Raw genomic sequence first — 72,089 nt, forward strand, 5'->3', positions numbered from 1 at the left:
GCAGCACATCTTTCTCTCTGCACATGGCTAAACTATGGAATTTGTTACCGCCAAAAAAAAACGTCTACCGAGAACCATCTTAGTTTCAGAACACTATCCAAGAGCTGGCTCTTCCAACATGATCATAATACTCACAATGCAACAACCTACAGCTATAGTATGAACAAGACATTAAAAAAAGTAACCTCTGCTTGTATATAAAATTGCTTGTGTATTTTTACCTTAGACCTTTATATGTCTATATCTATCTATATATCTATACCTATATCTATATATATATATATATATATATATATATATATATATATATATATATATATATATATATTCTTCACCAAATGCCCCGTAGCATTCCCAAAAGCAAGCACCAGCGTTCCGCCCATCGGCATCAAAGTTATGCCCCGTTTCAATGCTCCGCATTGCATTCATTCCGCCGACGCGTTTCAGGGCCTCGATGCCCCTTCATCATGGGCTGCAAGAACATCACTGGAGAAACGCGCATTCATTTACATTTCCGGTTTTATTTTTCAAACCCCTCAATGGGCTTGCACTGTTTCCCCGCCCCTTGAAGCATTGTGGGATTTGAATTGATAATGGAGCATCATTTGTGAACAACACTGGAACTTACTGAAAGCATATAATTGTTAGCGCGCATTGAGGACTTCAAATCCCACAATGCTTCAAGGGGCGGGGAAACAGTGCACGCCCATTGAGGGGTTTGAAAAATAAAACCGGAAATGTAAATGAATGCGCGTTTCTCCAGTGATGTTCTTGCAGCCCATGATGAAGGGGCATGGAGGCCCTGAAACGCGTCGGCGGAATGAATGCAATGCGGAGCATTGAAACGGGGCATAACTTTGATGCTGATGGGCGAACGCTGGTGTGTGCTTTTGGGAATGCTACGGGGCATTTGCTGAAGACTATACTGACACGGCAGCCCGGCCGTGCTAAGATGCACCACTCCCTGTTGGGAACTCAAAGACATTTTCCACATGTGGAGGCTGAAGTTTGCAACGAGTGCGAGACTTCAAGGCACAGCGCTCCTGTTCTAATGACCCTGCTTGAATGATAACGCAGCCTACTGAAGGTTTATAATGGTGCATCATTTGTGAACAACACTGGAACTTACTGAAAGCATATAATTGTTAGCGCGCATTGAGGACTTCAAATCCCACAATGCTTCAAGGGACGGGGAAACAGTGCATGCCCATTGAGGGGTTTGAAAAATAAAACCGGATATGTAAATGAATGCGCGTTTCTCCAGTGATGTTCTTGCAGCCCATGATGAAGGGGCACGGAGGCCCTGAAACGCGTCGGCAGAATGAATGCAATGCGGAGTATTGAAACGGGGCATAACTTTGATGCCGATGGGCGGAACGCTGGTGTGTGCTTTTGGGAATGCTACGGGGCATTTGGTGAAGACTATACTGACACGGCAGCCCGGCCGTGATAAGATGCACCACTCCCTGTGGTGAACTCAAAGACATTTTCCACATGTGGAGGCTGAAGTTTGCAACGAGTGCGAGACTTCAAAGCACAGCGCTCCTGTTCTAATGACCCTGCTTGAATGCTAACGCAGCCTACTGAAGGTTTATAATGGAGCATCATTTCTGAACAACACTGGAACTTACTGAAAGCATATAATTGTTAGCGCGCATTGAGGACTTCAAATCCCACAATGCTTCAAGGGGCGGGGAAACAGTGCACGCCCATTGAGGGATTTGAAAAATAAAACCGGAAATGTAAATGAATGCACGTTTCTCCAGTGATGTTCTTGCAGCCCATGATGAAGGGGCATGGAGGCCCTGAAACGCGTCGGCGGAATGAATGCAATGCGGAGCATTGAAACGTGGCATAACTTTGATGCCGATGGGCGGAACGCTGGTGTGTGCTTTTGGGAATGCTATGGGGCATTTGGTGAAGACTATACTGACACGGCAGCCCGGCCGTGCTAAGATGCACCACTCCCTGTGGGGAACTCAAAGACATTTTCCACATGTGGAGGCTGAAGTTTGCAACGAGTACGAGAATTCAAAGCACAGCACTCCTGTTCTAATGACCCTGCTTGAATGCTAACGCAGCCTACTGAAAGTTTATAATGGAGCATCATTTGTGAACAACACTGGAACTTACTGAAAGCATATAATTGTTAGCGCGCATTGAGGACTTCAAATCCCACAAAGCTTCAAGGGGCGGGGAAACAGTGCACGCCCATTGAGGGGTTTGAAAAATAAACCCGGAAATGTAAATGAATTCGCGCTTCTCCAGTGATGTTCTTGCAGCCCATGATGAAGGGGCATGGAGGCCCTGAAGTGCGTCGGCGGAATGAATGCAATGCGGAGCATTGAAACGGGGCATAACTTTGATGCCGATGGGCGGAACGCTGGTGTGTGCTTTTGGGAATGCTATGGGGCATTTGGTGAAGAATATATATATATATATATATATATATATATATATATATAAAATACAAGCTCCTCCTCGGATTTCGCAGCATTTCAAGCAGCAGCACACGCTGGCAAACGAGGGAGACGAGCAACAGGAATCAGCAAAGATGGTTTATTAGTTGCAACCACACAGAGAACAGCTACGCGTTTCAGGCTAGCTCGCCCTTGTTCACACTGTCATATAAATATATACCGTCGCTTCACTTTCACCGGAATCACGCACTCTGGAACGGGTGCTGTTCCTGGGGGGGTGCTCCCTCCAATATTATCACTCCTCGCCTCCTCTTAAATCCAGCAAAGAGACAGCACTCACGAGGTAGTCTACAGCTGTATGTTAGACTCTCAACGCACCACCACCTGGTGCGTTGAGATTCTAAATTAAACCTGTAGACTCTCCCACATGAGTGCTTTGTCTTTTCTTAAGGATTTAAGAGGAGGCAAGGAGCGATTTTTTTTATATATATATATCTATATATATATAGACACTGGGTTTCCCAGTAGCCTAGGGCATGCGCCAAAGCCAGAAACCGGTCCTAGGATGCTTGATTCCGGTCCAGGAAAGACATGGCTTAGCAGTTCGGGATGGACCGTTCCCATGAGGGGCACAGGGTCGAGGCTGATTTTCATATAGCCATTGTCTGACCTAGGGTGGTGTGGAATGCAAAAAAGCGATGGATTTAGGCCCAGATCTTTGTACTGGGGTGAATGTAAGACATTTTTCTGCATTCTGTCCATCAACTGTTTTTTTGCAATTTTCACCCCGAGAGGGTTGGGTATGCTCAGACGTGAGTCCCAGGCTCTCCACATCACTGGAGTCAAGCTATCCAGGCTGAAGAAGGCTGATAGCCAGAAACCGGTCCTACAATTTGTAAATAGTATATCTTCTATGTCCATTCTTGCACTTGCACTTTAAAAGGAGGTGCATCCCACGACACTGTTGTCATGTGATCAAGGCAGGGATCTGCCGAAACGCGTCGTGGCTGATGTGGTTGCACTTTAACAACTAAATAAAAAAGAAGCACTTATTCGGGTCTACCTCGTCTTTTTGCTGGTGTGGCTGTTTGGTTTCGTGGAGGCCAAGACGAGCTCTTGCAACATAATTTGCTGGATTGCTTTTCCCAGCGACGTGGACCCCCTCCCGGCAAGTGGTTGAGCAGAAAGAGGAAAGGCAGCGGTAGTCGAGTCTCCGTGAGATTTCTGCGGAGCACGGCATCCATTCGAGAAGTACCGGAAACGGAAACCTGCCCAACCCCCTTCCGCGGTGGAAGCATTGCTGAGGTCTGAGGAGGAGAAAGCGTCTGCCAGAAGCGGTCTGGCGCAGCTCGGAGGAGCGAGTGTAGGACGGTTGACGGCGGACGACGAACTCCATCAGGTACCCGGTAACCCGACATGGTTCGGAAGGTGGGAGGTATGTGCTAACGAGTAACCCGTGTAAGCAGTAAGAAGCGAAGGGGAACCCGACAAATTGTGAACCCTTTCTTTGACGCTTTCTAAACGCAGCGGGTGAAAATCAATTGCAAATATCTTAAGTGCAACCATGTCAGCGGCAACAGTAAAGGATCGGGAGAGCGCCGCGAAAGAGGTGTTCTCAAATGAAGTGACAAGACCAAAAAACAAGAATACAGGCACAACAGATCAAAATTTGCCTGAGGGGACTGATCTTAAAGATAAATACAGGGCACTCGAAAAGCTGATGCGTACTGAGATGGTTAAATGGTGGGAGGCGAAGTCCCTCAGCCGTTATCTAGAGGTAAATCGAATTCCCAGAGGGCTAAGAATAATGATAGCGCCCACGTATGATACACCAAATCCGGTACTAATGGCGGAATGGGCACAATGCAATTTAGACTCTTCGAGAAAACTTGTTGAGTTACTAGTCAAGCATGCAGAGAAGGATAGAGAGGAAATCCTTCCGAAAATAGATGCCCTGCGCAGCGAGATTCAAGCGATGAGTGACCCGCAAGCTTCCAAAGTGAAATTCGAGGAAGAAATGGAACATAAGCTGAAAAAGGAGGAAGACAAAATAAAAAATCGCAAGTCATATAAGTTCAGAAGGGACAAAGAGGACTATGAGAACGGAAGGATTTTTACATTCTCCAGGAAATACGACGCCATGAGGAAGAACAAAACCGGTAAACCAAGCACTGGAAAAACGCGCCAAAACCCCAAAACCCGCAGCCCTCCAGTTCTGCACAAACTGAAAGAGAACCCCAATCAGAGAGGTCTTCGGCATCAGGCTCCAGTGTGTACACTGAAAGTGGGTCTGAATATGATGAGGAAGACATCACAAAACTAACCATGGGCGAGGAGTTAGAATACATCAGCAAAACAAGACGTGATACACTTCGCTCAGCGGGTAAACAACAACCGGCAAAAAACGGACAAGGAGCAGGCGGGAGCGGAGGGCCGCCCAGAGGAAACGCAACAAAGCGAGGGGGACGGGGCAGAGGTGCCTGGAACAACAAACAGGGGACAAAAACGTAACAACACAGGAATCACCTACAAATTAAAATACGATAATAAACCTGGCGAACATCGACTTGACAACGGCGGAGAAACAGTTGCTGTCGCTAGGACTTTCGTATTGCCCTGAAAGCAATTTTCATTACACTAAAACCAGGGCTGATGTGTTCCTATTCATACGAAAACTAAAACTCCGAAAATTCCATAAAACTCAATCTACAAATAAATCAAAAAATAAGCCCACACAAGAGGATTCATTGGCAGACCCTATAAATCTGATGGCACAAGATTATGAGCTGCTAACATCTGTCCAAGACATAATCAACACAAGACATAGTTCCCAAATCAACATGGAGTCACAGAATGTGGAAAGCTCACAGGATTTTCCAGTCCTCAGTTCCCAACAAACAAGGAGTCTGGCAAACAAAAAAACGGAAACACCGTTCAAAAGGAAATCTAGGTTTGTACCGATCACAACCAAAGACTCCATTGATGTTTTCAACGACACTGTGGTTGCACAAATTAAAAAACTACACACTAAAATCCAAATGACGAAGAGAAGAAGAACAAAACAACAAATTCAATATGACAATCTGATAGAGAAACTAAAGAATGAGAACGAAGTGGTAATAAGAAATTCGGACAAGGGAGGAAACATCGTGTTATGGCCCCTTTCACAATATCTGACTGAAGCAAACAAACAGCTCAGCGATGTCCAATGTTACCACCATAGCTCACCAATTAAGTACAAACAGATGCAAGATGAACTGAGCAGTAAACTACTGGCATGGAAAAGCTTAGGACTTTTAAACATGGAGGAGTTCAAATTCCTAAAGAAAGAGCATCCCCGCACGCCAGTGATTTACTTCATAGCCAAAATACACAAGAATAGGGAAACTCCCCCAGGAAGACCAATAATAGCGGCTTGTGATGGACCCCTGGAAAATTTATCACACTACATAGACTTCTTTTTACAAGAACATGTCCTAAAATTGGAGTCATATGTGAAGGACACGGGGGATTTTCTATCCAAAATAGCCAAGGTCAAATGGGAAATGGGTTATCAGTTAATAACCCTGGATGTTTCCTCATTGTATACGTGTATTCGTAACAGGGACGGGATAAAGGCGGTTCAACATTTCCTGTCTAAAAGGTCTATTGAGTTCACGATGCACAACAAAATGTTGATTGATATGCTCTTGTTTTGTTTAGAACATAACTTTTTTCTCTTCAACAAATCAATGTACCGTCAGGTGCAGGGTGTGGCCATGGGGGCCAGCTTCTCCCCCAGTTATGCCTGTTTGTTTATGGGCTGGTGGGAGGAGCTGGTCCTTAGGGAGCAATATCAGGATATCTGTAAGAACAATATGGTATCCTACCTACGGTACATTGGTGACTTGATCATTGTGTGGAAGGGCAGCAAAGAAGAGGCACAGAATTTCGTAGATAGCATCAATATTAATGATATCAATTTATGCTTCACGTCTGACATAAGTGACTGTCAAGTTTCCTTTCTTGATGTTTTAGTCAAAATTGATGAAGGCAAAATTAAGACCACTCTATACAGAAAGCAAACCGCAGGAAATACCCTGCTACACGCCAGCAGTGCACATCCCAGCCATCTCATCCACAGCATCCCCTATGGGGAGATGCTGCGGTTACGTAGAATTTGCAGTGACGAGGGGGAACTCAGGAGACATCAACAGGAGAGTAAGTGTAGGTTTTTAGACAGAGGGTACAGTGCCAAAACAATTGATGCGGCAATGGCCAAATCTAGATTAAAATCTAGAGAGGAACTCCTACACAATGCTGAAAGCCCCACATTAAACAACGTAAGTAGCAGCACAATATCTGAAGAGGCACCCAGATTAATTATTGGCTACAACCGTCAGCACAGGGAGCTACGGAAAATCTTCCAACGTAACTGGCATCTTATAAAAGAGGATCCAGTAATAGGAGATTCCCTTCCTGAATACCCCTCCATCACCTATAGAAAAGCCACTTCGATGGGGGATGTGCTGGTGAGAAGCAGCCCAGAATATAGGGACAACACAGGTTTGTCTCTAGCACGAAAAGGCTTTTACAAGTGCTCCAGCTGCAAAGCCTGTTCATTTGGAGTGAACACAACTTCCTACTTAACAGCCTTTAGCCCTAAACCACAAAATATTAGGTTTCACCTAACTTGCAAAAGCGAGTTTGTGGTTTATATACTAGAGTGCACATGCAATTTAAAGTATGTAGGCAGCACCAAGCTCCCCAGCCACAAGAGGATCTTACAACACATCAGGGCGATCACTAACAACGACCCTAATTATCCCGTGGCGAGACATTTTCATGAAGTCCATGGTGGAAATCTAAAAAATCTCAGATACTACATCATAGACGCAGTCCCCGTGCAGAGAAGAGGAGGGGACAGGGAGGGCATGCTGCGAAGGCTGGAGACACATTACATCTTGTCTTTAGACACCAAGCAGCCCAAAGGTCTTAACATGACTGAAGATTTATATACATTCCTAGAATGAATGTTCTATCCCTTCAGGAAGTTATTGTTCACTGCTTGCACTTGATATCATGATGCCTACATAGCTTTCATCAATTGAGTACAACATAATGAAAAATCAATGTTTTCCATTTCTTTCAAGATGTATATACTTGACGAACCTGTTTTTGTATTGTACATATGGATTTTATACAGTAAAAGAGATAAACAATTTATTTATAAATATATTTTTGATACTTTAGAGGGGTTTTAAACTATTTATGCAATTTTAATTACATCGTGACTGGATTGAACGACAGCATTAATTCATCAATTCTTGTAGAGGTTGCTCAATTGTGGGAATCACTCAGTTTGATAGACATAGTTGGTTGCATACAAATTGGAGGGACCCTTTGAAAAACAAAGATATGTATATAATCCCTTTTAGAATAATCTTTTCCCTGTATTTATCCCTATGAAAAACATGGAACGTTTCTCTAATTGTTTTTTGGCAAGGTACATATTGTGTTAATTTAATATAATTTTTTCACATAAGGGTATTGTTCTTTTGTCCATTGGAAAAAAGAGGTTTTTTTGCTATCACGTTTATACAAATGTGTTTAGTTTTAATCTCTCTTTATTTAGATTCACGGTGATGCACAATTTTGGTTAGCGAATGGATACTTAGAAAATATGGCATCAATAACCCAGTGTATTTTACTGAAATATCTTTTTAAGATTGAATTTCATGCCATTAGCAAATGTATTTCACAATTATTTCATGTATTTTACGAGTCACACTATGAAACTGATGAAAGCAATTTGTAAATAGTATATCTTCTATGTCCATTCTTGCACTTGCACTTTAAAAGGAGGTGCATCCCACGACACTGTTGTCATGTGATCAAGGCAGGGATCTGCCGAAACGCGTCGTGGCTGATGTGGTTGCACTTTAACAACTAAATAAAAAAGAAGCACTTATTCGGGTCTACCTCGTCTTTTTGCTGGTGTGGCTGTTTGGTTTCGTGGAGGCCAAGACGAGCTCTTGCAACATATATATAGATATATATTTATATATATATATATATATATATATATATATATATAAAATACAAGCTCCTCCTCGGATTTCGCAGCATTTCAAGCAGCAGCACACGCTGGCAAACGAGGGAGACGAGCAACAGGAATCAGCAAAGATGGTTTATTAGTTGCAACCACACAGAGAACAGCTACGCGTTTCAGGCTAGCTCGCCCTTGTTCACACTGTCATATAAATATATACCGTCGCTTCACTTTCACCGGAATCACGCACTCTGGAACGGGTGCTGTTCCTGGGGGGGTGCTCCCTCCAATATTATCACTCCTCGCCTCCTCTTAAATCCAGCAAAGAGACAGCACTCACGAGGTAGGCTACAGCTGTATGTTAGACTCTCAACGCACCACCACCTGGTGCGTTGAGATTCTAAATTAAAGCTGTAGACTCTCCCACATGAGTGCTTTGTCTTTTCTTATGGATTTAAGAGGAGGCAAGGAGCGATTTTTTTATATATATATATATATATATATATATATATATATATATATATTACCTACTGGCGTTCGCCAGTAGGTATATATAGTTAGGATAAATTCCCTATGGGACTTTTGAAAATTCTATGTCTAATAACTTTGGCGTTTGTGGATGGAATCGGCTGAAATTTTCAGGAAAATGGCACATTTTGTTTCTGAGCAGCTCCTGAAAATTTGGTGGGGTTTTGTCAAGGGGGGGCTGAGAAAAAAGGGGGGTCCCAAAACGCGTTTTTTGCATTGAGTTTTCCATAGGGCGGTTGGACTCACTTTTAGCTCGAACGGCTGAATGGATTTGCACGAAACTTGGCAAAATTGTAGGGACTGTTAGCCCGATGTGCCTTTGCTAGGTCTCAATATATGTGCTCCAGTAGTTTTTGAGAAATTAACGTTCAAACCAAGATATATATCTGTAACAGCGCTCTGGGCAGCGATCCGGTCCGCTTACTTTTCGCTTATCGGAACTTTGCGCGCAGAAAGCTGATTGGCTCTCCGGTGTCTGTCAACATTCTAAACAGTCCGGAGCGGACGCCATCTTGTCTCTCGGTAGGATCGAGAGAGAAGAAGAGGTGGAAAACGAAGGGGGAATTTAATGAAAGGGGGCAAGGTATCCCCCTCTTGACCCCCTAGGAATGTTGTTGGGGTTATTAAAGGGTCCCGTGGGGAAAATAAAAAAAAAATGATTTTTCACGGTAGAAGCGCGGCCGCGAACTGGTAGCGAAACGGGAATTCGCCATTTTGTGCTTCGTAAATTAAATTACTAGTTATAAGTGGGTGCGGGAGACGTATCCTAATCCCCTATGTTTCCTGAGGGTGGGTGAGGAGGCTGATATATGTTGATACATATCTTCCAGCGGCTGTGCGTGAGCTTTTTTTTTTTTTTTGCTGCGTGACAGTCCGGAGCGGCCGCCATCTTGTCTCTCGGTAGGATCGAGAGAGAAGAAAAGGTGAAAAACTAAGGGGGAATTTAATGAAAGGGGGCAAGGTATCCCCCTCTTGACCCCCTAGGAATGTTGTTGGGGTTATTAAAGGGTCCCGTGGGGAAAATAAAAAAAAAATGATTTTTCACGGTAGAAGCGCTTCACGGGCCGCGAACTGGGCCGCAAACTGGTAGCGAAACGGGAATTCGCCATTTTGTGCTTCGTTAATTAAAGTACTAGGTATAAGGGGGTGCGGGAGACATATCCTAATCCCCTATGTTTCCTGAGGGTGGCTGAGGAGGCTGATATATGTTGATATATCTCTTCCAGCGGCTGCGCCATCTTGCCTTTTTTCGAATGCCACAATTTTGTCGTGCACGGCAGCCATTTTAGATGCCAGGCTGGTCCCAGGCTATCACCTACCCCTGCGGATGTAGTTTATGGCCCCAGCTGTAGAGAATTCAGACATGCCAATCCTCCTGATTCAGGCGTGTGAGTACTGATTTCAGTGCTAGTCTCCCGCCTCCCGATTTCTGCAAGCAAAAACCCGGGGGCATATTACGAACAACTAGCGATAATTTTTGTCTATAACTTGTTTAGAGACAAAAATTATCGCCGCACATCGGCGATTTTTATCGCAGATAAACCTTGCTATTATCGCAGAAAAGTCAGCGATATTCATGTATTATCGAGCAAATGCTCTTAGCCATGTTATCCACCTCCCATTGGATAACATGGCTAAGAACTGCTCAGGGCAGGTGTTAGATTTTGGAGATATTCGCGCTTAGCGCGAATATCTCCAAAAGTTGGTAATAGAAGGTAGCGATGTTAGGGACTGTTTCCAGTCGCTAACATCTTGGCACGCCACTTTGCATGTCATTAGTGATAAGTATCACTGACATGCAAAGCCGGGCCCAAGATGGTCGCTATCTCCTTTTAGGTGTCACTAACTGGTGTTAGCGACAGCTTGATAATAGGGAAATAATTTTATCTCCGCTTTCATGGTTTTTAAAGCCAAAAAAGCGGAGATAAACCCCCTTGATAATATGCCCCACGATTCCTTGGGGGTTTCAGCTGACAGGGCTTGGTATTGTGTTACATGGTAATTTTTCCATGAAACGTCAGAGGGTCGATGTAGGGGTTCTAGAAGAGGTGATAAACCATTTAAGCCTCATGAACAAGCGCATGGTCTTTTAAAGATTTGTGAAGTACTCGGGGCGGCGGTGTGTGTGTGCCCTCTTTCAGGAGCGGGCGGGGGGGCACTGCCAGCAACTTGCCAGGTCAGGTAGTGTTCAACACGTGCATCACCCTTTCTCTGCCTGCTATTGCGCTCCATGCTTCGGAAAGGTAAGAAAAAGAACGTGCATTTGAGTTTGAAATGTCCGATCCTGCAGCAGCACACTTCCAAAGCCCACACATGACAATAACCCGATTCAAGGCCCCATTCACCCGTTTTTCAAAAAATAGATAACACTCCAACAAATTAAGGTTATAAAACTTTATTAACTTTTAACGATAATGAACAGAACAAAAACTAAAAACATTTAAACATTTATTAACACAAAAAGCAACAATGGTTAGAAGCTGTCTTTTGTGCGAATAGTCCCAAGGCAGCACAACGTGCAGAGTTCTGGACGGCACCCAGGTGATGTCGCCTGGGTGCCGCACTGATTTAGGGATCCTACAATGCTGCTCCGAAAATTGGCGTGGGGCGTCCCGGGTGGGGCGGGGGGAGGCCTCGTCAGTAGCGGTCTGCTGTGCGAATAGTCCCAAGGCAGCACAACGTGCAGAGTTCTGGACGGCACCCAGGTGATGTCGCCTGGGTGCCGCACTGGTTTAGGGATCCTACAATGCAGCACAGAAAAACAGCGTGGGGCGTCCCGGGTGGTGCGGGGGGAGGCCTCGTCAGTAGCGGTCTGTGTCCAGTGTCACATGGCTGACACAACATGTACGACAGGCACCCAGGTGATGTCCAGTAAACTGCCGCACTGGTTTTGGTATCCTACAATGCTGCTCCGAAAATTGGCGTGCGGCGGCCCGGGGGGGGCGGGGGGGTGGGAGGCGGCGTGAACGGGCCTCCCCAGGTGGCGGCCATCCAGCTGAGTTGCGCCCGCTCTTGCGGCTACAGCGTCTCGCTCACCATGTTGTTGAGTTGCTCCCACTCTTGCAGTGCAGCGATAGGCGGCTGCCACATGGCTGTCAAAATGGCGGACGGCTCTTCGGTTTTGGGCCTGGTCCACTGAAATGGCCCTGGGACACCTTGGAAGTCGGACGCTTGCCTGCTAGGGCTTGGGCTCCATTCTCGAAAAGCGTCCCCTCAGCCGTGAAGATTGTATAAAAGTCTTGGGGGCCCCCGACTCCCGCAGGCTTCCGGTGGGGAGCGGCTGCCATGATTGCTCGCGGAATGACCACGACGGAGCCACGAGATGGTGGTGCTCTCATGCTGACGCCAGCTTCAGTCTGAATGATCCAGAAACAAGGTGGGGCTTTCATCGTTTGGGAAAAAAAAATGTTCTAAACCAATGAAAAGTGTTATTTTTAGGTCATATGACCAAGCCTTCCATCTTTAGGAAACCAAAAGTAAAATGAACCAATGAAAAGTTTTATAAACAAGTCACATGACCTGTTATGCGACATAGGGCTACAAAAAGCGTAGAAAATCCGTTGGCACGTGAGGCGGCGTCAGTAGCGGACCGATGTGCGAATAGGCCGAAGGCAGCACAACGCGCCGAGATCCGGATGGCACCGAGGTGGTGTCCAGCAAATTGCCGCACTGGTGTGGCCATCCTACAATGCTGCGCCGAAAGACGGCGTGTCCAGCAGAATTGCGGTCACTGTTGCGGTACAGTGACTCGAACGCGCCGAGATCCAGATGGCGCCGAGGTGGTGTCCAGCAAATTGCCGTACTGGTGTGGCCATCCTACAATGCTGCGCCGAAAGACGGCGTGTTCAGCTGAGTTCCGGTTACTCTTCCGGCACAGTGACTCGAACGCGCTGAGATCCGGATGGCACCGAGGTGGTGTCCAGCAAGTGGCTGCACTGGTGTGGCCATCCTACAATGCTGCGCCGAAAGATGGCGTGGGGTGCCCCGTTGGCTTATGAGGTGATGTCAGTAGTGGACTGATGTGTGAATAGGTCGGAACCAGCACAAGGCGCCAAGATCCGAATGGCAAGTCCTGGATGTTGAGTGCCTCAGTTGAGATTTCTGAGCAGTGCTTGTAGAACTGTCTGAAGCTTATTTGCACCTGCTGCAGCTTCACTAGGTCCGGCGGAACTTGTTGCCTTTTCCTTTGTGCTTCTTTTCCTACAATGCGTTTCTTCTGAAGACACGACCAGGTCCCTGAATGTGTGCAGGGGGACGCTATTGAATGAATGAACGCGCCGAGATCTGGATGGCACCGAGGTGGTGTCCAGCAAATTGCCGCACTGGTGTGGCCATCCTACAATGCTGCGCCGAAAGTCGGCGTGGGGTGCCCCGTTGGTTTATGAGGTGATGTCAGTAGCGGACCGATGTGTGAATAGGTCGGAACCAGCACAAGGCGCCCTGCACTGTTGAGCCTTTTTCAATGTCTGTTTTTTGTTCTTTCCCCTCCATCAAAAACAAAACAAAAATACAAGGCGCCAAGATCCGAATGGCAAGTCCTGGATGTTGAGTGCCTCAGTTGAGAGTTCTGAGCAGTGCTTGTAAGACTGTCTGAAGTTTATTTGCACCTCCTGCAGCTTCACTAGGTCCGGCGGAACTTTTTTCCTTTTCCTTTCTGCATCTTTTCCTACAATGCGTTTCATCTGAAGACACGACCAGGTCCCTGAATGTGTGCAGGGGGACGCTATTGATTGAATGAAAATGGCGGCTTGACACAAAGCTGACTCAAGCGTTACTGTTGGTGCTATACAGACAAAAATTGGTTTTCAGTTTGTACATTCTTCAGGTTTTTTTTTCCATCCAAGTCTGATTGAGAGTTTGTAGAAAAATGGCTTCAGATTTTCCACATACTACTCTTCAACATTCTTCCTAAATGTAACAATGTGAGACTCACTAGGAGAACGGCTGTTTATCTTTCCTTTCAAAATGCTGCCAACAATATTTTCTGAATGGAAGACACCATCTTGTAACATAAAGGGCCGAAAGGGGTTCTGGTCTGGCCGATGGTTGGTGGAGACATTTTGACTATATCTTGGACCTGCCCGGCCTCCCCAAAATGGCGCCGGTATAAATGGGACTCGTAACTCTTTGCCCGCAAATGTATATCTAGAAAATGTTATTGTAAGTGGCCCTGTCGTATTTTAATTACAAAATGTACGTCCACCGATTCCGCAACTGTTAGACACCTTTGTTCTTGTCACCTAATGGCCCGCTCGTTACGTTCTTCTACAGTGTAAATGTCTCCTCATCATATACGATTTGAGTTTGCTCCGTGGCCGGCCCACGTGGTTATAGGCCCGTATTTGTATACTGACATTTTCACAATAAAGGTTTTTAAAACAAAACACGGTAGTAGTATTTTCATTTGTAAAGTTTTTACTTTTAGTGACTGTTTTCGAATCAGTAAAAGGCAAGTGAAATAAAGCAGTCCAATTACATGACGGATAAAAGGTATAATATGTAGGAACGCAGTAAAGATAAATGGTCAAGGGCAGTTGTGTTTTTCATGTCTGCAACATAAAGTGATCGATAAGAATCTGATAATCAGGCGTATCGGCGACTAAGACAGCAGGCCGAATCTCTTTTACTCAACGGCTCCGTCATGGAAGGAAGAAACGCCCTTTTTCTCGAAAAAGGAATATATTTTACTTGCAAGACAGTTGTAAATTTTCCGGGAAAGTACATTAGCTTGGAATATTATAACATATGTTTGAAAAAAAAATATTGTTCGAAAATAATAAAAAGCGTAATTTTTAGGTCATATGACCAAGCTTTTCATCATTAAATTAACAAAAGTAAAATGAACCAATGAAAAGTTTTATTAACAAGTCACATGACCTGTTATGCTTACGTTACGCGCCGCGCCTCGGATCACTTCCGGGTGCGCTAACGCGGCGTGTCATAAAACGCATTACGCGACAACGTAGGTCAAGAATATAGTCTAAATGTCTCCACCAACCAGCGTTCAGAACACAACCCCTTTCAGCAGTCCAAAAAGTTCTGTTAAATGACAACAGAGGGGACAGGCAACAAGAACCATCAGTCAAAGAGGGGAGGGCAAGTTCTTCTCTTCCGGGTCATGTTGGGGCGCTACCGGAACTGAACGAATTGGTAGTCTACAGTGTTTCTGGATGTTTCAGACTAAAGCTGGCGTCAGCATGAGACCACTACCATCTCGTAGCTCCGTCGTGGCCATTCCACGAGCAATCATGGCAGCCGCTCCCCACCAGAAGCCTGCGGGAGTCGGAGGCCCCCAAGACTTTTGTAGAATCTTCACGGCTGAGGGGACGCTTTTCGAGAATGGGACCCAAGCCCTAGCAGACAAGCGTCCGAGTTCCAAGGTGTCCCAGGGCCATTTTAGTGGACCAGGCCCAAAACCGAAGAGACGGCCGCCATTTTGAGAGTCCTGTGGCAGCCGCCTATCGCTGCACCGCAAGAGCGGGCGCATCTCAACTACATGGTGAGCGAGACGCTGTAGTCGCAAGAGCGGGCGGAAAACAGCTGAATGGCGGAAGAGGCACAGTGTAGCAAAAGCGGGCGGAATGGCAACTAAAACGATAAAGGGGCGCCCCACTACAGCTTGTCTTCAGGTCAAACGGATTGTGGGACAAGGTCCAGAATTGAAGAGTCAACAAAAGGCAAAAAGTACCGCCGGACCCCGGGAGCCGGCCGCCTATGTCGGGGGCGATCTCAGGCTACACCAGTGCTATAAGACTTGGGGAGGGTGTCGGAGCCAAGCGTCTTCTCCGAGTCCATGGCCATCACAGCGCCCCTCAGGGGCCTCCGTCAAGCTGTTTAGGAAGGTAACATATCACATTGTTTTCTAATGCAGTCAGGTCCACAAACGACACTCACTTACTTTGAGAATAGTGAAGCTGCAGTAGGTGGAAATAAGCTTCAGACAGTGTTACAAGCGCTGCTCAGAACTCTTAACTATGGCACCCAATATCTAGAACTTATGCTATTTGAGAATGGTAGTGACATCGAAGCATCTCAGGGACCAAAACCATTAACGTACTTTCACGTATGAAAATCTTACTTGGGGAGGGGGCAGGAGCGAAGCGCCCCCTCCCAGTCAGCGCCACCACACCGTATGTTGAAAATCTGAAGCCATCGTTCTACAAAGTCAACCAAACTTGGATTGAAAAATCTAGAAAAATGTACAAACTGAAAACCAGTTTTGGTCTGCATAGCATCAGTAACAACGCTTGAGTCAGCTTTGTGTCAAGCCGCCATTTTGATTCAACAAAGCACAGGCATTGAAAAAGGCTGAAATTCAGAACTCTAAACTATGGCACCCAACATCCAGGAGCTTGCTATCCGGATCTTGGAGCCTTGTGCTGTTTTCGATCTATTCACACATCGGTCTACTACTGACATCATCTTATAAACCAACGTTATGTAAATAGTTTTTTAATAAAATGTTTTACCCTGTTTCTTTGCTGGTGTGTTGTCTATATTTTTAATATTTGCATAGGGTTTGTCATTATTTTGTGCGGGATGGGTGATGGAGCCGAGCTGTCTTGCAGCCCTCATGGTGTGGAGCTCAGTTCATCTCACTATTTTCGTATTTCTCAAGAAGGGTTGTTCCTAATATTTCTATTTTAGCGAGGTCAAAAAGAGATCCAATTAGTGGCCTACTGATTTTGCTCGATTACTTTTATTTTTTTACACGATTTTTCACTATCTGCAAAGACTAAACAGAGTATTGCGACTTTGTGCTTGTTTGTAAATAGAGAATGATCCAAAGAGAACCAATTCTAAAACAGTAAATGCTTGGACAACAATCAATCAAATGGAGAGACAAGGAGGTACGACGGATTACAACGGGGGTAAAGGCCTGCGTTAACTACCCTTCTGTATCTGCAAAGAGAGAGTACTAACAAAGGCAAAAGAGGGGAGGGGGGGGGGGGGGGGGCAGCGTTCAAAGCACATCAGCGTGCATAAATACGAAAATGTTTTTATCTATCACGTACTTGACATTTTAAAGCTTTTCATATTTGCTATTAAAAAACCAATGAAATTCACAGAAAAAACCATAGGTTATAGTGGATATATAGTTAGGAATTTGCATTTACAAAACCTTGAAAATTCAATGAAAAAACCATAGGTTATAGGCCATATATAGTTAGGAATTAGCATTTACAAAACCTTATTTTACTCGCATAAAACCATTGAAATTCCATATATAGTTAGCTAACTATAAGCGCTAACTATATATCGCGCACCCGCAATCCACTGCTGATGATGTCACATATTACATCATTCATGACATGGTCAGTGACATCACTGATGACATCACTGATGACATCTCAAATGACATCACTGATGACAACTCAAATGATATCAATGATGACATCTCAAATGACATCACTGATGACAACTCAAATGACATCACTGATGACATCTCATTTGTCATCACTGATCACATCACTCATGTGATAATACAATGAACCTCTTCAGACTCTAATATAACCTTACATACACTCAGTATAAACAGACACTTACAGACTGTCACTCATCCATGGACTTACTCACACACCTAGTCAGTCATGCAAAGAATCAATCACACCTCCATTTCCTCAACTATACAGTTATACACATCTTACTTATTCAAACATATAATAACACATATTTACTCTCTTATATAATCCCTGATACAAGCTCACAGTGATCGATACAGCCACTCACACATTCACTGGCTCTTATGTTCAGTTATTTATATATCTCAACTCTCACATGTATTGTGTTTTACATACGTACTTACTTGCACATGTAGCAATGAGAAATCCATTCACTCACCAACACACCCATGCACAGTCAACCGCCCATATAGCTGTTTCCACATGCACTCTTGAACTCATACTCCTAGTGAATCAACTGCTTACACATCTATGCACAGAGTCACGCACCTCCCAGCCACCCACACACACACTCAGCCTCCCTTTCAAATATTTGGGCAACCAATCAATAACCCATATGGCCACTCTTATAGCTACTGATCAACACATGCAGCAGCTTACACAACATCAAACATACTGATGCACGAATTAAGACAGTTTAGTCACTAACCCATGTACTCAGTGAGACACATTTAATCACTCACTCATACAGTCAGTCATGCACCTACTAAATTCTTCATCCAGACACTTATACATCCACTCATTCTTCAATATGTGAAACATATTTAAACTTTACAGACACATACAATCACTGGATGTTGTCATCAGTGATGTCATCAGTCATGTCATTTGAGATGTCATCAGTGATGTCATCAGTGATGTCACTGACCATGTCATGAATGATGTAATATGTGACATCATCAGCAGTGGATTGCGGGTGCGCGATATATAGTTAGCGCTTATAGTTAGCTAACTATATATGGAATTTCAATGGTTTTATGCGAGTAAAATAAGGTTTTGTAAATGCTAATTCCTAACTATATATGGCCTATAACCTATGGTTTTTTCATTGAATATATATATATATATATATATATATATAGACACTGGGTTTCCCAGTAGCCTAGGGCATGCGCCAAAGCCAGAAACCGGTCCTAGGATGCTTGATTCCGGTCCAGGAAAGACATGGCTTAGCAGTTCGGGATGGACCGTTCCCATGAGGGGCACAGGGTCGAGGCTGATTTGCATATAGCCATTGTCTGACCTAGGGTGGTGTGGAATGCAAAAAAGCGATGGATTTAGGCCCAGATCTTTGTACTGGGGTGAATTTAAGACATTTTTCTGCATTCTGTCCATCAACTGTTTTTTTGCAATTTTCACCCCGAGAGGGTTGGGTATGCTCAGACGTGAGTCCCAGGCTCTCCACATCACTGGAGTCAAGCTATCCAGGCTGAAGAAGGCTGATAGCCAGAAACCGGTCCTACAATTTGTAAATAGTATATCTTCTATGTCCATTCTTGCACTTGCACTTTAAAAGGAGGTGCATCCCACGACACTGTTGTCATGTGATCAAGGCAGGGATCTGCCGAAACGCGTCGTGGCTGATGTGGTTGCACTTTAACAACTAAATAAAAAAGAAGCACTTATTCGGGTCTACCTCGTCTTTTTGCTGGTGTGGCTGTTTGGTTTCGTGGAGGCCAAGACGAGCTCTTGCAACATAATTCGCTGGATTGCTTTTCCCAGCGACGTGGACCCCCTCCCGGCAAGTGGTTGAGCAGAAAGAGGAAAGGCAGCGGTAGTCGAGTCTCCGTGAGATTTCTGCGGAGCACGGCATCCATTCGAGAAGTACCGGAAACGGAAACCTGCCCAACCCCCTTCCGCGGTGGAAGCATTGCTGAGGTCTGAGGAGGAGAAAGCGTCTGCCAGAAGCGGTCTGGCGCAGCTCGGAGGAGCGAGTGTAGGACGGTTGACGGCGGACGACGAACTCCATCAGGTACCCGGTAACCCGACATGGTTAGGAAGGTGGGAGGTATGTGCTAACGAGTAACCCGTGTAAGCAGTAAGAAGCGAAGGGGAACCCGACAAATTGTGAACCCTTTCTTTGACGCTTTCTAAACGCAGCGGGTGAAAATCAATTGCAAATATCTTAAGTGCAACCATGTCAGCGGCAACAGTAAAGGATCGGGAGAGCGCCGCGAAAGAGGTGTTCTCAAATGAAGTGACAAGACCAAAAAACAAGAATACAGGCACAACAGATCAAAATTTGCCTGAGGGGACTGATCTTAAAGATAAATACAGGGCACTCGAAAAGCTGATGCGTACTGAGATGGTTAAATGGTGGGAGGCGAAGTCCCTCAGCCGTTATCTAGAGGTAAATCGAATTCCCAGAGGGCTAAGAATAATGATAGCGCCCACGTATGATACACCAAATCCGGTACTAATGGCGGAATGGGCACAATGCAATTTAGACTCTTCGAGAAAACTTGTTGAGTTACTAGTCAAGCATGCAGAGAAGGATAGAGAGGAAATCCTTCCGAAAATAGATGCCCTGCGCAGCGAGATTCAAGCGATGAGTGACCCGCAAGCTTCCAAAGTGAAATTCGAGGAAGAAATGGAACATAAGCTGAAAAAGGAGGAAGACAAAATAAAAAATCGCAAGTCATATAAGTTCAGAAGGGACAAAGAGGACTATGAGAACGGAAGGATTTTTACATTCTCCAGGAAATACGACGCCATGAGGAAGAACAAAACCGGTAAACCAAGCACTGGAAAAACGCGCCAAAACCCCAAAACCCGCAGCCCTCCAGTTCTGCACAAACTGAAAGAGAACCCCAATCAGAGAGGTCTTCGGCATCAGGCTCCAGTGTGTACACTGAAAGTGGGTCTGAATATGATGAGGAAGACATCACAAAACTAACCATGGGCGAGGAGTTAGAATACATCAGCAAAACAAGACGTGATACACTTCGCTCAGCGGGTAAACAACAACCGGCAAAAAACGGACAAGGAGCAGGCGGGAGCGGAGGGCCGCCCAGAGGAAACGCAACAAAGCGAGGGGGACGGGGCAGAGGTGCCTGGAACAACAAACAGGGGACAAAAACGTAACAACACAGGAATCACCTACAAATTCAAATACGATAATAAACCTGGCGAACATCGACTTGACAACGGCGGAGAAACAGTTGCTGTCGCTAGGACTTTCGTATTGCCCTGAAAGCAATTTTCATTACACTAAAACCAGGGCTGATGTGTTCCTATTCATACGAAAACTAAAACTCCGAAAATTCCATAAAACTCAATCTACAAATAAATCAAAAAATAAGCCCACACAAGAGGATTCATTGGCAGACCCTATAAATCTGATGGCACAAGATTATGAGCTGCTAACATCTGTCCAAGACATAATCAACACAAGACATAGTTCCCAAATCAACATGGAGTCACAGAATGTGGAAAGCTCACAGAATTTTCCAGTCCTCAGTTCCCAACAAACAAGGAGTCTGGCAAACAAAAAAACGGAAACACCGTTCAAAAGGAAATCTAGGTTTGTACCGATCACAACCAAAGACTCCATTGATGTTTTCAACGACACTGTGGTTGCACAAATTAAAAAACTACACACTAAAATCCAAATGACGAAGAGAAGAAGAACAAAACAACAAATTCAATATGACAATCTGATAGAGAAACTAAAGAATGAGAACGAAGTGGTAATAAGAAATTCGGACAAGGGAGGAAACATCGTGTTATGGCCCCTTTCACAATATCTGACTGAAGCAAACAAACAGCTCAGCGATGTCCAATGTTACCACCATAGCTCACCAATTAAGTACAAACAGATGCAAGATGAACTGAGCAGTAAACTACTGGCATGGAAAAGCTTAGGACTTTTAAACATGGAGGAGTTCAAATTCCTAAAGAAAGAGCATCCCCGCACGCCAGTGATTTACTTCATAGCCAAAATACACAAGAATAGGGAAACTCCCCCAGGAAGACCAATAATAGCGGCTTGTGATGGACCCCTGGAAAATTAATCACACTACATAGACTTCTTTTTACAAGAACATGTCCTAAAATTGGAGTCATATGTGAAGGACACGGGGGATTTTCTATCCAAAATAGCCAAGGTCAAATGGGAAATGGGTTATCAGTTAATAACCCTGGATGTTTCCTCATTGTATACGTGTATTCGTAACAGGGACGGGATAAAGGCGGTTCAACATTTCCTGTCTAAAAGGTCTATTGAGTTCACGATGCACAACAAAATGTTGATTGATATGCTCTTGTTTTGTTTAGAACATAACTTTTTTCTCTTCAACAAATCAATGTACCGTCAGGTGCAGGGTGTGGCCATGGGGGCCAGCTTCTCCCCCAGTTATGCCTGTTTGTTTATGGGCTGGTGGGAGGAGCTGGTCCTTAGGGAGCAATATCAGGATATCTGTAAGAACAATATGGTATCCTACCTACGGTACATTGGTGACTTGATCATTGTGTGGAAGGGCAGCAAAGAAGAGGCACAGAATTTCGTAGATAGCATCAATATTAATGATATCAATTTATGCTTCACGTCTGACATAAGTGACTGTCAAGTTTCCTTTCTTGATGTTTTAGTCAAAATTGATGAAGGCAAAATTAAGACCACTCTATACAGAAAGCAAACCGCAGGAAATACCCTGCTACACGCCAGCAGTGCACATCCCAGCCATCTCATCCACAGCATCCCCTATGGGGAGATGCTGCGGTTACGTAGAATTTGCAGTGACGAGGGGGAACTCAGGAGACATCAACAGGAGAGTAAGTGTAGGTTTTTAGACAGAGGGTACAGTGCCAAAACAATTGATGCGGCAATGGCCAAATCTAGATTAAAATCTAGAGAGGAACTCCTACACAATGCTGAAAGCCCCACATTAAACAACGTAAGTAGCAGCACAATATCTGAAGAGGCACCCAGATTAATTATTGGCTACAACCGTCAGCACAGGGAGCTACGGAAAATCTTCCAACGTAACTGGCATCTTATAAAAGAGGATCCAGTAATAGGAGATTCCCTTCCTGAATACCCCTCCATCACCTATAGAAAAGCCACTTCGATGGGGGATGTGCTGGTGAGAAGCAGCCCAGAATATAGGGACAACACAGGTTTGTCTCTAGCACGAAAAGGCTTTTACAAGTGCTCCAGCTGCAAAGCCTGTTCATTTGGAGTGAACAAAACTTCCTACTTAACAGCCTTTAGCCCTAAACCACAAAATATTAGGTTTCACCTAACTTGCAAAAGCGAGTTTGTGGTTTATATACTAGAGTGCACATGCAATTTAAAGTATGTAGGCAGCACCAAGCTCCCCAGCCACAAGAGGATCTTACAACACATCAGGGCGATCACTAACAACGACCCTAATTATCCCGTGGCGAGACATTTTCATGAAGTCCATGGTGGAAATCTAAAAAATCTCAGATACTACATCATAGACGCAGTCCCCGTGCAGAGAAGAGGAGGGGACAGGGAGGGCATGCTGCGAAGGCTGGAGACACATTACATCTTGTCTTTAGACACCAAGCAGCCCAAAGGTCTTAACATGACTGAAGATTTATATACATTCCTAGAATGAATGTTCTATCCCTTCAGGAAGTTATTGTTCACTGCTTGCACTTGATATCATGATGCCTACATAGCTTTCATCAATTGAGTACAACATAATGAAAAATCAATGTTTTCCATTTCTTTCAAGATGTATATACTTGACAAACCTGTTTTTGTATTGTACATATGGATTTTATACAGTAAAAGAGATAAACAATTTATTTATAAATATATTTTTGATACTTTAGAGGGGTTTTAAACTATTTATGCAATTTTAATTACATCGTGAGTGGATTGAACAACAGCATTAATTCATCAATTCTTGTAGAGGTTGCTCAATTGTGGGAATCACTCAGTTTGATAGACATAGTTGGTTGCATACAAATTGGAGGGACCCTTTGAAAAACAAAGATATGTATATAATCCCTTTTAGAATAATCTTTTCCCTGTATTTATCCCTATGAAAAACATGGAACGTTTCTCTAATTGTTTTTTGGCAAGGTACATATTGTGTTAATTTAATATAATTTTTTCACATAAGGGTATTGTTCTTTTGTCCATTGGAAAAAAGAGGTTTTTTTGCTATCACGTTTATACAAATGTGTTTAGTTTTAATCTCTCTTTATTTAGATTCACGGTGATGCACAATTTTGGTTAGCGAATGGATACTTAGAAAATATGGCATCAATAACCCAGTGTATTTTACTGAAATATCTTTTTAAGATTGAATTTCATGCCATTAGCAAATGTATTTCACAATTATTTCATGTATTTTACGAGTCACACTATGAAACTGATGAAAGCAATTTGTAAATAGTATATCTTCTATGTCCATTCTTGCACTTGCACTTTAAAAGGAGGTGCATCCCACGACACTGTTGTCATGTGATCAAGGCAGGGATCTGCCGAAACGCGTCGTGGCTGATGTGGTTGCACTTTAACAACTAAATAAAAAAGAAGCACTTATTTGGGTCTACCTCGTCTTTTTGCTGGTGTGGCTGTTTGGTTTCGTGGAGGCCAAGACGAGCTCTTGCAACATATATATAGATATATATATATATATATATATATATATATATATATATATATATATATATATATATATATATATATATATATATATAAAATACAAGCTCCTCCTCGGATTTCGCAGCATTTCAAGCAGCAGCACACGCTGGCAAACGAGGGAGACGAGCAACAGGAATCAGCAAAGATGGTTTATTAGTTGCAACCACACAGAGAACAGCTACGCGTTTCAGGCTAGCTCGCCCTTGTTCACACTGTCATATAAATATATACCGTCGCTTCACTTTCACCGGAATCACGCACTCTGGAACGGGTGCTGTTCCTGGGGGGGTGCTCCCTCCAATATTATCACTCCTCGCCTCCTCTTAAATCCAGCAAAGAGACAGCACTCACGAGGTAGTCTACAGCTGTATGTTAGACTCTCAACGCACCACCACCTGGTGCGTTGAGATTCTAAATTAAAGCTGTAGACTCTCCCACATGAGTGCTTTGTCTTTTCTTATGGATTTAAGAGGAGGCAAGGAGCGATTTTTTTTATTTATATTATATATATATATATATATATATATATATATATATATATATATATAGACACTGGGTTTCCCAGTAGCCTAGGGCATGCGCCAAAGCCAGAAACCGGTCCTAGGATGCTTGATTCCGGTCCAGGAAAGACATGGCTTAGCAGTTCGGGATGGACCGTTCCCATGAGGGGCACAGGGTCGAGGCTGATTTGCATATAGCCATTGTCTGACCTAGGGTGGTGTGGAATGCAAAAAAGCGATGGATTTAGGCCCAGATCTTTGTACTGGGGTGAATGTAAGACATTTTTCTGCATTCTGTCCATCAACTGTTTTTTTGCAATTTTCACCCCGAGAGGGTTGGGTATGCTCAGACGTGAGTCCCAGGCTCTCCACATCACTGGAGTCAAGCTATCCAGGCTGAAGAAGGCTGATAGCCAGAAACCGGTCCTTGGATGCTTGATTCCGGTCTAGGAAAGACATGCCTTGGTAGTTCGGGCTGGACTGTTCCCATGAGGCACAGGGTCGAGGCTGATTTGCATATAGCCAATGTCTGACCTAGGGTGGTGTGGAGTGCAAAGAAACGATGGATTTAGGCCCAGATCTTTATACTGGGGTGAATGTAAGACATTGTTCTGCATTCTATCCATCAACTGTTTTTTTTGCAAGCTTCTAAAAGTGGCATTCCTAAAATAGTAAAAATAAATCTGCACACACCTTTGCGCAGCATTTAATATTTCCATTCCACACATACCAAACATGACATACTTATTTTGTTCAATTTAGGAGTTATCCCATAAGAGGGCGTTCCCAATGTTAGCCTAAGGAGGGCACATAGCACACCCACTTTGCACTGATAACCAGTGATAAAGTGCCCAGAGTCCTAAAACCACCAACCCCATGTTAGAAAAAAGGATAGGAGGAAGGCAAAAAGGGCCAAGTCCAACATATATATATATATTCACTGAAAAAACCATAGGTTTGACACCAGTTATAGTTAGCTGGAAATTTTACTGACATAAAACCATTGAAATTTCCACGTTATAGTTAGTTGTATTCACTATAACTTGCGCGTGTAATGCACTGCTGATGACGTCACATTTTACATCACTCATGACATCACTTATGACACCATCCAGTGAATGTGTATATTTCTGAAAAATAAACATTTTTTATATTTGTATATGTAAAGGTCGATGGAAGAATAAATGTTTATATAAATGTTTTTAAAAAAAATTGATTGGTTAACTGGCTTATTAAGTGTATCTTAGTGAATACATATATTAGCGAGTAATGTTAAAATATTTAAATCTATGTATCAGTGTTTCACTTTGTGTATAAATGGCTACATGGGTTGGTGAGTAGCTACATGTGTGTGTATATGGGTTATTAGATGTTTTTTTAGTATCAGTATGAGTGTCTGTATGGTTTGGTGGGGGTATTACTTTGCACATAGATGCATCAATGACTAACTCACTGTTTCTATGTGTTTTGAAGACAGCATATGTGCAGGACTATATGGGTGGATGTGTGTGTATATTTGTGTGTTAGTGAGTGAATGACTGTCTCACTAGTGTCTTTATCAGTAACGACATATGTTTCAATCTAGTATATGTGAGTATTGATGTTTATAAGTGAGTATATGTGAGATTGTAAGAGTTCCTGTTTAAATAAGTATGTGTTTCTATAAGTGATTGTTTAAGAGAGTAAGTATGTGTAAGTTTCCTTAGAAGTAAGGTGGTAGTGTGTGTATAGTTGTATATGCAAATAAATAGATGTTCAATAGTTTATTTGCATGTGTGAGTAACTTTTGGATGACTGTCGGTGTGTAACAGGATGTATTGGTGTATCACTACATATGATGAGTGAGTATATGTATGAGTGACTATATAGAACTGTTGGTGAATGAGTGGATGTGTATATAGATGGTGGTATTACTGAATTGGTTGTTGTAACTGGTATGGATATCTCAATTTTATTAAAAATGTTAATTTCTATTTTTGAATATGTGTTTCAAGGGTTACATTACACTGAAAGGAGGTCTGTCACTCTGTCACAAAGATGGTGTCATCAGTGATGTCATGAGTGATGTCACTGACCATGTCATGAGTGATGTAATATGTGACATCAGCAGTGCATAACACGTGCAAGTAATAGTGAGTCCAACTAACAATAACGTGGAAATTTCAATGGTTTTATGTCAGTAAAATTTCCAGCTAACTATAACTGGTGTCAAACCTATGTTTTTTTCAGTGAATTTAATAGGTTTTTTATATGCTAATTCCTAACTATAACTGGTGTGAAACTTATGGTTTTTTCAGTGAATTTCATAGGTTTTTTAAATGCTAATTCCTAACTATATATAAGGCCCCAAACCTATGTTTTTTTCTTTGAAGTTCAAAATTTGGTTAATAGCAAATGTCTATAGCTATGAAATGTAATATTTTTGAAAATGAATGAATCCTATATTTTATTTGCATTTTAAACAAATTTTTTTTTTTTTACCCTGGAGCGATCCCGGGGCGCGCCCCGGTGAGCGCCCCGGAGAGCGTAGTCGTTTGAAGTGCCCCGGTGCGCGAACCGGGAAGCGTCCCGTTAGCGCCAATGTCGCGAACGAAAACATGATCGTGACGTATCGCGTAGCCGCGTCCACATGATACGCACGGCGTAAGCGCACCCGGAAGCACTCGAGCGAATACGATCGCGCAACGTAAACTTCCGACGCGCTTACGCAACGCAACCTGGGGCGTGCCCCCGGGCGCGCCCGTGGGCCCGTCGCGTAAGCGGGTCGGTCATGTGACCTGAAAATAACACTTTTCATTGGTGCAGAACAGTTTTACTTTCATAATGATGAAATCCCTGGTCTTGTGACCTGAAAATAACACTTCTCATTGGTCCAGGCCTTTTTTTTTTCCAAATGATGAAAGATCCCACCTTTTTTCCCCCAGTCTTCAAGGACCACCTCCCAAAGAAACGAACCCACTTCATCGGGACCAGAAACATCAGAGATGATGTCTTGGATACAGCAACGATTTTCTGATTTTAAAATCACTTGTACTGAATGTGGCAAGCTTATCGCCTATGGTGAAAAGAGCGTAAAGCTCATCGTCTTTGCAGGTGACAATCACAAGTGCCCCAAAAAGAAGTAATTTTTTCCGTTTTTTGTTTTTTGCTCCAGTTGAGCCAGTTTCAATTCCCCTTTTTTTGTTTCTCCCCCTAAAGAAATACAAAAAAAATATAAAACAGTTTTGAAAAGCCAAAAAAAGTACAAAATGTTCAAAAAACATTAAAATAAATATAAAACAACAAAAAGAAGAAAGAAACAGTTCTTTTTAGAACTACCTCCAATTTATAAAAAAAGGCTTCATTTTAAAAAAACTCTGTCATTCTTTTTTCCTCATGGTACGCTCCCCGGTCCGCTCCCCGGTGCGCGTACCGGGCGCTCCCCCGTGCAAAACGAAAAAAATATATATTTTTTTTTGCCCCGCGGGGCCCTTTTATAACCCCCACATCAAACCTAGGGGGTCAAGGGGGGTCTACCCTGCCCCCTTATGGTCATATCCCCCTTTGTTTTGGCCACCTCTTGTGTCTCGATCCTACCGAGACACAAGATGCCGCTCCGGACTGTTTCGAATGTTTACAGACACCCGAGAGCCAATCAGCTTTCCTTGCGCACCTCGCGTGTCGCGCCCGGACCGCTCCCCGGTGCGCGTACCGGGGCGCTGCTATAGATATATATTTTTTTTTGAACCTAAATTACTCAAAATCCACTGGAGCACATATCTTGAGACATAGCAAAGGCACATCGGGCTCCAGTCCCTACAGTTTTGCCAAGTTTGGTGGAAATCCATTCAGCCGTTCGGGCTAAAAGTGAAGTCGACTGCCCTATGGAAATTAACATGGGGAAAACACGTTTTGGGACCCCCCTTTTATCTCGGCCCCCGCTTGACGAATCCCTCCCAAACTTTCAGAGAAGGAGCGGAGCGGGCCGTTTTCTTGGAGAAATTAGCGACGATTCGTCCACCGGCGCCAAAGTTATTCCCAATAGAATGTTGCAGATTTCCTATGGAAAGTAGATCCTAACTATAACTACCTACTGGCGACCGCCAGCAGGTTATATATATATATATATATATATATATATATATATTCACTGAAAAAACCATAGGTTTAACACTCGTTATAGTTAGGAATTAGCATTTAAAAAAACCTTTGAAATTCACTGAAAAAACCATAGGTTTAACACTCGTTATAGTTAGGAATTAGCATTTAAAAAACCTTTGAAATTCACTGAAAAAACCATAGGTTTAACACCAGTTATAGTTAGCTGGACATTTTACTCCTACAAAACCAATCTGTCTCGCATTTGACCGCCCCAGTTTCTTATCCAACCTGTGAGGATGGGCGCTGCAGTCAAGTGGGGACACATGACTGGCACCGCGATGTTCGTCGTCCTTCAAACCACCCCACCTTCCTGTTTGGGCACAAAACCACATTGTTCTCCACTCCTCCACACCAGCTACCTGACATTGCCGATACTGTGCATGCTAGGATTTGGAGTCCGCTAAACTAAAAACGGGCTGCCATTCGCTGTGCAGAACGCATTTAGGGGGAGGGAACACAGTGCCTCTGGACATTCATTCACAGGAGGAGTAAACTGGGGAGAGGCTCGTTAAGGGGGAAGAAGCTGAAGAAGGCATATAAGCCGAAATGCGATCGTCAATCCGGGACCTCTGAAATAAACAGCTGCCTGTTCCTTACTCCCCGTGTGGCCTCTCATCTTTTCATTCGGAAAGTGTGCTAAGTGATGTATACTGCGCAGCCAGACGCGCAGAAGAGAAGGCCCTGCAGCTACGAGTGACTCCGGGTTTTTACTGGCAACCACGCTGCTTGCAGCTTTAAGACTATCGAGGAATCGATAAACCCGGGAGTCCGCCAAGATTCTCAGCATGGAGGAAACTGACTGAGGTATTCTATCTCGACGGGGTAATCTGTCTCGCATTTGATCGCCCCAGTTTCTTATCCAACCTGTGAGGAGGGGCGCTGCAGTCAAGCGGGGACACAGGACTGGCACCGCGATGTTCGTCCTCCTTCAAACCACCCCACCTTCCTGTTTGGGCACAAAACCACATTGTTCTCCACTCCTCCACACCAGCTACCTGACATTGCCGATACTGTGCATGCTGGGATTTGGAGTCCGCTAAACTCAAAACGGGCTGCCATTCGCTGTGCAGAACGCATTTAGGGGGAGGGAACACAGTGCCTCTGGACATTCATTCACAGGAGGAGTAAACTGGGGAGAGGCTTGTTAAGGAGGAAGACGCTGAAGAAGGCATATAAGCCGAAATGCATTCGTCAATCCGGGACCTCTGAAATAAACGGCTGCCTGTTCCCTACTCCCCGTGTGGCCTCTCATCTTTTCATTCGGAAAGTGTGCTAAGTGATATATTATATATATATATATATATATATATATATATATATATATATATATATATATATATATATATTCTTGCTCCAAAAACACCAATAACACGAGTCACTCCAGCAGCGGGTGCTGTTTCCGCTGTGGTGTCCCGCGATAACAATATTCACTCCAATTTCTCCAAATGATACCCAGCCGGGTTAGAAGAAATACAGCCCTCTCAGGTTCCAGTTGTCAGCAAAGGTTTATTACCAAAACAAATGCGTTTCGGGAGAAACTCCCTTCGTCAGTGTTACAAACGAACGCGCTGCGCGGCGCCATTATGTACGTTCATTGTAGGTGGTAAAAACAAACATAGGACTGCTTCAAACATTCATGTTTAAGCGCCATCTTTGAGTGTACATGTTGTTATTTCAAACGACTGTGTCAATTCTTCAGTCATGTAAACCACCCAACCATAATCACGCCGTTTATCGGCAAAATAAACTTAATTATCGAATTGTGACATACACAGTGTCTCATGTGAGTGGGTCGACGGGATATATCGTTCCTGAACAACGATGTCAAAAAGTCCTTAAAACATCGCTTCACGCATACGTTTTAAGCGTACAAATACAATATCCATATTGTAATTACTATCTTGCCATGTATCGGCAATTGTAGCCTTTTAGGCCGCCAAAAAAACAGGTTAATGAAATATTCCAAGATGGACCCATGTTATTGCATTTTCTCAACACTATGTTGACACTGTATATGACTTGCAAATAATACCTTTAAAAACAATTTCAACCTTCATACCGAATACATCAATCTTTAAATAATCCATTCAGCGGTTCATTGTTCAAAAATTGATCACTGTTGCAAAAGGATTACCACACATATATCATCATTTTTCAGAATTCCCGTTTCAATAGCTGATGTTCCAAATTCATTCCTAGGGAGATGACATTTCTTCACCCATATTCAGACCTCCCGGTGCCTTGGTCTCTAAATCGATTATATATCGAGACTCTAGTCTCCTGAGTGTCTGTTGCCACCACGCGGCCTTTCAGGGACACAATCCAGGCAGAAAAATCCCAGGAGATCCCTATTGCTGTTGTGCTTTATTGCAAAATGTCAGGCGACAGGATAGGAAAAGTCTTTATTTACAATCGCCCGCATGTGTTCAAGCACCCTCAATTTCACTGGGTTGATGGTGCTGCCAATATATTTTAGCTGGCAGGGACACATCAAGCAGTAAACCGCATGGTCTGTATTGGAGGACATGAATTTGTTTATTCTTTTTCTACCCTTGCAGCCCCTCACATCAAATGTTAACGTTTGTTTACTCGATGCACAGGCTTTGCACCTTCCACAAGGGAAGAAGCCCTTAGCATCTTTCAATGTTCCTTGGATCTTTCGTGTGGAATTTAAGTGGCTTTGAACCACATAATCTCGTAAAGATCTCGCCTTTTTAAAGGTGATCAAGGGAACAGCCGGTATATCAGGACCAACAATGTGGTCCGTTTTTAAGATATGCCAGTGTTTTGTCATAATAGATCTTAATCTAAAGGAGTTGGCTGAGTAGGGGGTAATCATGCGAAATTTCCCATCAGTATTTGGACGTGACTTTTTCTGAAAGAGAGAACCTCTGTCCAATTTCCTCACCCTGTTAAATGCATCATACAGAAGATTCTGTTTATATCCTCTGTCAGAGAATCTATCCAAACTTTTACTGGCTGCCTTTTCAAAGTCTTCCACTAGAGTATAGTTATGTTTTAACCTAAGAAATTCCCCATACGGGATGCTGTTTATGAGTCTCCGGGGATGACTGCTAGATGCGTGTAAAACGCTATTCCCTGCCGTGGGCTTACGGTATAGTAGGGTACGGATTTTACCATCCCTAACATTCACTTGCAGGTCTAGATAGTTGACCTTTTCTTGGCTTACTTCCCCCGTGAATATTAGGTTACAATCATTGTTGTTTAACAGTCGTATGTACTCATTGGCCTCTGCCACAGACCCATCCCATACTAGGAACAGGTCGTCAATGTACCTGCACCAAGCCACCACCTTCTTGTTCGATGTGGCATTCCCAGGGGCCCAGGCTACCTGCTCCTCACACCAGCCAACGAACAAGTTTGCGTAGCTGGGGGCGAAGCAGGAGCCAATAGCCGTACCAGACAGCTGTCTGTATATATCATCCTGGAAAAGAAAGATGTTATGTTGTAAGCAGAAGTTAATTAATTCTAACAACATCTTATTGTGCATGGCATATTTTAGTGATTTTTTGTCCAAGAAATATTTTATGGCATGTAGGCCCTTTTCGTGTTCAATGCACGTGTAGAGACTCGTTATGTCGAGAGTTAACAGTACATAAGTCGGTTGCCAGTTTAAGTTCTCAACTTTTTGAATGAAGTCAGATGTGTCTCTGATATACGACTTCAATGAAAGTACGAACGAAAATAAGTAGTGGTCCAGAAATTTGGAAAGATTCTCAGTTAATCCCCCAATGGAGGAAATGATTGGTCTTCCTGGGGGAGTATCAATGTTTTTATGAACCTTGGGCAGGTGATAAAAAGTGGGCAGAATTGGATTCACAGTTTTTAGAAATAAATATTCTTCCAGCTCTATCATCTGCTTATCGTGCCATTTCTTCAAAAGGTCATGTAGCATGGCAATGCTCTCAAGATAATCCTTTTTGGTTATTATGGCATAACAGGTGCCGTCCTGTAATTGCTGCATGGCTTCAGTCACATATTGTTCTCTTGACATGATGACAATATTACCTCCTTTATCAGAGGGTTTACATACGATCGAATTGTCCTCCGATAGTTGTTTTATAGCCAGTCTTTGTTCTTTTGAAATGTTGAAAGATTTCCGTTGGGACGTTTGTTCTGTCCTCATATTCATCAGGTCCTTAATTACTGCGTCAGAAAATGAGTCAATAGCATCCATGGCGGTTTGTGGCACAAATTTTGATGTTAATTTCAGTCCACTTACGGGTGCTTCCTGATCAATTTCAATGTTGGCTAGTCTCTGAGTGAGAGTATTTGTAGCTTCACTTGTCTCCATACTACTCTCTAATCGGAGATTTTGTAATACTTCACATGCGGTCAAATTATTGACGTTTAGAAGGTCAGTGTCCTTTTTATTGTTTCTCAGATGTTTGACCTCTTTAGCAGTAGGTTTCACCTTGAAGAATTTATGTAACTTGATCTTGCGAATGAATTTGTAAAGATCAATCCTAGTCTGGGTACATTCCATATTCATATTTGGACAGAATGTAAGTCCCAGCTTTAAGACAGATTCTTCCGAAGATGTTAGCGGTCTGTGGGACAAGTTTACAATGGTTAGGTGGTCAGATTGAGTTACCACCTTCCTCTTCTCTGACTTCTTGTCACACTTGGTGCCGTGTTGGTTTGCCCGCTGCCTCTTCCCTTTCCAGCCACCACGTCTAGTTTGCCTGCCCCTTCCGGGGGTTTGTTTTTGCCGTCTCTCAACCAGCTTTCCCATATTACTTTGAACTCCTGCTGAAAAGGAGTCTTGGTAGCCACAGTCACGGGCCTGTTGTTTCGTCACCCGATACCTCACTTGCTGTGGCATCCGAGTCGGAGGTTTCGACTCTTACTTCTGGTGTGCTCCCGGCATCTGATTTTTCTTTGCCAGATTTTTTCGTGGCTGGCCATATTTTTTGGAAAAGGTCAGGACCCTGCCCATCGCATAGTCCCGTTTATCTCGGTCGAATTTTTCTTGTTTCCTCAATTTGATCTTCATTTCATATTTCTGTAATCTCTTTTTCATTGCTGCCCTTAGTTGTTCCTGTTCATCCTTATCTGTATTTTTGTAGAGCTCTTCTTCCATTACCTCGATCTCCTTTACCACCTTATCCCGATCACTCCTTGCAAACTGGACTAAGATCTCAAGCATCCCTTTGCATGAATGGGTTATATGTGTAGCCCAGGTTTCCAGCAGGAGGGGATCAGGGTTTTCATATGCAGGGACAGTAAAAATCCGTAATCCTCTGGGCACCCTTTGTGCCTCAATGTACCCTTGCAAAGATGTCCCCTCCCACCATTTTCGCAGTTCTCTCTCATTAAGGGCCATATGTATCAAGCTAATTAGCATTCGCAAAGGCCGAAATTCTGCGAATTTCGGCCTTTGCGAATGCTAATTAGACAAATGGTATGTATCAAACATGGTTGACGCAAAATAAGGAATGGCAAAATTTTCAATTCCTTATTTTGTGATTGCACTTAAGGAATCGCAAATTTTGCGATTCCTTAAATGCAATGTATCAAACAAAAAATATTCAAAAAATGCCATTAAGGATTCGCAAACTACCACCAACTTCTAGTTGGTGGTAATTTGCGAATTCTTTTCAAAAAGCTTTTTTCCAAAAAACAAAAGGTGCCATATGACGCCCATACACGCCCTTAGGGCATGTATGGGCGCCATATGCCCCAAATGTCTTTTTCAGGGGTGCAGCAGGCTGTTCTTGAGACACCCTTGAAGAAATTCCTAATTTGCGATTAGCTAATTGCTAATCGCAAATTGCACCTTCATTCCTATGGGCCTCCTGGCCCATGGAAATGAATGGGTAATTTGGGATTAGCAATTTGCTAATCGCAAACTAGGAATGGTAAAGAATCGCTATTTATTAGCGATTTTGTACATACATACCGTTTTGCGAATTCCACTTAGCGATTCCTTAAAATTTGCTATTTGGAATTCGCTAAACGGTAGTATGATACAAATGGCCCAAAGTTTCTTCAATTTCTGAAACTGAGTAGTCAATGTAATTGTTGCCTCCGTGTTGGTTTTTGGAGGCGGTTTTGAAATGTCGGGATTCTTGTTTTTAAAGATGTCCCCAGCCGCGTCTCTGCATTCTGACATGTTGAACATGTTGTAATGGTTTATCTCGTGGCGTCCCGGTCCCGGAATGCCACTCCTTTGTAATGCTGAATTACTATGGAACCCCTCGCTGCGCCGCTTAAACAGTTGTCAACTGCGGCTCAATAGGAAGATAAAAATGGAAATGCAGGCTTACCTCGTGCTGCTTGTGGCTCTTTTGCGGATTCCTGCTTACACTTCCCAGATGTCCGTTCAAGTGTGGGTGTGAAAGGAAAAACAGCAGTCTGTCCTTTTTCAACATCCACGTGGGCGACGGTGCACTCGTTCTTATTTATTCTTGCTCCAAAAACACCAATAACATGAGTCACTCCAGCAGCGGGTGCTGTTTCCGTGGTGGTGTCCCGCGATAACAATATTCGCTCCAATTTCTCCAAATGATACCCAGCCGGGTTAGAAGAAATACAGCACTCTCCAGTTGTCAGCAAAGGTTTATTACCAAAATAAACGCGTTTTTGGGAGAAACTCCTTTCGTCAGTGTTACAAACGAACGCGCTTCGCGGCGCCATTATGTACGTTCATTGTAGGTGGTAAAAACAAACATAGGACTGCTTCAAACATTCATGTTTAAGCACCATCTTTGAGTGTACATGTTGTTATTTCAAACGAAAGTTTCGCCACTAAGATTCCAGGAATCCCAACTCTCCTGGAAACCGGAACAGACGATAACAGACCCAGCTGTCAGTACAAGTGACTATTTTTACTGTTCAAAGCTCAGCATGCCTGCCATGACACAGTTCAGCCTACCAGAGGCCTTGTTCACATGATATATATATATATATATTCACTGAAAAAACCATAGGTTTCACACCAGTTATAGTTAGGAATTAGCATTTAAAAAACCTATTAAATTCACTGAAAAAACCATAGGTTTCACACCAGTTATAGTTAGCTGGAAATGTTACTGATATAAAACCATTGAAATTCCCACGTTATAGTTAGTCGGACTCACTATAACTTGCGCGTGCAATGCACTGCTGATGACATCACATATTACATCACTCATGACATGGTCAGTGACATCACTCATGACATCACTGATGACACCATCCTTGTGACACAGTGACAGACCTCCTCTCACTGTAAAGTAACCTTTGAAACACATATTGAAAAATAGAAACTAACATTTTCAAAAAAGTGCATATACCCATACCAGTTACAACAACCAATTCAGTAATTTCACCATCTATATACAAATTCACACATTCACCAACAGTTTTATGTATTCACTCATACATATACTCACTCATCATATATAGTGATACCCCTATTCATTCTGTTACACACCGACAGTCATCAAAAACTTACTCATACATATACTCACACATGCAAATAAACTAATAAACATCCATTTATTTGCATATACAACTATACACACATTAGCACATTACTTCTAAGGAAACTTACACATACTTACTCTCTTAAACAATCACTTATAAAAACACATACTTATTTAAACAGGAACTCTTTCAATCTCTCACTCTCACATATACTTACTTATATACATCAATGCTCATATATACAAGATTAAAACATATGTAGTTACTCATAAAGACACTAGTGAGAGAGGCATTCACTCTCTAACACACACATATACACAATCATCCACCCATACAGTCCTGCACATATGCTGTCTTCAAAACACATACAAACAGTGAGTCAGTCATTGATGCATCTATGTGCTAAGTAACAGCCCCACCAAACGATACAGACACTCATACTGATACTAAAAAACATATAATAACCCATATACACACACGTGTAGCTACTCACCAACCCATGCAGCCACTTATACACAAAGTAAAACACTAATACATATATTTAAATATTTAAACATTATTCGCTAATATATGTATTCACTAAGATACACTTAATAAGCCAGGTAACCAATCAATTTTTTTTTTAAAAAACATCCATTTAGACACTTATTTAAACATTTATTCTTCCATCGACCTTAACATATAGATATATAAAATATATTTATTTTTCAAAAAGACACACATTCACTGGATGGTGTCATCAGTGATGTCATGAGTGGTGTCACTGACCATGTCATGAGTGATGTAATATGTGATGTCATCAGCAGTGCATTGCACGCGCAAGTTATAGTGAGTCCGACTAACTATAACGTGGGAATTTCAATGGTTTTATATCAGTAACATTTCCAGCTAACTATAACTGGTGTGAAACCTATGGTTTTTTCAGTGAATTTAATAGGTTTTTTAAATGCTAATTCCTAACTATAACTGGTGTGAAACCTATGGTTTTTTCAGTGAATTTCATAGGTTTTTTAAATGCTAATTCCTTTCTATATCGAGTTTCTAACCATTTTTTTTTTTACAATTTGCTGTTTTTTTGTAAGTATTCATTTTTTTTATATAATTTTTTTTTTTGCGCTCTGGGTGCGCGCTCAGGGAAGCTTTCAGCTAAGCTCTCCGGTAAGCTTTCCGGTGAGCTCTCGTGAAAGCGCACCCAGAGCGCTACTGTTGTTCGTGAAAAAAAATATGAATGAAAAGTTAATAATAATGCAAAACATTTCGTACCATACAAATAAAATCAGTTTTTTTTTATAAGGAAAATGATTATGCATTTCTGTAAAAGTTTGATGACGTCACTTCGGCGCGCAACGTAAGTGCCCTCGGAAGCGCCTACGTTCGCGCCGCGTAAAAGCACCCAGAAGCGCCTTCGATCGCGCCACGTTTGCGCCCCGTAAGCGCCTACGATCGCGCTGCGTAAACGCACCCGGAAGTGCTCCGGAGCGCGCAGCGTAAACGCGTCGGGTCATGTGACCCTAAAATAACACTTTTCATTGGTTGCTAACAGTTTTTTTTACAAGGAATGAAATCCCCACCCATTTCCTTCACTTCTTCTTTCACTTTTGTGACTGAAAGACCTGTTTTTTGTACCTGGATCTTTTGTGATTTACCATGGCTGCCAGAGAATCCAGCAGTGAGGATGAACCTGAGTTCATCAATGAAGAGCCTCCTACCCCAAAGGTGAAGGAACATTTCATATGGAAATTTTTTAAGATTCCAGCTGACCAGAAGAAAGTGAATGCACCAAAAGTGGAGTGCAGGATCTGCAAACAGGTCCTGTCACGGGGTGACCCCAAAAAAAAGTACTCTTTTGGGAACTTTACGATGATCCGACATGTGGAGAGGAGGCACCCCCAGAATTTTGCCCGGGAAAGTGTCAGGGCTCTGACACAAGAGGTTCCCAGAGATGGGGCCTCTACATCAACCGGAGGAGCAACTTCTTCTGGGAGAGAGCAATCGCAGGAGCAGGTGCCAAACATACAACCTGCTTTTAACCATGGTGTCCTCAGATGCAGATACTGCAATCAACTCCTCACCTATGGGGAGCAAAGTGTCCAGCTCATGGTTCGAGCATTGGAGAACCATTGCTGCCCTTCCCACCCCTAATTTTTTTGTTTTCTTTATGCTCCTGTTGAGCAGTTTCCATTCCCTGTTTTTGTTCCTGTTCAGTTAAAAGAAGAAAACCAAAAGTTCTTTTCAGAACTACCTCCAATTCTCATCAAAGAGCTATATTCTTAAAAAAATGAAGAGTAAGTGAAATATAGTGCATTGATAATTCAAAGGAGAATGAGTAAGAAAGAACAGAAAGGTATGAGAGGAAAAAAGAAGTGAAGTAGGAGGAATGAAAGAAGGTGAGTGTTAGAAAAGAAAGTTATGAGAAGAAGAGTGAATATGGGGAATGTTGATATTCAATGAAAATGTTGAAAAAGAACAGGAGTGTTGAAGGATAAGAAAAGATGCATTGCTGGAGTTGAAGGTAGAAGGCTTCATTTATGAAGCCATGCGTCACTTTAACGCCACCAAAGCATCACTTTTTGTGACACAACATTCCAATAAAAAATGCACCTTATTTATTCATATTTACAAAGTGGCGTTTCTTGGTAATAACATCACTTTGTAAACCCCTGTGCCACATTATTCCTACGTCAGGTGTAATGTATGCAAAAGGGACGTATTGACGCAAGAAAGGGTCGTAGAGGTGACACAGTGAATAAACTGGAGGCCTCATTTCTGAAAAGTGACGCATCGCTACGTGAAAACAGCGATGCGTCACTTTTCTGGACGCACTCCTTATGACATTCCAGATATGTCATATTTAATATATGACTAATCAATTCGCAAGGAGTTACAGATATGTCAGTATTTCTGACGTATCTGTAAACACAAAAGTAACGCATTGCTGGAGTGCGTCACAAAAGTGACGCAACTCCAGTAATGTGTCCTTTCACATGGAAAAAGCACTATGTGAAAGGTCTGCTGTGAAGCAGGCGCAAGATTTTGACGCAACAGCATCCTAAAAGTGACGCAGTGAAATCTCAAAGACTTCACTGCGTCGCTATTACAAAGGTTTTTGCGGGGAACACCCCCTCTGCATGCATTATACCTGACGCAGATATAATGTGGCGCTTGATTTTAAAAAGTGACCTATCTACCTAGATGCGTCACTTTTTAAATATAGCGCAACGAGGCGCATTTTTTTACACCACTGGTGCGATGCGTCACTTTTCTGTGCGCACTCCTTATGACATTCCAAGTAACGCATTGCTGGAGTGCGTCACAAAAGTGACGCAACTCCAGTAATGTGTCCTTTCACATGGAAAAAGCACCATGTGAAAGGTCTGCTGTGAAGCAGGCGCAAGATTTTGACGCAACAGCATCCTAAAAGTGACGCAGTGAAATCTCAAAGATTTCACTGCGTCGTTATTACCAAGCTTTTTGCGGGGGAACACCCCCTCTGCATGCATTATACCTGACGCTATTTTTAAAAACTGACGCATCTAGGTACATGGGTCACTTTTTAAAACTCTGCGCCACATTATATCTGCGTCAGGTATAATGTATGCAGAGGGGGCATTCCCCCGCAAAAAGCTTGGTAATAACGACGTACTGAAATCTATGAGATTTCTCTGCGTCACTTTTAGGATGCTGTTGCGTCAAAATCTTGCGCCTGCCTCGCGTCACTTTTATGTTTACAGATATGTCAGAAATACTGACGTATCTGTAACTCCTTGCAACATGATTCGTCATACATTAAATATGACACATCTGGAATGTCATAAGGAGTGCGCACAGAAAAGTGACGCATCGCACCAGCAGTGTAAAAAAATGTGCCTCGTTGCACTATATTTAAAAAGTGACGCATCTAGATAGATGCGTCACTTTTTAAATATAGCGTAACAATGCGCATTTTTTTACACCGCTGGTGCGTCACAAAAATTGACGCACAGGCGGCGCAAAACTGGCAGCGCAAGGCCTTCATAAATATGGTCCTGGATTTTCCCCGTGCTTCGCTTTCCGGTGCACGTACCATGCGCTTCCCCCGCGCAAAACGAAAAAAAAAATAAAAAATGTAATGCCCCGCAGGACCCTATTTTAGCCCCCACATCAAACCTAGGGGGTCAGAGAGGGTCTACTCTTCCCCCTTATGGTCATTTGCCCCTTTTTTTTTCAAACCCCTTCTGTCTCGATTTTACCGAGACACAAGATGGCGACCGCTCCAGACTGTTTAGAATGTTTACAGACACCCAAGAGCCAATCAGCTTTCTGCGCACAAGTCGCGTGTCGCGCCAGGAGCGCACTCGGGTGCGCGCACCGGAGAGCGCCTACAGATATATATATTTTTTTGAACCTAAATTACTCAAAATCCACTGGAGCACATATCTTGAAACATAGCAAAGGCACATCGGGCTACCAGTCCCTACAATTTTGCCAAGTTTGATGGGAATCCATTCAGCTGTTCGAGCTAAAAGTGAAATCGACCGCCCTATGGAAAGTAACATGGGGAAAACGCGTTTTGGGACCCCCCTTTTATCTCAGCCCCCGCTTGACGTATCCCCCCCAAACTTTCAAGGAAGAACCGGAGCTCGACGAGGCCATTTTCAGGAAATTTTCAGGCAGATTCGTCAACCGGTGCCAAAGTTATTCCAAATAGAATTTTGAGATTTAACATTGAAAAAAATCCTAACTATAACTACCTACTGGCGACTGCCAGTAGGTAATATATATATATATATATATATATATATATATATATATATATATATATATATATATATATATATATATATATATATATTAGAAGCTGTAATGTGTATGTACATATGTCACTTGTACTGGGATACACTGTTAAGTATATGCCTTTGTGAATGCATATTTACATGTGTATGTATCTATATTTAAAACATATCTGTTATGTATTAGGCAATGTATATATATATTCACTGAAAAAACCATAGGTTTCACACCAGTTATAGTTAGGAATTAGCATTTAAAAAACCTATTAAATTCACAGAAAAAACCATAGGTTTCACACCAGTTATAGTTAGCTGGAAATGTTACTGATATAAAAGCATTGAAATTCCCACGTTATAGTTAGTCGGACTCACTATAACTTGCGCGTGCAATGCACTGCTGATGACATCACATATTACATCACTCATGACATGGTCAGTGACATCACTCATGACATCACTGATGACACCATCCTTGTGACACAGTGACAGACCTTCTCTCACTGTAAAGTAACCTTTGAAACACATATTGAAAAATAGAAACTAACATTTTCAAAAAAGTGCATATACCCATACCAGTTACAACAACCAATTCAGTAATTTCACCATCTATATACATATTCACACATTCACCAACAGTTTTATGTATTCACTCATACATATACTCACTCATCATATATAGTGATACCCCTATTCATTCTGTTACACACCGACAGTCATCAAAAACTTACTCATACATATACTCACACATGCAAATAAACTAATAAACATCCATTTATTTGCATATACAACTATACACACATTAGCACATTACTTCTAAGGAAACTTACACATACTTACTCTCTTAAACAATCACTTATAAAAACACATACTTATTTAAACAGGAACTCTTTCAATCTCTCACTCTCACATATACTTACTTATATACATCAATGCTCATATATACAAGATTAAAACATATGTAGTTACTCATAAAGACACTAGTGAGAGAGGCATTCACTCTCTAACACACACATATACACAATCATCCACCCATACAGTCCTGCACATATGCTGTCTTCAAAACACATACAAACAGTGAGTCAGTCATTGATGCATCTATGTGCTAAGTAACAGCCCCACCAAACGATACAGACACTCATACTGATACTAAAAAACATCTAATAACCCATATACACACACATGTAGCTACTCACCAACCCATGCAGCCACTTATACACAAAGTAAAACACTAATACATATATTTAAATATTTAAACATTACTCGCTAATATATGTATTCACTAAGATACACTTAATAAGCCAGGTAACCAATCAATTTTTTTTAAAAAACATCCATTTAGACACTTATTTAAACATTTATTCTTCCATCGACCTTAACATATAGATATATAAAATATATTTATTTTTCAGAGAGACACACATTCACTGGATGGTGTCATCAGTGATGTCATGAGTGTTGTCACTGACCATGTCATGAGTGATGTAATATGTGATGTCATCAGCAGTGCATTGCACGCGCAAGTTATAGTGAGTCCGACTAACTATAACGTGGGAATTTCAATGGTTTTATATCAGTAACATTTCCAGCTAACTATAACTGGTGTGAAACCTATGGTTTTTTCAGTGAATTTAATAGGTTTTTTAAATGCTAATTCCTAACTATAACTGGTGTGAAACCTATGGTTTTTTCAGTGAATTTCATAGGTTTTTTAAATGCTAATTCCTTTCTATATCGAGTTTCTAACCATTTTTTTTTTTACAATTTGCTGTTTTTTTGTAAGTATTCATTTTTTTTATATAATTTTTTTTTTTGCGCTCTGGGTGCGCGCTCAGGGAAGCTTTCAGCTAAGCTCTCCGGTAAGCTTTCCGGTGAGCTCTCGTGAAAGCGCACCCAGAGCGCTACTGTCGTTCGTGAAAAAAAATATGAATGAAAAGTTAATAATAATGCAAAACATTTCGTACCATACAAATAAAATCAGTTTTTTTTTATTAGGAAAATGATTATGCATTTCTGTAAAAGTTTGATGACGTCACTTCGGCGCGCAACGTAAGTGCCCTCGGAAGCGCCTACGTTCGCGCCGCGTAAAAGCACCCAGAAGCGCCTTCGATCGCGCCACGTTTGCGCCCCGGAAGCGCCTACGATCGCGCTGCGTAAACGCACCCGGAAGTGCTCCGGAGCGCGCAGCGTAAACGAGTCGGGTCATGTGACCCTAAAATAACACTTTTCATTGGTTGCTAACAGTTTTTTTTACAATGAATGAAATCCCCACCCATTTCCTTCACTTCTTCTTTCACTTTTGTGACTGAAAGACCTGTTTTTTGTACCTGGATCTTTTGTGATTTACCATGGCTGCCAGAGAATCCAGCAGTGAGGATGAACCTGAGTTCATCAATGAAGAGCCTCCTACCCCAAAGGTGAAGGAACATTTCATATGGAAATTTTTTAAGATTCCAGCTGACCAGAAGAAAGTGAATGCACCAAAAGTGGAGTGCAGGATCTGCAAACAGGTCCTGTCACGGGGTGACCCCAAAAAAAAGTACTCTTTTGGGAACTTTACGATGATCCGACATGTGGAGAGGAGGCACCCCCAGAATTTTGCCCGGGAAAGTGTCAGGGCTCTGACACAAGAGGTTCCCAGAGATGGGGCCTCTACATCAACCGGAGGAGCAACTTCTTCTGGGAGAGAGCAATCGCAGGAGCAGGTGCCAAACATACAACCTGCTTTTAACCATGGTGTCCTCAGATGCAGATACTGCAATCAACTCCTCACCTATGGGGAGCAAAGTGTCCAGCTCATGGTTCGAGCATTGGAGAACCATTGCTGCCCTTCCCACCCCTAATTTTTTTGTTTTCTTTATGCTCCTGTTGAGCAGTTTCCATTCCCTGTTTTTGTTCCTGTTCAGTTAAAAGAAGAAAACCAAAAGTTCTTTTCAGAACTACCTCCAATTCTCATCAAAGAGCTATATTCTTAAAAAAATGAAGAGTAAGTGAAATATAGTGCATTGATAATTCAAAGGAGAATGAGTAAGAAAGAACAGAAAGGTATGAGAGGAAAAAAGAAGTGAAGTAGGAGGAATGAAAGAAGGTGAGTGTTAGAAAAGAAAGTTATGAGAAGAAGAGTGAATATGGGGAATGTTGATATTCAATGAAAATGTTGAAAAAGAACAGGAGTGTTGAAGGATAAGAAAAGATGCATTGCTGGAGTTGAAGGTAGAAGGCTTCATTTATGAAGCCATGCGTCACTTTAACGCCACCAAAGCATCAATTTTTGTGACAGAACATTCCAATAAAAAATGCACCTTATTTATTCATATTTACAAAGTGGCGTTTCTTGGTAAATACATCACTTTGTAAACCCCTGTGCCACATTATTCCTACGTCAGGTGTAATGTATGCAAAAGGGACGTATTGACGCAAAAAAAGGGTCGTAGAGGTGACACAGTGAATAAACTGGAGGCCTCATTTCTTAAAAGTGACGCATCGCTACGTGAAAACAGCGATGCGTCACTTTTCTGGACGCACTCCTTATGACATTCCAGATATGTCATATTTAATATATGACTAATCAATTCGCAAGGAGTTACAGATATGTCAGTATTTCTGACGTATCTGTAAACACAAAAGTAACGCATTGCTGGAGTGCGTCACAAAAGTGACGCAACTCCAGTAATGTGTCCTTTCACATGGAAAAAGCACCATGTGAAAGGTCTGCTGTGAAGCAGGCGCAAGATTTTGACGCAACAGCATCCTAAAAGTGACGCAGTGAAATCTCAAAGACTTCACTGCGTCGCTATTACAAAGCTTTTTGCGGGGAACACCCCCTCTGCATGCATTATACCTGACGCAGATATAATGTGGCGCTTGATTTTAAAAAGTGACCCATCTACATAGATGCGTCACTTTTTAAATATAGCGCAACGAGGCGCATTTTTTTACACCACTGGTGCGATGCGTCACTTTTCTGTGCGCACTCCTTATGACATTCCAAGTAACGCATTGCTGGAGTGCGTCACAAAAGTGACGCAACTCCAGTAATGTGTCCTTTCACATGGAAAAAGCACCATGTGAAAGGTCTGCTGTGAAGCAGGTGCAAGATTTTGACTCAACAGCATCCTAAAAGTGACGCAGTGAAATCTCAAAGATTTCACTGCGTCGTTATTACCAAGCTTTTTGCGGGGGAACACACCCTCTGCATGCATTATACCTGACGCTATTTTTAAAAACTGACGCATCTAGGTACATGGGTCACTTTTTAAAACTCTGCGCCACATTATATCTGCGTCAGGCATAATGTATGCAGAGGGCCATTCCCCCGCAAAAAGCTTGGTAATAACGACATACTGAAATCTATGAGATTTCTCTGCGTCACTTTTAGGATGCTGTTGCGTCAAAATCTCCACGCGAACCGGGCAGCTAACTGGGCAGCTAACCGGCAGCGTAACGGGAGTCTGAGGAGAAGCTGATTGGCTGTCAACATTGTAAACAGTCCGGAGCGGCCGCCATCTTGTCTCTCGGTAGGATCGAGAGACAAGAGGTGGAAAAAAAAAGGTGTAAATGAAGGAAAGGGGTAAGGTAGACCCCTCCTGACCCCCTAGGATTGATGAGGGGGCTATTAAAGTTCCCCGCGGGGCAAAAGAAAAAAGAAATGCGATTTTTCGCTGTAGAGGCGCTTCCCGGTACGCCAACCGGGCAGCTAACCGGCAGCGTAACGGGAGTCCGACATCTTGTGTTTTTGGAGCGTCCGGTTTGCGTACCGGGTAGCGTTCCGGTAAGCGTAACAAGGGGAAAACCAAGAGAAACAGTAAAATAAAATTTTAAAGAACAGATTTCCACCAAACTTGGCAAAATTGTAGGGACTGCTTGCTTGATGTGCCTTTGCAAGGCCTCAAGATATGTGCACGTGTGGATTTTGTCTAATTAAGGTTAAAAAAATATATATATCTGTAAGCGTGCTCCGGCGCGCTCACGTTACGGGTTTTGTTTGCGCTGCAGAGACGATACGTCACGGTTATGCGACGCGTCATGAGGCGTCTCACGTGGCTACATGATACGTCACGTAATAAAGAATATATTTTACAGCTATAGATATTAGCTTTTAAAAAACCAATGAAATTCACTGAAAAAACCATAGGTTATAGACCATATATAGTTAGGAATTTGCATTTACAAAACCTTGAAAATTCACTGAAAAAACCATTGGTTATATACCATATATAGTTAGGGATTAGCATTTACAAAACCTTATTTTACTCGCACAAAACCATTGAAATTCCCATATATAGTTAGTTGCACTAACTATATATCGCGCACCCGCAATCCACTGCTGATGATGTCACATATTACATCATTCATGACATGGTCAGTGGCATCACTGATGACATCACTGATGGCATCTCAAATGACATCACTGATGACATCACTGATGACATCTCAAATGACATCACTGATGACATCACTGATGACATCTCAAATGATATCACTGATGACATCGCTGATGACATCTCATTTGACATTACTGATCACATCACTGATGATATCATTTATGTGATAATACAATGAACATCTTCAGACTCTAATATAACCTTAGATACAATCAGTATAAACAGACACTCACTCACTTATCCATGGAGTTACTCACACACCTAGTCAGTCATGCAAAAAATCAATCACACCTCCATTTCCTCAACTATACAGTTATACACACCTTACTTATTCAAACATATACTAACACATATTTACTCGTATACAATCCCTGATACAAGTTCACAATGATCCATACAGCCACTCACACATTCACTGGCTCTTATGCACAGTTATTTATATATGTCAACTCTCACATGGACTGTGTTTTACATATGTACTTACTTTGACATGTAGCACTGAGATATCCATTCACTCACCAATACACTCATGCACACAGTCAACTGTCCATACAGCTGTTTCCACATGCACTTTTGAACCCATACATCTAGTGAATCAACTGCTCAAGCATCTATGCACAGAGTCATACACCTCCCAGCCACCCACACACATACTCAGTCTCCCATACAAATACTTGGGCAACCATTCAATAACCCATATAGTTACTCATATAGCTACTGAGTTAAACATGCAGCAGTTTACAGAACAACATATTTAATGATGCACAAATTAAGACAGTTTAGTCACTAACCCATGCACTCGGTGAGACACATTTAATCATTCTCTCATACAGTCAGTCATGCACCTACTAAATCCTTCATCCAGACACTTATACATCCACTCATTCTTCAATATGTTAGACATATTTTAACTTTACAGAAACATACAGTCACTGGGTGTTGTCATCAGTGATGTCATTTGAGATGTCATCAGTGATGTCATCAGTGATGTCACTGACCATGTCATGAATGATGTAATATGTGACATCATCAGCAGTGGATTGCGGGTGCGCGATAACTAGTTAGTGCAACTAACTATATATGGGAATTTCAATGGTTTTGTGCGAGTAAAATAAGGTTTTGTAAATGCTAATCCCTAACTATATATGGTCTATAACCTATGGTTTTTTCTGTGAATTTTCAAGGTTTTGTAAATGCAAATTCCTAACTATATATGGTCTATAACCTATGATTTTTTAAGTGAATATATATATATAAATGTGTGTGTATATATGAGACAATCCCTGCTTGCTCTCGCCTGGAGCCCAATCCTGGATACCACAGCGCAGAAGAAGAGAGGAGACCCGAGTGCAGGTGAGCATTGTGTTATATTAAATCGGGAAGACGGCACACCTCAGCACGACGTTTCGGCCTTCACAGAGGCCTTGATCACATGACGCATTCAAGGGAGGAGGCAACTTTTAAAGTTCAAATGCCGGTCAAAGTGTATAGTCATTGGTGGAATATGGTCACGTGCAAAATACCTTATGCCATAGACATAGACAACATTTCAATGCTGACTGCTAGACCCATCTCGGGATAATCCCTGATTTCAACTTATATCGCAATGTGCAAAGAACTGTCAATAAAGTGCTAATGCAATACTGTCATTTTTAACAATACAAGTTGCAGATCACGGGATAATCCCAATTAAAAGATTTAAAATACAGTGCAAGATTGGCAAAGTGCAACACGTCAGTAAAGTGCAAAATAGTGTTATGTAAACAATTGTAATCCCAATAAATAACAATTATATACATTATCTACAATACCATGTTAAAATCAGGTGTAGAAAAAAATATATATATATATAAAAACATGAATGTACATAAATATTCATAATTAATATATATACACCAAACATACACTATTTACACAAGATGAGACCTCAGGTGATCAGAATACATGACTGCATAAATGCATTTTATGCCTGTACACCGGGATCGCAGCATCCTGACTCCATTTTACGCACTAGCCAATCATATGTCTATGTTCTGCTAGAGGATAGAGAGGAGAGGAGATGTAAACCAACCACTAGGTTTGGAGAACATCGCAACCTCACCTCCCATACCTCCATACTAAGGCAAGTAACCATGAATTGATCAACACCATTCCAGCATTTGACATAAGAAAAAATAGTGAAATAAATTTTTCTGTGCGTTTTTTCTTTTTTCTCTCCATAACATTTTATAAAGTTTTTTATATATATTTTTGTTTTTTATATTATCATACATTTATCATTGTAGATGTTATGCTTGGCATTTGATACACCATCATGCAGCCTAAGCCTAGGCTACACTGTATACTGAAACCAAACTCAACACTAGACATGTACTGATCATCAAATTGGACAGAGAGTGTCATATGCTCATATCCAGTTGGATACCTTGGATACCTTGGCAGAACAACTAGATGGATGAATTTGAGATGGATAGTTCTGAACCACTAAATACACTATGATGGTAATTCAGAGACAAGTGTAAAAGTCTTCCGTGGAATTTAATCCCCCCGGGGCCCGACTATCCATTTCCAGTATGTACCTAGTCTCCAGTTTTCTAAGGGCACCATCCCTGTCTCCTCCTCTTCTTAAAGGGCCCACACAAACTACAGCATAGTAACGTAGAAGGGTGCTATCATTGTTGTGGTGCTCCTTGAAATGGCGGGCCACCGGATACGCCGAGTCATTGGTATTGATGGCCCTTATGTGCTGGAGTATCCTCTTGTGCACCTGCAGCTTGGTGCTACCCACATACCACAGGGCACACGGACACTCCAGCACATAAACCACGTATTCACTCTTGCAAGTCAGTTGTTTTTTGATCTTGCGTGTATTGGGGGTGAATGGGACTGCATATTCGGTTTTGTTGAGCCCGTGCTGGCATGCCTTACAGGAAGAGCACTTCCTGAAGCCTTTGCTCTTATCAAGCCAGTTCTTCCGTGACAAGACCTCTGGGCTAGATTTAACTAGCGCCGAGACACCACTTGTGGTATTTGTTCGCGCTTTATAAATTTAGAAATAAATAAATAAATAAATAAACTAATGCATCTTGCATTGAATATGCTTTCCTATAGGTGATTGATGGTGTAGCTGGGATTTTGTCACCTATAACGGGATCACATTTGATTAGGCCCCAGTGTTTCGAGATGATTTTGCCAAGCGCCCTATGTTGCCTGTTGTAGGCCCAGATCAATCTCACTTTATGATCCTGGGAGGTAGTTGGCACGACAGTGACTTTGCGTTGCAGGGCCTCACTTAGCGACAGGGCATTCGCTTTAATTATGGCCTTGTCAACCACTGCAGTATTATACCCTCTCGCCAGAAATCTGGTCCTACTAGCTTGCTGAGCTAGATGACATTGAGCTTCAGTGCTGCTGAGTCGTCTAATACGCAGCATCTCGCCATACGGGATACTGCGTATGAGGTGGGCAGGGTGATGACTACTGGCATGGAGTATTGTATTTCCTGCCGTTGGCTTTCGGTACAACCTAGTTTCAAGTTTGTCTCGTCCAGGTGAAACTGTCATGTCTAGAAAATGTACCTGTTCTCTACTGATTGTCGAGGTAAACTTCAAGTTGTAATCGTTACAATTCAACATTTCAACAAAGTGCTCAGCTTTTAGACGAGTGCCCTTCCAGACTAGGAACACATCGTCTATAAAACGATACCACCGTAAAATGGACCGCCTAGCAATGTCAGAGTGTTCGCCAAAGAGGACCTGTCTCTCCCAGTAGCCCATATGAAGACAGGCATAACTGGGAGAGAAACAGGCCCCCATGGCTACACCCCTGACTTGCTGGTAGTATCTGTTGTTAAACATAAAGAAATTATGATGTAAACAGAATGAAATCATAGATAACAACATACGATTGTGATCTGCCATGATGATTGGTCTTAATCCTAAAAAGAATTCTATGGCTCGAAGTCCGTCTTGATGATTGATACTCGTGTATAAAGACGTGACGTCTAATGTGATGAGCCATAAGTCCGAATCCCACTTGATGTCCTCAATTTTCCTCACAAAGTCGTTTGAGTCCTGAACAAAGGACGGTAAGCTCTGTACGAACTCTTGTAAGAATGAGTCCACATAGACAGTTGTCTTTTCAAGCAGACCCCCGCACGCTGCTATTATTGGCCTGCCCGGGGGTTTCGCCGGGTTCTTGTGGACCTTCCGGATTAGGTATAGCACTGGCATGACCGGATTATTGTTTTTAAGATACTTGAGCTCATCCATACTCAGTAGTCCAAAAGATCTCCACCCCATCAACAATGAATGAAAGTCTTCCTGGGCTTTCTTGATCAGGGTGATGTCACTATGTCTGTAACAATCCGAATCGTTTAACTGGGAGAGGGCTTCCTCCAAATATAGTTTTCGCGGCCATAAAACTATATTCCCTCCCTTATCAGATTGCCTGACAATGACATTCTCATTTGATTGGATCTTTTGGATGAGTCGCAAGTATTGATCATTCTGTGTATATTTCTTTCGTTTGGAATTGAGCAATTTTGAATATTACAACTTGATGTCCTTTACAGCAGCATCATGGAAGATGTCAAGATTGTCATATAGCATCACAGGACTGTAAGTGGAGCGTGGTTTGAAAGATGTTAAACCCCCAACCCTACTTGGCATGCAAACTGGGGCTTCTTGGGATGTTGATTGCTCCATTCTTAGGGATTCCAGAGCCTCCAAGCCTGGGGCATCACGGACTTGAAGCCCTTCATTTGTTGTTTCAGTCCTCACCGGGGTGCTGCGTGTTTTACCACCCATAAAGTGTTTCTGCAATTTTATCTTGCGGACAAATTTGTACAGATCAATCCTAGTGTCCACATAATTAAAATCGCATGGAGGACAAAATGTAAGTACCTTTGATAGAATGTGATGTTCAGCCTCAGATAAGACCATGTCAGTCAGATTGATAATAGAGGGGGCAGTGTCTGTTATTCCTGATTGATTGCTCACTTCCTGTTCCATCTTTTTGTGCTGATTTTTTTCTCCCTCTTGATTTGGCCTTTCGGCGTTGGTAGCGCTTGGCATTGCGGATTTTGTTCCTGCGTGCGACTGGGTTCTCGGGCGTAGAGTCTCGCGCCAATCCTTCCTTATACATTCGAGTTCCTCTGCTGGTGGGAGTTTGGTAAACCCCAATTGCCCATCAATTTGAGACAAATTGGAGTCTGAGTCACTATTTATGCAAGAGCTTAAATTCGACTCTGAAGAGTCATCCTGCTGTGCTGCCCCTGATCCGTGCCCTTGAGTGGGGCGGCCTGCTGCTGCCACAGCTTTGAGTCGTCTTGAGGCTTTGATGGCATCATATTTCTTTGCAAAAGTAAAAATGCGCCCTTCCGCATAGTCAGCCTTGTCTCTTTGAAATTTATAGGCCTTTCTTTTGCTGATTGCCTCCTCTTCTTTCTGGAGCCTTGCCATCATGTCACTTCTTAACTTTACACATTCACTTATGCAGTCCCCACTAGATGACTCAATATCCTGATTTAACTCTTCAATTTTAGTCTGCGTTTTCAGACGATCACTCTCTGCATGTGTGTATATATATATATATATATATTCACACAAAAATGATCCTTTCATGCAAGAGAGCGCCACACAGTGTGTGCTCGGCCCAAAGGCTGGATCAGAGCCCGAATTTCAATTTAGAACACAAGGAGGGCGGCACAACCGGATACTTATTCAGAAGCCTTTATTAGCACTTCACAAACACTCCACCGACGCGCTTCAGCCTCACGGCTTTTCTCACGGTCAGCAAGTCCTTTTTTGCTTTTCATTTATATACTGCCCCATTTTAGCCTCTAAGTGGCATTATGGGATACGTAGTTTATAAAGCAAAACATTTAAAAGAAACAATAATAACAGACAAAGGACTGGTGTGTTCTGATCATTCAAGTATAGTACTGTGCGTCCTAAGTTAGTCTCACTTAGGGCGTAATTTATAGGGTGTATTTAGAGTCTTTGTTCACGTGTATCGGGTATAGTACCCTTTTACAGTCATCAAGATAAAGCTGAGTTCATGTTTACTCCAGATGTATGTGGAGGTCTTCTCCAAAATTCATGCCTCTGGGATTTTTTGTTCGGAATCGAACAATGAAACGTGATTCCATCTGTCGAAGAAGACTGACAGTGTCCCCTCCTCTGTCCAGTTTGGTCAGCATTTTCAGTCCATAGAAGTTCATAGCTCGCCAATCCCCATTTTGACAAGTACTTAGGTGTTTCGCTGTAGCATACAATATGTTTGAGTTCTTTACAGCCCGGATGTGCTCCAGTATTCTTTTCTTTAACATGCACGTAGTGGATCCTATGTACTTTATTCCACATCTACATTCAATGACATACACCACGTTTTTGGATGTACATGTGATGTATTGTTTGATTGGCATGAGTTTTCCATCTGGTTCCATTACATTCTTCATTCTTTTGCCTATCTTACATGCTTTTCATGAAGTACATGGTTTGAAGCCAACGTTTTGTTCCGTCCACCATTTAGGTTGTTGCTTGATCTGAAAATGGCTTTTGACTAGTAGGTCTTGAAGAGATGTGTTTTTTTTATACGTGATGGAAGGATGTTTGCCAGCCAGTGGCCCTATATCCGGATCACTGGTTATAAGGTGCCAATACTTTTTCATTTTTTTTGCTATTAACCCACTTTCCTTGTTGTATATGGTTATGAATCTTGGTGGATCTTTGTCTTGTGTGGGTTTTGGCTTTTCGATCAAAGTCTCTGCTCTGCTGATCTTGTCTACCTTCTTTTTACAGTCTTTTAGCACATAGTCCTTATATCCTCTTGACTGGAATCTTGTTTTGCTTTCAAGTATTTTGTTTTCGGCATCTTCTGGTTTTGAACAGTTTCTTTTTAATCGTACAAATTCTCCGTATGGGATACTTTTAAGTAGTGCTTTCGGGTGGAAACTGGTGCCGTGGAGCACACTATTTGTAGCAGTTTTTTTACGGAACAGTGTGGTTTCCAATTTGCCCTCCGAGATATAGACCTTAGTGTCTAGAAAGTCTATTTCTTTCTTGTTAGTTGAGCACGTAAATTGGAGTCCAACCTCATTGTTGTTTAGTGTGGAAAAGAATTTCAGAAATTGATCATTCGTACCATTCCAAATTAGGAAGAGGTCGTCAATATATCTGACCCAAAGAATTATTCGATCTAATTCTTCCTGGTCAGTGTTGTTCCATGCTATCGTTTTTTCCCACCATCCCATGGTGATATTAGCATAATTGTGAGAAAAAGATATCCACATGGCAGTGCCACATTCTTGTTTGTACAGGTCATTATTAAAAAGAAACACATTGTTTGTTAGGCACAGTTCTATCATTTTTAGAAGCATTGATGTATGTTCCATTTCTTTGATGCTTCACTGTTGTAAAAAATGTTTGCACGCCTTCAAGCCTACTTCGTGTCTTATTGATGTATAGAGTGACACAATATCAATTGTCACTAGAAGATAGCCTGGATTCCATGACATATCCATTAGGATCCTCAGAAAGTCTCCCGTGTCCTTCAAATAAGATGGCATACTCTGAGCAATTGGAGCGAGGAAAGTATCAACATACCTGGAGACATTTTCATATAATGAGCTGCAAGACGACACGATCGGTCTCCCTGGTGGATTGATTAGTGTTTTGTGGATTTTCGGTAGAAAATAGACACACAGAGTGATTGGGTGTTCTGTGGTCATATATTTCCTCTCTTCCTCATTTATCAATCCTTTAGCATGCCAGATTTGCAATTGCTCTTTTAGGTCGGACGTCATTTTCGTTATTGGGTTGGATTTCAGTTTACTGTAATGTTGTGGAATATTTAGCTGTCGTTCCGCCTCTTGAATGTAGTCAGCAGTGTCTAGGATAACGATATTTCTGTCGGCGGGTTTTATCGTTATGGTCGCATTGTTCATCAGATTTTGAATGGCCTTTCGTTCCTTGATTGACAGATTTTGTCTTTTGTTGTCTTTCACCTTTATAAGGTTGTCCAAGTCTTCTGTCATGGCATCTGAGAACAGATTAATTTTATTCCCTGGCGATAGAACTGGGCAAAATCGAGATTTTTTCTTTAATCCAGTGTTTTTGCTTTGATTAGTTTGAATGTTCATTTGTTCCAACATTTGTGAGTCCGTTATTGTATCCCCCTCGGGGTTGAACATCGCATCGAAAGTCTCTCTTAAGTCAGATAGTTGTTCGATGGTAGTCGTACATTCCTCCTCTTCTGCTCGTTCTGTTATATCGTTCTCGTTGTTAGATATCACTTTGTTGGCATGGATTTTGGCCAATTTTAATTTTCTCACAAACTTATAAAGATCGATTTTTATTTGTGGGTAATCGAAATGGGCTTCTGAACAGAATGATAAACCCTTATTCAATACAGTCTGTTCTTCGTGTGTTAGATGGTACTGCGATAGATATACAATCAGGTTTGTCACTTCCTGTTGCGGAGGGGGTATTGTCTTCTTTCGTTGCTTTGACCTGCGGGTTTTGCGGGTGCTGGTGAGAGACTTGGTTGGTTTTGTGTACCTCTTCCTCTCCCTCTGCTCTGAAAGGGCATTCTCCCTCTTCCTCCTCCTCTGGTGATATTCTTCTCTAGGTTCACCATTCTTACTTCCTCTAAAATGTTGAAGTTTTTTGACTGATCACGTGTTGCTTCTGTTATGCTTGCATCAGATTCACTCCCACTAGATGCCTGTATGTTAGGTGGAAAGTTTTTCTTCAAATTATCGTAGCGTCGTGCAAAGGTAAGGATTCGACCATGCAGGTAGTCTAATTCATCCCTTTTGAACTTACGCTCTTTGCATTCTTGTATCTCCACTTCATATGAATCCAGTCTCGCTTCCATTTCTTGTCTTAACTTTGTAACTTCTTCTTGCTTTGTTTCTTTTGAAAGAAGTTCCTCTAGCTCCTTTATTTTTTCAGTGATATCATCAATGTCCATTTTTGCATGTTTTATGAGGATGCGCATCATGTTTAGGGAACACGTCGTGTTATTTTCCAGCCATTCCATGATCAATTCCTCTTTAGTTTCAGGATGTGTTGGCATCGTGAATATTCTTAATCCTCGCGGAATCCTTTTGACTTCCACATAGTTCTCGAGCGTTATGATTTCCCAGCTTTTGTTAACTTCTTTTTTGTATAAGCGTTCCAGTGCATTGATTTGCTGCTTTAGCGTGACATTGTCATTTTCAGGTGTTTTTGTTTTACGTGTCACGTCTGCCACTGTAGCCCCAGGTTTGAATATCGTGGACGCTTTTGTAGCGCGTTTAGCAACACGCGCTTCCATGGTTGTAAGTTTCTCACAGTCTTGTAACAGAACACACCTTTACTGCAAGAGTGTCCTCTTGTAAGTGGTTTTCAGATGCTTCACTTTCTCCGGTCCGACTTGCAATAAACTGCCTAGCGTATCGTTTACGCTTCGACGTATTCAACGTTATTACTAAGTACGGCCACTTCGATTACCCACTCATTCGGTTGCATTCATTGCTCAGGAACGCTCACCTCGTTGTGGATCTTTTCCAAAAGCCGCAGCCGAGCCTGCCGACTCCTCCACTGGACATCCGAGGGCGTTTCCTTCCAAGTTCAAGCGACTTGCTTCACGCAGGTAATCGGGCGCTCCTCTCTGCGACGTATTCACACAAAAACAATCCTTTCATGCAAGAGAGAGCTCCACAGTGTGTGCTCGGCCCAAAGGCTGGATCAGAGCCCGAATTTCAATTTAGAACACAAGGAGGGCGGCACAACCGGATACTTATTCAGAAGCCTTTATTAGCACTTCACAAACACTCCACCGACACGTTTCAGCCTCACGGCTTTTCTCACGGTCAGCAAGTCCTTTTTTGCTTTTCATTTATATACTGCCCCATTTTAGCCTCTAAGTGGCATTATGGGATACGTAGTTTATAAAGCAAAACATTTAAAAGAAACAATAATAACAGACAAAGGACTGGTGTGTTCTGATCATTCAAGTATAGTACTGTGCGTCCTAAGTTAGTCTCACTTAGGGCGTAATTTATAGGGTGTATTTAGAGTGAACAAAGACTCTAAATACACCCTATAAATTACGCCCTAAGTGTGACTAACTTAGGACGCACAGTACTATACTTGAATGATCAGAACACGCCAGTCCTTTGTCTGTTATTATTGTTTCTTTTAAATGTTTTGCTTTATAAACTACGAATCCCATAATGCCACTTACAGGCTAAAATGGGGCAGTATATAATTGAAAAATAAAAAAAGACTTGCTGACCGTGAGAAAAGCCGTGAGGCTGAAATGCGTCGGTGGAGTGTTTGTGAAGTGCTAATAAAGGCTTCTGAATAAGTATCCGGTTGTGCCGCCCTCCTTGTGTTCTAAATTGAAATTCGGGCTCTGATCCAGCCTTTGGGCCGAGCACACAATGTGGAGCGCTCTCTTGCATGAAAGGATCGTTTTTGTGTGAATACGTCGCAGAGAGGAGCGCCCGATTACCTAAGTGAAGCAAGTCGCTTGAACTTGGAAGGAAACGCCCTCGGATGTCCAGTGGAGGAGTCGGCAGGCTCGGCTGCGGCTTTTGGAAAAGATCCACAACGAGGTGAGCGTTCCTGAGCAATGAATGCAACCGAATGAGTGGGTAATCGAAGTGGCCGTACTTAGTAATAACGTTGAATACGTCGAAGCGTAAACGATACGCTAGGCAGTTTATTGCAAGTCGGACCGGAGAAAGTGAAGCATCTGAAAACCACTTACAAGAGGACACTCTTGCAGTAAAGGTGTGTTCTGTTACAAGACTTTGAGAAACTTACAACCATGGAAGCGCGTGTTGCTAAACGCGCTACAAAAGCGTCCACGATGTTCAAACCTGGGGCTACAGTGGCAGACGTGACAAGTAAAACAAAAACACCTGAAAATGACAATGTCACGCTAAAGCAGCAAATCAATGCACTGGAACGCTTATACAAAAAAGAAGTTAACAAAAGCTGGGAAATCATAACGCTCGAGAACTATGTGGAAGTCAAAAGGATTCCGCGAGGATTAAGAATATTCACGATGCCAACACATCCTGAAACTAAAGAGGAATTGATCATGGAATGGCTGGAAAATAACACGACGTGTTCCCTAAACATGATGCGCATCCTCATAAAACATGCAAAAATGGACATTGATGATATCACTGAAAAAATAAAGGAGCTAGAGGAACTTCTTTCAAAAGAAACAAAGCAAGAAGAAGTTACAAAGTTAAGACAAGAAATGGAAGCGAGACTGGATTCATATGAAGTGGAGATACAAGAACGCAAAGAGCGTAAGTTCAAAAGGGATGAATTAGACTACCTGCATGGTCGAATCCTTACCTTTGCACGACGCTACGATAATTTGAAGAAAAACTTTCCACCTAACATACAGGCATCTAGTGGGAGTGAATCTGATGCAAGCATAACAGAAGCAACACGTGATCCTCTAAAATGTTGAAGTTTTTTGACTGAAGTAAGAATGGTGAACCTAGAGAAGAATATCACCAGAGGAGGAGGAAGAGGGAGAATGCCCTTTAAGAGCAGAGGGAGAGGAAGAGGTACACAAAACCAACCAAGTCCCTCACCAGCACCCGCAAAACCCGCAGGTCAAAGCAACGAAAGAAGACAATACCCCCTCCGCAACAGGAAGTGACAAACCTGATTGTAAATCTATCGCAGTACCATCTAACACACGAAGAACAGACTGTATTGAATAAGGGTTTATCATTCTGTCCGGAAGCCCATTTCGATTACCCACAAATAAAAATCGATCTTTATAAGTTCGTGAGAAAATTAAAATTGGCCAAAATCCATGCAACAAAGTGATATCTAACAACGAGAACGATACAACAGAACGAGCAGAAGAGAAGGAATGTACGACTACCATCGAACAACTATCTGACTTAAGAGAGACTTTCGATGCGATGTTCAACCCCGAGGGGGATACAATAACGGACTCACAAATGCTGGAACAAATGAACATTCAAACTAATCAAAGCAAAAACACTGGATTAAAGAAAAAATCTCGGTTTTGCCCAGTTCTATCGCCAGGGAATAAAATTGATCTGTTCTCAGATGCCATGACAGAAGAATTGGACAACCTTATAAAGGTGAAAGACAACAAAAGACAAAATCTGTCAATCAAGGAACGAAAGGCCATTCAAAATCTGATGAACAATGCGACCATAACGATAAAACCCGCCAACAAGGGGGGAAATATCGTTATCCTAGACACTGGTGACTACATTCAATAGGCGGAACGACAGCTAAATATACCACAACATTACAGTAAACTGAAATCCAACCCAATAACGAAAATGACGTCCGACCTAAAAGAGCAATTGCAAATCTGGCACGCTAAAGGATTGATAAATGAGGAAGAGAGGAAATATATGACCACAGAACACCCAATCACTCCGTGTGTCTATTTTCTACCGAAAATCCACAAAACACTTATCAATCCACCAGGGAGACCGATCGTGTCATCTTGCAGCTCATTATATGAAAATGTCTCCAGGTATGTTGATACTTTCCTCGCTCCAATTGCTCAGAGTATGCCATCTTATTTGAAGGACACGGGAGACTTTCTGAGGATCCTGATGGATATGTCATGGAATCCAGGCTATCTTCTAGTGACAATTGATGTTGTGTCACTCTATACATCAGTAAGACACGAAGTAGGCTTGAAGGCGTGCAAACATTTTTTACAACAGCGAAGCATCAAAGAAATGGAACATGCATCAATGCTTCTAAAAATGATAGAACTGTGCCTAACGAACAATGTGTTTCTTTTTAATAATGACCTGTACAAACAAGAATGTGGCACTGCCATGGGGATATCTTTTTCTCCCAATTATGCTAATATCACCATGGGATGGTGGGAAAAAACCATAGCATGGAACAACACTGACCAGGAAGAATTAGATCGAATAACTCTTTGGGTCAGATATATTGCTGACCTCTTCCTAATTTGGAATGGTACGAATGATCAATTTCTGAAATTCTTTTCCACACTAAACAATAATGAGGTTGGACTCCAATTTACGTGCTCAACTAACAAGAAAGAAATAGACTTTCTAGACACTAAGGTCTATATCTCGGAGGGCAAATTGGAAACCACACTGTTCCGTAAAAAAACTGCTACAAATAGTGTGCTCCATGGCACCAGTTTCCACCCGAAAGCACTACTTAAAAGTATCCCATACGGAGAATTTGTACGATTAAAAAGAAACTGTTCAAAACTAGAAGATGCCGAAAACAAAATACTTGAAAGCAAAACAAGATTCCAGTCAAGAGGATATAAGGACTATGTGCTAAAAGACTGTAAAAAGAAGGTAGACAAGATCAGCAGAGCAGAGACTTTGATCGAAAAGCCAAAACCCACACAAGACAAAGATCCACCAAGATTCATAACCATATACAACAAGGAAAGTGGGTTAATAGCAAAAAAATAAAAAAGTATTGGCACCTTATAACCAGTGATCCGGATATAGGGCCACTGGCTGGCAAACATCCTTCCATCACGTATAAAAAAAACAAATCTCTTCAAGACCTACTAGTCAAAAGCCATTTTCAGATCAAGCAACAACCTAAATGGTGGATGGAACAAAACGTTGGCTTCAAACCATGTACTTCATGAAAAGCATGTAAGATAGGCAAAAGAACGAAGAATGTAATGGAACCAGATGGAAAACTCATGCCAATCAAACAATACATCACATGTACATCTAAAAACGTGGTGTATGTCATTGAATGTAGATGTGGAATAAAGTACATAGGATCCAATACGTGCATGTTAAAGAAAAGAATACTGGAGCACATCCGGGCTGTAAAGAAATCAAACATGTTGTATGCTACAGCGAAACACCTAAGTAGTTGTCAAAATGGGGATTGGCGAGCTATGAACTTCTATGGACTGAAAATGCTGACCAAACTGGACAGAGGAGGGGACACTTTCCGTCTTCTTCGACAGATGGAATCACGTTTCATTGTTCGATTCCGAACAAAAAATCCCAGAGGCATGAATTTTGGGGGAGACCTCCACATACATCTGGAGTAAACATGAACTCAGCTTTATCTTGATGACTGTAAAAGGGTACTATACCTGATACACGTGAACAAAGACTCTAAATACACCCTATAAATTACGCCCTAAGTGAGACTAACTTAGGACGCACAGTACTATACTTGAATGATCAGAACACATCAGTCCTTTGTCTGTTATTATTGTTTCTTTTAAATGTTTTGCTTTATAAACTACGTATCCCATAATGCCACTTAGAGGCTAAAATGGGGCAGTATATAAATGAAAAGCAAAAAAGGACTTGCTGACCGTGAGAAAAGCCGTGAGGCTGAAACGCGTCAGTGGAGTGTTTGTGAAGTGCTAATAAAGGCTTCTGAATAAGTATCCGGTTGTGCCGCCCTCCTTGTGTTCTAAATATATATATATATATATATATGTGTGTATCGGGATATAACTGCCGTTGTGTGCATATGTTGTGTGGATCAACAGTGGTGCTGGGTCACTTTTCAGAAAGGGAGTGCTGACGTCAATGTTACATCACCAAAGTCATGCGGGTTGTGAAAAATCCAAGGGTCACACATAAAACAAATGTAGCAAATGCGCCACACCAATTCAGTAATAGAGTATTGACGGTGTGGTTTGTAGCGGTTGATTTTGGAACACACTGTTGCAAATATATTAATTTAGCATAGTATTGTGGAGCATTGTCATTTACAGACAGCACATTTTCCATTGAAATGGCCATTAAATTGTCACAGATATGCAGTATGACTGATAAAATTATATGGCCCACCAACGGCAATGTGTGGATATCGTGTTTCAGTGACTCATTCTCATTTGCTCACCACTCAAGACACCACTGCCTTCATGAACTCCATTCACTTGGGAGCACCCTCAGACCCTTGTCCCCACCACATCTTCAACCTAGGGAGCAAGATAATCAACAATTAGCACTCCACCATCTTCAATGCATCCATCTCTACGGCCATCTTCACAAAAGAATGAAAACATGCAGAAGCCAAGCCCCTGCTCAGGAAACCAGCCACTGACCCAGCGACCTCTGAAACTATGGTCCCATCTCACTGATCCCCTTACTAGGCAAGGTCATCGAAAAGGCCATCAACCGCCAACTCACGGAACACCTGGAGAACACCAGTCTTCTGGACCCCTCCAAGTCTGGATTACGCACCAACTACAGCACCGCAACCACCCTGATTGCTGCAACAGACATCAGTACCCTCCTGAACAGGGGAGAAACAGCAACCCTGATCCTCCTCGACCTCTCAGCTGTGTTCAACACTATATCCCACCACACCCTCGTCAAGAAACTCCACCACATTGGAATCTAGGGAAATGTCCTCAAATGGACCACCTCATTCCTTACTGGAAGAACACAGAGTCCATGTGAAAGGGATAGGTGAAAAACAAATCAAGGAGTCTTGATGTGTCACTCAATCTTGACATTTTACTATAAAGGAGAGCAAACAACAAAAACTCATATGGGGGAAGCTGATTGAAAACCAATTCAGTTCTTCCTTCTCTCATTCCACTTCTATTTTTCTTCTAATTTGACTTATCTTCTTCTAATTTCCACTTCTCTCTTTTTTTCCTCTTCTTAGGTCAGACTTCTTCCAGTGGTGTCCCCGGATTTTTTTAAAAAAACAGGGAGATGCTGGTAAGTATAACAATTCTAGGTTCTCGGAGGTAGGATAGGGACAGGTACCAGTGCCAGCCAGGGTGAAGTGAACAGATACAAGCTCCCACTCTCTCTCTCGGCAAAGTTGTGGTATTCACGTTAGGAATTATGGTTTTGGTTGAGAAATGTGCAAAAGAAAAAGAAGCAAGCATGGTCAGGCATAGTTAACTCATCTCCTCCTTATTGTTAACCCGAAACCCCCTATTCCATTTGCTTTACCGGGAAGCTGCTTTCCCCCAAAATAAGTATTTCTCCCCAATAAGCTATTGCTGCCTTTCCTTATAACTATCAACTCGAAACAGTTTGGCCTTTTCCTCAGGCCGATCATCAAGTTAGAAAAATAAGAACTACTGAGAAAATCAAATATGCAAGCCAACAAAAGGAAGTAAGAAGGGAAGAGAGAAAAAAATCCATGTCGGGAATCACAATAATTATAGGCTGCCCGCATTATCAGTCCCCATGCCCTTTTATCACCCACCCGGTTATTTGCCAATGAATCCTCCTCCCTTCACCCTGGTCAAGTACTGCAGAAGCCGCAACTCTCATGAGCGTTTTCACATTACCAGTGGCGACCACCACCACTCTTCACTCCAGACCTCTGGAGTCTTGTCCTCCTGCTCTGCTTTCCCCCACTCATTTGTCGTAGAAGGTGTCTCTCCCTGCGTGCAGTGCTCTGCGCTGACGCTGGGCTTCAGGTCTGTTGTGGTGAAAGGTGCATCTTTTTCACACTATCTCACTATCCTGCTGTGTCCCTCAGCGTCTTCCGGGGAAGTAATGTTCTTAATTCTACTTCGAAACCCTGGTTGGTTTCTGGTATTGGTAAGTCCGCCTCCTCCTTACGCCATTGGGGTCAAGGCTGTTGGGTTAACCCTTTCCTTTGTTCCAGGAAAGGAGCTCTCGGAGCTGCTCGTCGTGGTCGGGCTGGGATGAGAGGTAAGTAAGGGGAGGTTATGGGTGTTCAGTTAAGGTCCCCTAAGGGTAATGGGGTAGGGTCTTTCTCACAGTTCGCCAACCTCCTTTCACTTCAGAACCCAAAAACATAATCTGCGGTGTCCCTCAAAGCTTGTCCTTCAAGCCTACAGTGTTCAACGTCTACATGACCCCACTGGCCATCATCATCAAAATCCATGGACTAAACATCATATCCTACGCCGATGACATCCAGCCATCCTAATGCTATTGGGGGACCCCTCCACTACCATGCCCAACTTCTGCAGTTGCATGAAAGACAACTACCTAAAACTCAACACAAACAAAACAGAAGTTCTGATCTTCAGGGACAAAACCTCATAGTGGAACGACTCCTGTTGGCCCTCCGAACTTGAACCCTCGCCTACTCATACAGACAATGCCAGCAACCTTGGCATCATGCTGGACAGCAAAACGCTATATGAAAAGACAGCTAAACGCAGTCTCATTCACCTGCTTGCTCACCCTAGGCATGCTCTGTAAGATTTTCAAATGGCCCCCCTTCAAAGCTAGAAGAACCGTCACTCAAGCCCTAGTCACCAGCCGGATGGACTACGGTAATGTACTACGCGGGAATCACTGCACACCCCCTGAAAAGAATACAGACCATACAGAATTCAGCTGCTAGAGTTTTCCTCAACCTCCCCAGATGAATCCCTACCCTGGGAAGCTTCACAGGCTGCCCATTCAGAAGAGATGTCAGTTCAAGATGCTGATTCACACTTACACAGCCAAGGACTAGCATACATCAATCACCGCTTCAACTTCCACTAACCCACCAGAATTCTTCTCTCCACCTCCCTCTTCCTCGCTCACACCCCTTGCATCTGCTGAAGCAAGAGTGGGCGAGTCACTCTTACTCCCATCTCTCTGCCAAGTCATGGAACGATCTCCACCTCCGAGCCTCACCCCCACTGCGGGATTTCAGGTAGAGACTTAAGACCTGGCTGTTCAACTGATCCCCCTTCCAGAAGAGATCGCAGCACCTGGAGACCCTCACAGGTGATTGGACGTGCTCTACAAATCCTGTTTGATTAGAACAGCACTAAGTTACTTGTCTTGATTTCTTTTGCTCCTATTAAAAATCTTTACTTCCATCACACTTCAGAATTTAAAAACCAGTAATTCATTTGTGCTTTCTGAACTGGTGTTTATTTTTAAATATGTGTACAATATATTTACATGTATTTAAATTTCATTGTGTTAGAAACCAAATGACATCCGACAGCCTCTCCTCTCACACTCCAGCAAGATTGCCACATAGTTCACTTTATAAAATCCTCTCACTTTGCAGTCACAAAACAAAGATTAAACACCAATCTCCATGTTAAACTAAAAAGCAGCCATCTGTCAAGTTCGACAATTGTCTAACATGTAACCTATGGGTTTGAACGCACAGCAAATGTAACAAGATAAAGACAAAATTAAAAGGCCTCTTTATTGCTCATTCATCTTCCGAACTCTAGTATGGGTATTTCTGGGAGTGCTTCAGCACCTCCTGCACCCATACTTCCTGCGCCTGCCATAGTATCAAGAACACATGGAGCTGACTTGCAATCATGGCCACACTATAGGGGTACCACCTGCCCATTTTCTTTACCAGCCTGTATTTTTTTAGACCAGGTCACTAAATATTAGGAAAAGCAGTGAAATCTGGTATTCTTTTCCTTCTGAGACAGAAACCTGAAAGTGGATGTGACATAACGACCAGAGCTGCTGACTTTTGAATTGGGGAACCAGGTTTCAGTCGTCCGCTCGACATCCTGAGATTCTGTGCAAATCACTTAATCTCCCTGTGCCTACAAAAGAATGAATGTGTAATGTAACCAGAGCTTTAAGTGGGCTGGGTCCTGCTGGGGCTCGGCACTGGCAGTTTTAAAAAGCAGGTGCTGATACAGGTCCATATCGGGCTCTCCATTTTTGCCCTCGGGTGATTTTTTTCTTTACTCTGCTGCAATACCAGCCTTCACAGCCTTTGCGGTAACTTGAAAAAGAGACTCGATTTAAAAAAATATATATATTGTTATTGGCATTTTGTAGATTGTGAAAGTCAGTACATAACACAGCATATGCACAGAAGTCAGCTGAACACAGGGAAAATAATTACAGTTGGCAAGTAGTCCATCACATCAGCATCCGACATAGAGATAACTGCATATGGTAGATTTACACATGAGTAATCCCAGTGCTTTTACAAAGGGAAGGTTCTAAGCATGACATATATAAAGGAGATAACGAGATTCATGCAAGGAAGGTGTACAATATATAACCTATGGGAAGGGGAACCACGGAGCACAGTAAAGGCAACCAACCAAAAATCAGCAAGCAGAAGGGACCAGCCCTGTCGGGCACGCGCCTCCAATAAGAACTGTGTCTATATTGTGGATTTCAAGCAGTACCTGGGCAGAAGTGGGGGGTGGGGGAGGAAGCTAAAGGCAGCAGGGGGGCCACCAAGAGCCCCACCACTCAGGTGTCACCGCATCCTGCTGGACACAGTCTAGTGTTTTACCAGCCTCTCCTACGAGGGCTGGGTCATACACCCACCCCACACCCATCCAACACAGGCGTCACCGGTCAAGTGAAGCCACCAATAAAAGGGCCCAGGTGCACGTGCCTGGGCCAGTTCGGTACAGTAGTCAAGTCAAGTCAAGTCAAAACCACTTTATTCGATTTAGTTAAAAATCATAAAAGCATTCTACATTCACAAAGAAGGGACAATATAAAGTTCGGTACAGTAACTAACGTGTGTCTATGTCATCATTCACTAAGTATATGGGCCTAGAGCCCATGACAGCATATTGGAAATGAGTCAGTCTGACCCCATGCCGTGTTGCCTTATAGTTATCCAGTATTGGGGTATCTTTCATAGATTCACATGCTTAGAATCATCCCCGCCGATGAGGTGGGAGTAATGGAGCGGTAATTTCTTCTGGTAGTTTCTCAATGCAAAACCTTCATGCTACCTCTAATTTACTGCTCAAAAAGTGTTGGGCCCTTCACACCATGTATTAACTTCAGGAGACTTTAAATAAAGATGAACAGTCAAAAATGCAATTATTATTTTAAGCCAATAAAGAGAGTTTTTGAGTATTTAAAGGGTTTTATTTTCTAGTCAAAAGTAAATTTTTCTCTGACCCTTTCTTCATTAGTAAAATATCAATCAGGTTACAGAATTTGGAAAACAGGAAAAATAGCATTAATACAGAACTTATTACAATCTCCATATAAGCATTACATATAGGAATGTGGCGCAAAATGTCATTCAAAACTCTTAAATAGTTTCTAAGAAAAATAGTCTTGCAAGGCTAATCAATAATTAAATAGTTTGCAAAAATCTCCCATTAAGAGAAATAAATGCATAAGTCAAATAAATCTTTTCAGACCTAATTAATTAGTCAAAGCATAAACTTAAAGTTTAGCATCTAATTCTATTTTAATCAGCTGCACTCTGTCTGTCTGTGTCTAAAGAGGAAAACAGCCCGCCCTTCACCAGAACTCAAAGGAATGTGGCCTGCAGTGCCAAGATATGACGTGGAAGCAAGAAACCTCCCCCTGACTCTCCTCGGACGCCCATGCACCCGTGACGATCTCGTACCTAACCCATAGGATGTCTGGCCTAATCTGTTCCTTCTCTCAAGAGCTCACACACCTCCCTAATGAGCCTAGAAGCCAGCTGAGCTGAGAAAGCCAGCCCCTCCTCCGGAGAGGTCAGAATTTATACACAAAATGTTGCCAGACTACACAAAATGTTTCAACTTCAGGAAAACCTGTACGTGATTGGTCAGTCATGATGGCATGAGTTCTCACAACCCTGACTCATTCTAAAAAACCTGACTTTACCAGTTTTAACAAAAGAAGCATACATGAATAATACATTTATAAACATTTGCAACATTTACTAGGAAAAATGTTTCATTCTAATTCTTCCTTCCTTTCACAGCGCAGTAGGACGGATACTTTAGTTAGCTGGTACATTGGCACAATCACAAGAATGTACAGTTCAAGCTGTCCTTGACTCCTTCCGCAGTTTGAGTCAAGCTGCCCCAGTCTGCGCATGCTCTCTTCTCTTTAAAAGCAAGCCATAGCCTTGCTGGTTTCACAGGCAGCCATTTAATGGTAGGCCCCAAAATAAAACAAACACAAAGATAATATTAATTTCATGTAAATCAGCCCATTATGTTTCCCAACTCTATACTAATACCCATTATAAATGTTTACCTAGCCAAGCGACTAGTGTAAAGCAGCTTTTCTATTATTTATGACAACATGCAAAATAAATGTGCAATGTGCAACAAAGAAAAAGAGGTGTTATTAACTGAAAATATTTATCAAAATATGCAACAAGTCAAAGTCTCTTAAGACAGAAATAGTGGATTTAGGGATGAGCTGGGAAGAGAGAAATATATTCTATTAATCTTCAAAGCTAAAAAGGCCACTTTTCTCTACATTGCAAAAACACATGTTAATTCAGCAAAAGCATTTCAGACTAAATAGGCCTCACTTTCATGTTTTTCATGTGCCATGTTTTTAACTTTCACCAAAATGTGCGTGGCAATTTAAATGCAGTCTGTCTGAAGCACAAAAAATAAAACAATGGCTGACTGCAGATGAAATCTGCTCCATCAGGAGTCTCGCGGTACAAATAAAATATATACATAATAGTCATAAAACATTATACAATAGGCTACTACGGACAGTAAAGTCACTACATTTGCATATATAGTCCTTTTGTAAAAAGAACCAAATCTGGAAACACAGCCAATCAGGCTCCAGCACTTTCCCAGAACCCCCCACAGAGAGGCAAGCCCTCAGATTTTCTACTGCACGTCTAGTGATAGGGAGTCTCCCTGGGCTCTGCTCAGTTGTCTTCACCTATGGTTGAACTTTGTGAGTAGCTATATCTGATACTTCAAAGAAAAGCTTGTTTTTACCTTGTTCTTCATGTGGGAAGAAGAGATTACATTTTGAGGACCCTCACAAAGAATGTATTTACTGTCTTTATCCAGCTCACAAACTTAAATATGAGAAACATCCTGGAAATAGTTTCTTGAAGATGGGAATGTCGACGATAGTTTCAATGTCAAAACTGGTGTAATTTGTAAAGATGTAGGCCTCTTACGCTTCAGCGTCGACGAAATGTACATAGACGGTGATTCAGTTCCAGCCGAAATAGCCATTATAGAAGTTACCGTAGACGTTGTCATCATTGACGTCGTCGACGATGCTGTCGTCATCAAAGCCGCTGCTGTCGACAGTGGACCCTTCTACAGGAGTTTAATCGTCATCGACGGCAAAGACTCATCGTAAATGAAGTGGGCGTCAACGAGAAATGATTAGTCGTCGTCACTGGTGCCGTCGACTGCGATGAAACAGGTAATATTATCATCGTTGACGGTGCCACCGTTGACGGAGCGATCGTCGACTGCGGGATGTTCTTCATTGACGAAGAGGAAGCACTCACCATCTGAGGAGATTTCATCGTCGACTGTGCTTTTTTCAACGTCGAAGGAATCCTGAAAGACTTCTCCTCTGAAGAGAATGAAAGCTTCTCTTTCCTAGAGGAAAAGTGACCAGTCTCGGAGTGAGGCTTCTTCAAGGTCTTACATTGTCGCTCAGGGGGATTAGCAGATCTATCCCTCTTCTTGGTTAGAGGGGTGGACACCAGAGGACTAACACTGCCATCATCTCCTGAAACGACGTCGGATGTAGTTTTCAACTTCTCCAGCCAAACTAGCAATCTTCCTTCTCTGTTTTTCTCTCCAACACAGGTACAACTTCCAGAGGCACCACACATGGGCCACGCACTCCAGGAAGGATAGAACTCGCTCAGTAGAACTCAGGGGAAGCTGGGGGTGAAGTCCTTTTGTTCCTGGGACTTCAAAACAGGGAGCCAGCTCTTCTCAGGCCCTTGGAGATTCCTTCAAGCAAGAGGACACAGCACAAAGCAAAGTCCTTCCCCTCTCCTTGGTAGCAAAGCAACAGCAGGGCAATCCAGCATAGCAACAGCAAGACAATCTTCCTTCTTCAGTTTCAGCTTTCTCCTTGGCAGAGGTTCCTTCTTGATTCCAAGATGATCTAATTTTCTGTAGTCAGGGGTCCTATACTTATACCCCTGAAAGTCTTTGTTCCCTTTGTGCAGGAGGGCTCTGAGCCCCGTCTGAACCAGTTCTGGGTGTTCCTTGAGCACTTTGTTTTCCTGGCTTCTCCTTTCCTTTCAGAGGCATTAGCCGCCTAGCAGAAGGTGGAGCCAGCATTGTGGAAGGCAGGCACAGCCCTATTCGGGCCCAGGAGCTATCTCCTCCCACCACTCAAGTTGCAAATCCAGTCATGCAGCCTAAGGCTAACTCAGTCAGCCTCCTGGGGAATCCCCAGCCCCTGTCACTCTCAAACCAGACAGTCAATTCACAAACAGGCCAAGGCTCACAGAAAGGTCAGACAAGAGAACAGCACCTTTCTAAAAGTGCTGTTCTCAAACACAGGATTTAAAAACCACCTTTCCTAAAAGATGTGTTATTAAATTCTGAGTTCAGGCATACTAGACTTGTATGTCCTATCTTGCTCCTGTGGGAAGAAATGCTGGTAGCCACTGTAACCAGCATCCCCCATGATAGCCTATGGAGCAAGATAGCCTTGCAACAGTGACAAACGAAAATGGCTGTAATTCACTACCAGAGCGTCACCTGCACCAGTACATGCTCTACCTTCCACATACACTGCACCCTGCCCAAGGGGCGGGGGGGGGGTAGCTTGGGCCTTCCATAGGGGTGACCAATGTGCACAGAAAGGGAAGGGTTAGGCCCGATCAGTGGGGACACTGACCAGGAGGACATGGCTGTTCACAGACTGCCCACAGGCACTGCGGTGGCAGGCCTAAGACACCATTTTAGGGCTACTCATGTGGGTGGCACAATCCGTGCTGCAGGCCCACTAGTAGCATTTGTCATCACCTGCGCTGGCACACCCAGTGCACTTTACTAGGGACTTCTTGGCGATGCAAATATGCTAATCATGTATATCCAATCACAATAACAATTTACACAGGGAGCACGTATACTCTGACACTGATCAGCAGTGGCAGAGTGCCCAAAGCATCTAAACCAGCAAAAACGAAATCCAGCACAGCATCAAAAATACAGGAGGTAGAGGCAAAAAGACAGGGGGAAACCACACCAAAGATCCCAGGTCTAACAACCACTGACAAGTGGGTCTTGGATATTCTAAAAATTTGGGCACACCCTAAAATTTGTCAACATTCCTCCTCCTCACCCACCTTTAAAGAAACATCCACCACACTTTGCTCTTCTCAGCAAGGAAGCAAAAACCATGCTCTCGAAAGGAGTAATAGAAAGAGTGCATCTCTCTCAAGTGGGGAAGGGGTTTTATTCCCACTTTTTTCTAGTAAAGAAAAAATCAGGGGAATGGAGACCTATCCTGGATTTAAGAAAGCTGAACAAATATCTACAAAACAAATCCTTTCGCATGGTTACGCTCCAAGAAATCCTTCAGCTTCTGAACCATGCAGATTTCATGACAACATTGGATCTCCAGAATGCCTACTTCCACATTCCCATTCACCCCAAACATAGGAAATTCCTCCATTTCACTGTGACATGTGCTCACTTTCAATTCAAAGTCCTCCCCTTCAGTCTACGTTCAGCCCCGAGAGTCTTTACAAAATTCCTGGCCTTGGTGGCAGCTGACCTCAGACTTCACAGCATACAACTTTGCCCTTATCTGGGCGATTAGCTAATAAAAGCTCCTTCTTTTCGACGGGCCTCTCAAGCAACATCCACATGTCTTCAGCTATTTCAATCCCTGGGACTGTCCGTCAACATCCAAAAATCAGCTCTTCATCCTTCTCAAAGGATTCAATTTCTGGGGGCAGTCTTGGATACTATACAGGACAAGGCATTCTTGTCCAAAGGAAGGCAATCACGTCTGATTACTCTGGCATCAGACCTCCAAAGAAGACAGTTCGCTTCTGTGAGAATCATCAAATCATTCCTGGGAATACTTTCCTCAGCAATACTGTTGGTACCGCACACCCGTCTAAGGGTGAGGCCTATCCAGGAGGAACTAGACAGTCAATGGCTGCAGATCTCAGGGTCGTTCGACGACCTAGTGAAAATAACTCCAATAATGCAGGAAGCACTGCTTTGGTGGCTGCGCTCCAAGAATGTCTCAACCTGGCTTAGTTTTCTTCCTTCTGTGCCGGAGTTCATCCGGACTACAGATGCCTCCCTGGAAGGGTGGGGCGCACACATTCAAGATCTTTGCATAACAGGAAAGTGGTCCGCTGCTATGGCAAAAATGCATATCAACTTCTTGGAGCTTCGAGCCATTTTCCTGGCATTGCAGTCTTTTCTCCCAAGGCTTCAAGGGTCAACATTTCTCATCAGAACCGACAACACCACTTGCATGCATTACCTAAACAAGCAAGGAGGTACCCGTTCACACATTCTGTCTCAAGAAGCTCAAAGCATTCGGGAATGGCTACTTTCTCACAACATCACGATAAAAGTGGAACATTTGCCAGGAATTTACAACAGTCCGGCGGACACTCTGAGCAACACTCTGAGCAGGACTTCGAAGTCCTGTCACGAATGAGAGTTGGATCAATCAGTTGTGGAACACATATTTTGGATGTGGGGCAGACCAAATTTGGATATATTTGCCTCCAAAAACAATCGGAAATGCCCATTCTTTGCCAGTTGAGAACCGGAGAAGGGCTCGTGGGGGGAACGCCTTCATGATGAGATGGACAAGGATATTTGCATATGCTGAAGGAGATTCGGGAGTCAACCAGCAAACCGGTCTCCCCAGCTATGACCATCTACGAGGGCCAGATCCTTCCTGCAGCACTCTATGGCTCTGAATTGTGGGGGTTTGAAGGGGTTTCTGATTTGACGAGGGCGGAAAACAACTTTTTTAGGAAAGTGGTAGCTCTCCCCACTTCCACCCCGATGATCCCTTTAAGATTAGATCTGGGCAGAAAAACAGTAAAGGATTTGGTGAGGCTTCGCCCGTTGTTATTCTGGTCCCGTCTAAGAAGAACTGAAGAGCTCGCAAAGTATGCAGAAGGGCTGGATGA

Source organism: Lissotriton vulgaris, chromosome 10, assembly GCF_964263255.1.
Source record: "Lissotriton vulgaris chromosome 10, aLisVul1.2, whole genome shotgun sequence".
Lineage (NCBI taxonomy): Eukaryota > Metazoa > Chordata > Amphibia > Caudata > Salamandridae > Lissotriton > Lissotriton vulgaris.